Source organism: Rhipicephalus sanguineus, chromosome 11 (genome assembly GCF_013339695.2).
Source record: "Rhipicephalus sanguineus isolate Rsan-2018 chromosome 11, BIME_Rsan_1.4, whole genome shotgun sequence".
Taxonomy (NCBI): Eukaryota; Metazoa; Arthropoda; class Arachnida; order Ixodida; family Ixodidae; genus Rhipicephalus; species Rhipicephalus sanguineus.
The window spans coordinates 31,485,708-31,557,796 of record NC_051186.1 but is presented as its reverse complement, the minus strand read 5'-3'; the positions used below and the strand labels follow the sequence as shown (position 1 = coordinate 31,557,796).

The window sequence follows — 72,089 nt, the reverse complement described above, 5'->3', positions numbered from 1 at the left end:
CTATAACTTTCTCGGTGTGGATGTAGACTGCATGCCTTCGCTTCGTTGATCGAAGCGAACGTCTCGCGTTATTGCGCCTCGCGCTAAACATGCACAGCCGCGATCGATTTATGAAATCGCCTCAGCTGATGGCGTCGCGGAGTGTCTGCTGCGTAGTGGATGCCGAAGAGAGGGCAGACTCGGTTAAACCCGGAACTGTTGCAGAGCCGCGCTTGCGTATTCCGACCCTCCGTACTTCTCTTCTCTCGCCATATGCTCGGCTGTTAGAGGACGAGGACTTGGCGTGTAACTGCCGACTACCTTGCTTTTAATGCACGCATTGCACGGATAGGTTAGATCACTCGGAGGCTCGCCTGCCAGCCTCGCTAATATAGGAGTCGGGAGGGAATTCTCTCCGATGGTTTATCGGTTATGCGGTCTTCTGTCATGCCGTTGTTGTTGTTGTTGGTTTGTTCGTCCTTCGGCACGCGCGCGTGTTTCTGTAATGTGGCCGCCAAAGGAATTCTTGCGCCTGCTTCGTTCTCGTGGAGTGCACTCACCGTGGTGGCGAAATGGTTCTTCTGCTGCTATGATCCAAAGATGGCGGGTATGTTTCCTAGCCGATGAAGGCGAAATGAAATAACGTTCATGTGCACGTTAAACGTGTACTAGGTGGTAGAAAGTTTTTTGTAGAACCCTTTACAATGGCGCCTTGTATATGCCAGTGTTAACTTAAGCGGATTAGTAAACTAAAACTGCTCGAAAGAGCAAGCACGAGCGAGAGAGTGAACAGCGCAGGCGCCAAATAGCAACTTACATACTTACTTCAGGAAGGAGTTTTCGGTTACATAACATTTCTTTCGGTTACATAACAAATTACGGCCCTTATTCACAAGCCAACTCCTGCCCTTCTGTGGCCGCCATGCGCACTCCTGGCGTGTGCGCAATAAGCAAGATGCCTGCAATTCTCAGCATGATTGCTTTGGTACCCAGATTGTTTACTAATAATCAACTACACGCCCTAGCGCCTGTTACACGGGCGGCGCGTCCAGAAGAAACCCACGTGACATTTGGACGCAGTTGGTTGTGAGCACTCCCAGTTCACGTGGCGCTATTAGAGTGCGTACGTGCATGGTCATTCTTTCGAGACCGCACGTGGTCCCGCTGAGTTATTACACGGCACAATTGGCTAAACGCTGCTCGCACTGAAACCTTCCCTCTCTTTCTCCCGTCCAGCTCGCGTTTCTTCCATCAAAGCCATGCGCTGAGGAAGGGAGACAGTTACTGTGCCGTCTTCCACCTCTGAACCACCACCACCCCCGACTAAACACCTGACGCACAACACGTTCTTCTGCGGTGGTGGTTGTTGTTGTTGTCCCGTACCCTTCCCTGCTGAGTGAGAGGGACGGGACTTGGAGGAGAGGAGGAGGGCCACAGAGGTGAATCTGCGTGGAGGAAGCAGCTATGTAGGCCAACCGCTGTCAACACCCCCGCGCTAAAACCCGCTGCAGGCGCCCGCGCCCGCTTGAAAAAGGTCTCCCATGCGCATCACGTGGACAACCACAATGACACCGCCCCCTCTGGCTCCCTTCCACGCGCTTTGTGCGGTTCTTTGTCGTTCTTTTGCTGTTTTTACGTTCGTTCCAAACCACTGTAGAGCAAGTTGCGTGTCCCGCGGAGTAGCGTCTCGTGACGGGCACCTTGCGCTCAGCGGTAGTCCCCCCCCCCCCCCCCCCCCACCCCCCCTTCCTGCATTGTGCGACTTTGAGACACCGTTCCCCTAAACGCCCCCGCTTTATTGTCGACTATTTTTTTCTGTTCTTTCATGGTCACTCTATCAGGTAAAGTCCGCTTCAAGACTAGCCACGATGTATACAGTAGGAAAGAAATAAGGAACGAAACGGAAGTAACGAAAGGCCTTAAAAAAAGAAAGTATAGGATGCACGGAGAAAGTTTGAAAGGTGAGTGATAAAAGCTGCAGTGAAAGCCTGCATCCTCCTTTCCCTTGCATACTCACTGCCACACGCATGCCTGTCCGGTACTTCGGACAGTCGCTGTATACTTGCGAGCTTCGTGTGGAACTGGAGCCGATGTATCTCTACATTCTCCTTGCATTCTTACGATGAGCACACTCTTAGAAAAAAGAAAGGTTGTAGCACTTACTAACTTCGGTTTACTAACTGCTTGTTATATATGTCACTGTTCGTTAGTAACTACAGTTAGCAGCGGCAAGCCTTGTAACTATGGTTACTACCCTTGCTGTTACAACCACGATTAGTAACGGTTACTACCATTCTCTTTACTAACTAGGTATTAAAATATAGGAAATGATGGTCTCTACCTAAAAAAAGGTAGTAACGCGTTTATATTGCCACACGAATTTCCCATTTTTATACGGTTATACTGGTGAGCATCTGAAATTTAATATGCAGAGAACTGAAGTAATATTCAATAGGCTTGGAAGAGAACAGTGCTTTGGGATAGGTAGTGGGCACTGAAGTGGTAAATTAATACGTCTACTTTGGACAAGTAGTGACCGCGGAGCCGAACCATCAGACTGAAGTGACTAGAAGAATAAGAATTGGGTGGAGCACATCTTAGGACATCTTAGTCAAAATCAAGAGGAAGAAATGGGCATGGACAGGGCATGTAGCACAAAAGCAAGGTGATCGCTGGTCATTAAGAGTAACAGACTGGATTCCAAGAGAGTAATTATAATAATAATCCGTGGTGTTTGACGTCCCAAAACCACGATACGATTATCAGGGACGCCGTAGTGGAGGGCTCCGGAAATTTCGACCACTTGGGCTTCTTTAACGTGCATCTAAATCTAAGTACACTGGCCTCAAGCATTTTCGCATCCATCGAAAATGTGGCCGGGATTCGGCCCTGCGACCTTCCGATCAGCAGTCGAGCACCATAACCACTAGACCACCGTGGCGGGTGACTCCAAGAGAAGGCAAGCGTGCCAGGGGGAGGCAGAAAGTTACGTGGGCAGATGCGATTAAGAAGTTTGCATGGATAACGCGGCCGCAGTAAGCACTGGACCGGGTTGATTGGCGAAGCATGGGAGAGGCCTTTGCCATGCAGTGGGCGCAGCGAGGCTGATGATGATGATGACGATTAGCGAGCGTTAAGATTACAGCTGGTGACGTCAGCGTGTTGCTGTCCTCAATTCAGACCTTGTGCTGTTCCGACTTCAATTTGACTTGCAAATTGCACCGTTCGAGGGCGTGCCTATATTACTTAGCTATCTTTCCTTGTATTTCTTTATGGACAATTTGCGTAGATTTTTTCCGGGCTGACTATAGTTTTCATAGACAATGTGCAGGCATTTAGTCGCCACTTGCAACGCACTGCTCAAACACAAGGAAAAACGCACAAAAAGAACACACGTACGTACACAAGACGAGCGCAAGTGTCGGCAACCAACTAGCGCCTTCTCTGGCTGCTCCTGCAGTCAGTTCCGGCTATTTGTATTTAAACACTGATAGCTTTAAAGGCCGAAGGGGTCAAGAGAAACACACCTGTAATCGAGTGTATGCGGATCTAGGTTTCTTCTTACGAGAGCCTAAAGTGCTGCGTGTATTTCCGGTGATCTTCACTGAAACCAGAGGCCGGTCGTTCCAGTAGCCATCGGATATACCGCAGACAACGGTGCAAATGGTCGGGTTCCTGCTCAGAGACTGCATCCACCTGTGCCTCCTTGGCTGACCTTGGGTTCGCACGTGCATTGGCGGATTAGCGCTTCGTCCTGTCGTCCTGCTTTGGAGAGAAGAGCAGCGAAGAAATAGTGGGGGGAGGTTAGGAGATTTCCCGGAAGCTATGTAGCACACCGCTCAGAGTGCATGGGCTGCGCGGTAAAGTGTGCGCGGATAAAAGCGCCCACCCCTTTTCGCGGTAATTTTCTTTGCGAGCTTGCCCGGAAAGGCGGGCAATGGCTGGGCCCCCTTTTGCTGCGTTGGTGTCGCATCTTACGCCGTTTACCTCGCCGGGGTTTTGTGGCTGGGCTGTCTGCGACACACGTTAGCGTGCGCGAACTAAAGCTAGCGCGCTTGCTGGTGCGCCTAGTTTGCGATGTGGTGTTGGTCTCACTCACTCACTCACTCACTCACTCACTCACTCACTCACTCACTCACTCACTCACTCACTCACTCACTCACTCACTCACTCACTCACTCACTCACTCACTCACTCACTCACTCACTCACTCACTCACTCACTCACTCACTCACTCACTCACTCACTCACTCACTCACTCACTCACTCACTCACTCACTCACCTCACTCACTCACTCACTCACTCACTCACTCACTCACTCACTCACTCACTCACTCACTCACTCACTCACTCACTCACTCACTCACTCACTCACTCACTCACTCACTCACTCACTCACTCACTCACTCCAACCAATCCATCAATCGACATTGAATACGTCCACGGTTGGATAACATCCAAACGTGCAAGCGCTTTCAAAGAATGGTTGATACCTAAAAAAAAAAAAAGGAAAACACCACTCATCGAGGACTAGCAACCCTGAGGCCACGCGAATAACCTCGGAAATGACGGAAATTCGTCCACGTAAAGTGAACCATCGAATACAACCTCATCGCCCTTCATTTTGAACAAACTTTTCATGTGGGTGCCCCGAAGTTATTGACGAATTTCTTCATGAGGACCTTGGTCGGCGCCGTTCTGCTTTTCCGTTCTTTCATGACACTTCCACATCAGATGATATTTCGCTGTTTCTCAACCTTATCAGAACAAGTGATCCTTAGGCGACTGCGTTTGACAGTCGAGACACGTACGGCAAAGGATCTCTCGAGTAGAAATGCAAGTGGGCGACGGAAGTTGTGAGGTTAGAACGGGAATCGTGGAGGGCGTGAAAATCGGGGCTTGTTTCTGACGAAGCATTGCTCAGACTTTCATAAGGAATCGAGGAAAATTGTGGCTTCTTCAGCCGCAAAAGTTTGCACAAAAAAAGTTACGAGGGAAAAAAATCTGGCACTGTGTCCATGCGGGAGTCGGCAGCTTAGCCTTACAGCAGACGATGAAGGTGATGGATGTGACACGCGATTTTATTGCGATAGCATTTTTTTTTAAACATTGTCCTCGAGACTATACGGCATTAGAAGTTTGCGAACTGATCACTATCAAGAATGTAGTTTGTGTTATAAGTGTGGCCACTGGGAATGATTACATCTCAATTGCTTCGCGTGTTTAAAATTTTCGTTGCCGAATTCACGAAGCATTTCGTTCGTAAGAAGCATTTGCTGTTGTTGCAACCGGGTTTGTTGATGACGTGTCCAGGACCACAATTCTCTCAAATTTTTTTCTTGCGAACGATTTTAGCGCAACACGTTTTCGTCAATCCCACCCTGATTGCTCAGACATTTAGAAAGTTAAAACGCAATAAATATTGCCACAAAAACATTTTCTGTTACAAAACACGAAGGTCAGGCAAATTCATGTATACTCTGTAAACGTAACTGAGCCGAACGACTGCAGATATACCTTGCTTCTGAGAGGATACGCCGTTCGTCGCCCAATCTCGGAGGTCATGTGTACGTGGCTTCATTCTTTTGAAGACAATGCCTTCTGTGGCATCTTTCGTCCGATGGACGGGGTACGACGTCCGAGTTCTGACTAAAATCGTATGGGCCGATCTCGAAGGCAGTGCAGTATAGCAAGGCATCCCGCTGAATCACGTGACTTCAGCTTCCATATTTGAACTCCGAACTTCGTTATTATTAAACGAAATACAGTAAAACGAAAACATGATAGCAACATCTGGATCCATAGCAGAATGCTAGTATGGATCAATGCAACTATAGCATACATAAAGTACAGGCAGGAGACAGAGTTATACAATGAACGACATTTTAGCTTAAGATACAGATCATATTGAAAAACATATAACTTATACACAGATACAGAACAAATTGAAAAAAAAATCACAGCATATCCACGGGTGAATGATGAAGAGCTTGGGCGAAGCTCCTGAAGCAATCATGGTTACACCGTGAAATCTTCAGTGGTTTCACCCAGCAGTAATTAAAGCGATAGCCCAGCACATCGTCAAAGACGTGACAGACTCTGTATATATTTATGCAAGAACTTTTATTAATCGTAAGTGGTAGCTAGACGTGGCTTCCGTTCCCCCTTCATTATAACGGTCGGTGAAGTGATGGATTGGTGATGGGTCGTAGTGGGATGCTTGCAAAGACGAAGTAGCGGGCAGTTTGCAAAGGATCGGTGATGGGTCGTAGTGGGATGTTTCCAAAGACGGAGTGGGCAGTTTGCAAAGGTGGTTACGCCGGACAAGGGGGCGCTGCGAGCGCGCGGAGCGAGCAGTCACGCTTCACATCGGCTCCGTAGGAAATGCTAATTTTCGGCGGACCATCGACCCCTACTGGACTAATTTTGGTACGTGAGTGATCAGCTCGGTGAGTGGACCACGTCGATACCAAAGTTTTAGAGCGATTTCATGTGCGAAGCGGGCGCGGCCCCGCTAAGCATAACGACGGCTACCTTCGCTCCGACCATGTGCTCGGTCGGCGCGGCATCCGGGGCGGCCTTGGAGGCCTCCCCAGAGCTCGCCGGGCTTCGGAACGACGAGAACGACCAACACTACGAAGAATCCCAAGCCATGGATACCTCGGCTGCGGATATAAGCGCGGCGGATTCTGCTCGCAAGAGACGGCGTGGTCAGTTAGTCCTAACCGCCGCGAAGAAGGCCGCCGAACAACCGACCGGATCGCGACTCGACGCCAACGGGGACTGCTCGACGACGATCGGCGACGGTTTATCGACCGCCGCCGGCATCGGACAGTGTGTTACCACGGTGAACAGTGACTGTGATCCACCGACCTCCTGTGCGGGATGGACCGTAGTGGCCCCTCGACGCGACAAGAAACGGCAGGAAGCGGGAAGCCCATCGCAGCGGGACACCCAAACCGCAGGTAAGCCGAGTAAATCTCTCTCGGCCTCGAACGCTAAGCTAAAGGAGGAGCGAAGGCGCGAGCAGAAAGCGCAGTACGTCGCCAAAGTCAACGCCAACATGGCAAAATCAGCTAGAATGCCCACTCTCGCCAAGAAAGGCGAACACCGCGTGGTCGTTAGACCTCGCGGGGGTCTCGTAGTGAGCGCCATGAAGATGTCTGCGTTGCGGGCAGCTATAATTGCGGCAGCTAACATTAATCGAGGACGCGGAGGACGATAGGTTTGCACCGAACGTCCCCCAGAACATTATTGTGCTGAGCACCCCTAACGAAGCGAGATCGTTCCGCTACGGCTCGATCCGCAACATCACTGTCGAGGAACGCACGTACGAAACGTTTGCGTATAAGAGCACCCCAGACAACACCTCAAGAGGTGTAATAAGCGGCGTCGGCAGAGAGGAACCCGAGGAACAGATCACTCGGTTCCTAGTGAACAAGCATAACCCCACAATCATGGCCGCTCACCGGCTCGGAAACTCCGAGTCGGTGGTAATATTGTTTGAAGGAAACAAAGTCCCGCGCTACGTGAAGTACGGCGGCTTTGTTACGAAATGCACGCTGTATAGGCAGCACCGTGAGGTCTGCATCACATGTGGCCGGATAGGGCACAGGAGAGATGTGTGCCCGACACCAAATGCTAGGGTGTGCTTTGCTTGCGGGAGAAATAACCCCTTGGAAGACCACGCCGAATACTGCAAACCGAGGTGCAAATTCACGTCACGGGTGCGGGCAGCTGCAAGAATAAATTCAAAACACCGCTTCAAATCAAGCAGCGACAGTGGGAGAAACAACACACCGAAACTTTAACCAAGATGGCGCCCACCAAGCTGGCGCCCGCGCCCGCCAAAGCCATCGAGAAGGTCACGCTTTCTAGAAGATTCGACTTCCCGGAACTGGGAGCCAGCGGCACACGTCAGAACGGCGTGGCGAGCCGGGATAGGAGCAGAGCCAAACCGGAAGACTGGACGTGGGTAGACGTCACCTCCGGAGGACTGAAAGAAGAGCGCCCGCCACGGCCGGCGCCGCAGGCGCACGCGCACCCGAGTCTGACAAACAAGTCTGACGTCACTCGCGCAGCGATGACGCAAAAGAGCAGAGCCCCGAGCGGAGATGCTGCAGCGTCGAAAGAGCCTAGCAAGACGCCAAGCAGCGGCGGCTGCAGCGAACAATGCAAGAAAGAGACACGGGAGTTGAAAGCTACCGTTAAGAAAATGGAGAAGGCGATGGAGGAACTCCAAACGGCGATGGCGGCGATGCAGCTTACCATCAAACAGCAACGAGGAGTCATTGACCAACAACGAGACGCCATTAGAAGGCTTCAAGAAAGGGGAACAGGAATTGAAGCCAACAACAGCAAGATGGCGACAGACGCCGAAGAAGAAGACAGCGGAATCCCAACGAACAACATGGGCAGCACCGCCATCAACATTACAACTCCCAAGATCTTCCAGCTCACCGCTAAAACGAGAACCCCAACCAGGGCGTCCATCGTCGCAGCGGCACGGGGATTGGAAGAACAACACGAAGAAGAATGGGAAAGCGTGAGTGAAAACGACAAGGAAGAAGAAGACAGTGCCTCGGCCATCTCGGCGGCAGCTACCAGCAACGGAGACAGAACCAAGCCCCTTGGCTATGTGGGTCTCAGCAAGAAGATTGACCGGATATCAAGAATCATCAAGACATGGGGCAAGGTACTTGAGGGCCTAGAACAGAGGACCCTCACGAAATGCACCCAAGTCGTCCAACAACAGCAAGCGCAACTGATTCAGCTCCAAACCGAGCAAGCGCTAGAGAGGGCCCTGAGCCCCGAGAAGTTGCAGCCGCCCCTAGACAGGTCGGTGCAACAATACTACCAAATACAGAGGATTATCCTTCATAATGGACAGCAACAATAAGATCAAGATCTGGCACTGGAACGCTAACGGTTTCCGATGCCGAAAAGCAGTCCTCCAACAACACCTGAGATCGCTAGAACCGATGGCCCGTCCGGACGTGATAGCAATCCAAGAAACTCACGCCGAAGACACGCCGACGCTGCCAGGGTACCGGGCACACGCCTGCCCCCCATCCACCCGCACCTGCGGGAAGGGCGCGGCGCAGGGTGTGTGCACGTTCATCCGTAAAGGCATCGCCCACGTGAAACATCAGCAGTTCCTGGGCAACAGGGACACCGCCATAGAGCTGTGCGTTACTGAGCTTGCGATCAGCGGTAAAGGGCGCGGAGCTCGAGACGGCAAGAAGAGGAAGACGACAACCACCGTCTTCCTCGCCAACACTTACAGCAATCCCAGACATGGAAAGCAGAAGTTTAAGACTCTCTTCCATAAAGTAAAGGACGCCACGATCCAAGCACAACGGGACCTGGCCAAGAGAGGAAACGCCGCGGCGATAATATGTGGCGACTTCAACGCCCAACATAGAGAACTCGGCTACACGACCACCACGTCCAAGGGAAGAGACCTTCTCGAAGACGCCACTGAAGCCGAATTTAACCAATCCGGCCCACCCATCTAGGATCGGAACATCGGCTGCCCGGGATACAAACCCAGATCTCGCCTTTGCGATGTTGCCTGACGGTGGCACCGCGAGGTGGAAGAACACGTGAAACAACCTGGGCAGCGATCACTTTATAATCGAAATCGAACTGCCGCTGGCTCACCTGAACGGAAATCCGAACCGAAGCAAAACAACGACACACAAGCTTGTCGACTGGGGCAAGTTCCGCAACACCGAACTTGGCAATATAGACGATATCGACGATTGGTCGGCGCAGTTGCTGGCCGCAACCGAAAGGGCCAACGAAGAGATCGAGGCCCCCGAAGACATCGAAACCATGGACCCGAGATTGGCCCACCTCCTCGAGGCAAGGCGCTCTCTCCAGAAGCGTTGGCGGCGGAAACGTCACAACAGGAAACTACGAAAGAAGATCGCCGAACTAGGCCGAGAAATCGAGCGATACAGCAGGCAGCTCTGTTCGCAACAGTGGTTTGCACTCTGCAGCCAGGCTGACGGGCAACTGCACCGCGGCGGCACCTGGAAACTCCTCAGGCAACTGATGGATGAGACCAAGAGCTGCGAATACCAACGTACACGCATGGCCCAAATACTACACACCACAGCTCGCCAACTGGGAGAAGAGGAGTTGTATAAGCGCCTTAACGAGCGCTACCTCCCCATCACCAGTAACGAAGATCACCCGGACTACGCTGGCCAGCCGAACCCCCACCTCGACCGAGACATAGAGACATGGGAAGTGAGGCAGGCCGCGCAGGACCTGAACTGTCGGTCGGCAGCCGGACCCGACAAAGTTACTAACAAAGCACTACGCAACCTGAGCGACGCAGCCATCACATCGCTGACACGTTACTACAACGACTGCTGGCGCGACGGTAAGCTGCCCAATGCCTGGAAGACAGCGAAGACTATCCTGCTGCCAAAGCCAAACAAGCCACCGGGGATAGAGGGCCTGCGTCCCATCTCGCTTACGTCTTGCGTGGGCAAGATGCTGGAGCATGTCCTCAACACACGGTGGAACCGCTACCTGGAGGCGCATAACGTCTACCCGGACTCAATGCTCGGCTTTCGGGCCAAGCTGGGAACGCAAGACGCCATGCTCCTGATCCAAAGAGAAGTCCTTGACCCCCCGGGCGGGATTCCGAAGAACGACAACCGAGCGATCTTGGGCTTGGACCTGCAGAGTGCGTTCGACAACGTCCGACACTCGGCGATCCTGGCTCAGGTGTCCCGCCTGGGGCTAGGTGTAAGATCATATAACTACATCAGAGCCTTCCTCTCCGGCCGCACGGCCCGATTGGAGGTGGGAGGCACGAAGCTTGAAGAAAGAGAGATGGGCAGTGTCGGGACCCCTCAGGGCTCGGTGATCTCCCCATTCCTGTTCAACATAGTCATGATCGAGGTGGCCAGGCGTCTGGAGGCGCTGGGCCCGGGGATCCGACACTGCCTCTACGCCGACGACGTAACCATCTGGGCCACGGGTGGGAGCGACGGGGACATCGAGGCGGGCCTGCAGGCAGCGGTAGAAGCCGTGGAGTCCGCGCTCTCGGGCACGGGCCTGCGGTGTTCACCGCAAAAGTCGCAGCTGCTCATCCTGCCGCCACCAGGAAGACACAAGAAAAAGGCGAGTCAGGAAGCGGTCGAGAACATCGTCGTGCGCACGAGCGACGGTGTGCCGATCCCGCATGCTCCGGGGTTACGGATCCTGGGGATGTTCGTGGATGGCACCCAGACCAACGCCACCGCGGTCAAGAACATCACAACCAAGATGGGCGTTGCAGCACGCCTGATCAAACGAGTCTCGTCCCGATACCGGGGCATGAACGAGAGGGGGCTCCTGCGCCTGCTGCAGGCTTTCGTCGTAAGCCATGCGGCATATGCGGGGGCCTTCCACCGCTGGACGTGTGCGGAGCGAGCCAAGATCGACGCCGCCATCCGGAAAGCCTACACGGGGGCCTTGGGACTCCTGCTGGGCACGAAGACCACGGCCTTGCTGTCTCCGGGAGCACACAACACGCTCTCGGAGATTAGCGAGGCCCAAAGAGCATCGCAGCTGAGCCGCCTAAGCAGCACGGCAGCGGGCAGAAGACTACTAGACCGGGCGGGATTACTACCTCCAGGCGAACGTGTGGGTACAGGACCGTACGGCGAACTGGAAGAGCAAGCCCTCCTAAGCGACGAAGCGGCGAGGAAGATTATCGTCTACCCGCTGCCCAAGAACACCGACCCAGAGAGAGACGAGGGCAGGCGAGCGGCACGAGCGGTGGCGCTGGCCCGTCAGCACCAACAAGACGAGGGTGCAGTCTACGTGGACGCCGCAAGGTATCCGAGGAGACGCAACGCCTTTGTAGCGACGGTGGTCCGAGCTACTACCGGAGAACTGCTAACAGCCAGTACCGTGCGCGCCCGAACAGCCGGCCAGGCGGAGGAGGTGGCGATTGCTTTGGCCATGGGCCTATCGGGTACGCGCACGGTGCTATAAGCGACTCGAAGTCGGCGATCAAGAACTTCGCCCGAGGCACGATCTGGCAGGGCACGGAGCGGCTAATGAGGTCCATCGAGGCCACGTGGGCCGCCCGAGGTGCCGCTGCGGGACCGACCATTGCTCTCAAGTGGTTCCCGGCCCACATGGGTCGGCAACTAGCACCCGACATCGAAAACCGCAACGAAGAGGCGGACGCCGCGGCCCGTGATCTCATTACGTGCCGGACCGCGGCAGTCCGTCCCTCCGAGACCAGCGGAGAAGACCAAAAAGAGGACTTCGAGCCCCTCACCGACTACGGTGGGATCCTGGCGGCTTACAGAGAAGTCAGGAGAGCCTTCCCGCACCCGCACCGAGAACTCTCGCGCGCGGAGGCAGTAAAGTTCCGACAGTTGCAGACCGAGTGCGTGCTGACACCGGCTCTGGCCCGGCACGTGTGCCCCGACATGTTCGTGGACGCAAAGTGCAGTGTGTGCGAACGTGAACGAGCTACTCTCCGCCACATCATGTGGGGAGGGTGTAACAGTGCTATGCACAGTGGGAACGGGCAGTGCCAGGACGCCACGTATCCCGAAGAGGTGAGAGCGTGGATACGCTCCGAAGACCTGAAGACGCAACGAAAGGCCATCCAGTGGCTTGAGGAGGCTTTGGCGAAGCAACGGAGAAAAGGAGCCGAGGACCCGTCCAACGGGCGCGGAGGCACCCGAGTAACTGTCGCCTAGTTGGAGCACAACATCCTCGAGGTCTAGGTTCTGAGATTATCGGACTCTAATAGCCGTAATCTTAAGATAGGGAACATCCGCGCCCTGCGAGGCCAGGGCTTCCCACACGCCGGATGTGTAAATAAATGTTATTTCTCTCTCTACGCCGGACAATGGAGACGTGACAAGGTTAGACTAAGAGGAGCTTCGCCCCTAAAACATAACTTATACACAACAGTTGAACAGGTTTTGGTTTGCATACTGAACATAAATAATACATCTAATATTTCTATACATCTGTTTAATAGCATTCTTGTTCAGCATACAAAACAATAGTTACTTTAACATCATGTCACTTTTTAATACTAAACTTATAAGTAGTCTAATACAGCCTCTTGTAATGACGTTTGAGCATGAAAATGAAAGCATTGTGTTGTTTCACTTGAACTGGTATGTTATTCCACAATGACGTGCCAACACTGTAAAGTCGCCTTTTGTTATAAAAAATTTTAACCAGTGGTTTTGGGAAGTTTTACTTGCGTACTACCAGTTGTCAGCACTGGCTAATGTTGCTAAATGATTGCCAATGATTGCTGTCCTCTGTTACGTCACCAACATTGCCTTCCTTCAATTTCAGTGTAATAAGTTGACTACAAATTGTATTCGCTGTTGCTTTCCTTGTGCAACCTTATGTATTCATGTTGGAGCAATCAGGCGCAAATTAGCACTCACTCATACACGCACACGTCCACAAACGCTTATACTCAAGGCCACCCATAGGGTCTTGAGTAGAACTCCGCTAAGGTCTTGAGTATCGATAATCTTTAAAGATATTCTTAAAAGAAGCTGTGTAACTAAATCTGATGTTTTGCATTTGCCACTTCTATCATTATTGCCTATCGTACTGTTAGCGACATGTCGGTTGTTTCTTCCTCCGGTACTTTTCTTTGTATACGTCTCTTTGGGATATATACAATCTTTTGTCAATTGTTGTCGTCTTCCGTCGCATTGTTGCCGACCAGTTAGCTGGTGTTATTGTATATTTTATGTACTAATTTTATATACTTTCACATACTGCACCTGGCTTTTATAGTATGTTTTATGTTCGTCTGTTATGGCGTGTTATTGTATTTTTATCGTTATCTACGTTTTTACTGTACTGCCCCCCTTAAACAGTGCCCCACCAAGACTCTGTAAGCTACTGATAAATATTAATATAATGCACAAGATCGTCAAAGCTATTGCTAATTTGCGCCTGATAGCTTCACCATGACGACTTGCCAATCAGCCCAACGCCAAGTTCTACTAAACCTTACGTATACAGCCGCAGGCTCGACGTATTTGTGTGTGCGAATCCGCTTCCGCGTGCGGGTGTCGAAGAAAAATGCCGAGGAATCTGGCTTGAAAAGCATCGCGAGGAGCGGGCCGCTGTATCCGGGCAAACTCGTCTCCGCGCGCTTGAATGTTAGAAGCAAGCAAAAGCAATGCAGGGGAAAGGTTTTCCCCACCTGCAAAGGGAGCCACTTTACTCTACCACTTTTTTCCCCTATGTGCCGTAAATACTCACGTATACCGTCCACCTCGGCGGTTGTGTGTCCAGAACGTCGAGCGGACTCGCCGCAGGTTCTGCGCATTCTTTGCTCTCGGGCCTTTGTGCGTGGACAACGGGTTCCTGCGCCGTTCCTTGCGCGTCTTTCAGGAAAAAAAAAAAAACAACAAAGAAAACGACAGTATAAAGTGCAAAAAAACGTAAATAATCACGGAAGAAAGCGACAAAGGTGTGCGTTCTGTGCCATTCTCCCTTTTTTTGCATTCGAGTGCTTGGCAAACTTGCAGCAACGCGGGGAAGTGCAAAGCTGCTCCGTCTGGTAAATGGCGGACCGCCGGTTTACGTCGGAGTCTCACAGCAGTTATGCTCGTGTGCGCTTCACCGGGACCCCGCCACGGTGGTCTAATGACTATGGTGCTTGACTGCTGACCTGAAGGTCGCGGGATCGAATCCCGGTCACGGGGGCCGCATTTCGATGGAGGCGAAACGCTAGAGGCCCGTGTACTCAGATTTAGGTGCGCGTTATCCCATGTGGTCGGCATTTCGGAAGCCCTCCGCTAAAGCGTCCCTCATAGTCGTAGTGCGGCTTTGGGACGTAAAACCCCAACAATTATTATGTTTTTCACCGGGGCGATTGTGAATTTTATGACTCGGAGGGCCTTATACTGTTTTGCACATGCCAATAAAGCATTAACGAATTAATGTAAACGAGGAAGATTTGCGACAAATTTCTATAACAATGAGTGTCGCAGTGACCGAGCATATTAATTGATCAAAGAACAAACAAACAAACAAATAATTTTTATTAGCTGTATAATAAGAGAGTATACTATACAGGTAAATATGCAGAACGAAATCACGCGTTAATTTTTTTTTAATGCTGACTCTAAACTTCCTTCTGAGACCCCGTTTTATAATTATCATAAAATGCCACACAATGATTAAAAAAATCTTTCACCGAAAAAATGGAGAGCTGGGCCCATATTCACAAAATGCCCTTTTGCTAAAATTGTTCGTGGGTACAAATCGCTGCTATATCTTAGGAATGTATTCTGCATGTCAGAGCAGTTATGAAGGAGAAGCTTAGTAAATTTGACCCGTGATGTTACCGGCGGTGGGCGTTTTGGGCGCATGCATGAATTAAGAGAAAATGCATGCATTGTCGGCGGCACCGTCTACGATGTAAAGACACCCGTGTGTTTATTTATGGGCATTACATAGAAAGAGGGAGGGGGGAGATTGCAAAGGAGTAAAGTCAAAATACGGTCACAATGCGGGCAAAATACAGCTGTTGAAAAAAAAAAAGCGCTGGAAATACAATGCAAAAGTCAAATGTGTTACAGCACTAATCAGGACCAAACTTTTTTCGAGCAAATTGTATGCGACATTTCACAAAATAATGATCAGGATGATAAGCTTTTCATAACTTTCAGGTTTGATTGGTTTCTGAAATGAACGACAATCAGACACCACATGCAGCAGCAAACACAATCAAGTTAAGTATTAAAAAGTGTTGTCGCGCTGGCTGAAAAGATTGATAATCGTTGATAGCGGAAATGCTAGATGGAAGTGAATTCCATTGATCTATTGATAGTACGAGAGGTGAGTTCCAGTATTTTTCTGTATGAGAAAAATTGCTTTTACTTTAGGCGCGTGGTCTAACCTACGCTCTTAATCAGGTGCCGTTTAAAGTTCTAGATATAGCCAGCAAACAGGACATTTTTCGTGTGGTTTCCTTTAACCAGGACCCGATTAAGAGTGTAGACGAGAAGCGATGAGCTGGAAAAATACGAGATTGCGAACCGCTAGATTTAGGCAAGCATTAGAAGAGCCGCAGGTGGTGAAAATTACTATCCAGACTCCCTCACTACATACGCTGCACGTCGTAATAATTTCGTGGTTAAACTCCCCTTTTTTTTTCATTGGTGAAGCACAGTCACGTCCTCCTCAACATCCCACCGTCCCTGAGCAAAGTAATGACGTAGCTGGGTGACGTCATTGCACTTGTGTGTGAACAATAACCAAGGGGGGGGGGGGGCAACGTGCGTCCGCTCTTCGCTGAGCCGGAACCAGAACCGCGCGCGCCGAAACACCTACCTCAGCTCCGGCGGGGGCTCACGGCTCGGACCGGAAGTGAACGGTGCTGCTAACGGCGCACGCCGGAAGTGTTCCAGAACCGCTTTGACGGTTGTCCATTGCCGAAAGAAAACACCCGAAAGGCGAGAAGTAACCTACAAAAAAGCCACCGTGGGGGCATTTCATTGTTACCCCGCCGATACTGCCTAACTTTGTTGTTGGCTGTTTAATGTACATAGTTTGTTTCTCACGAAACGTATGTGTCCTATACACAGCGCCCTTTATTTTGTGTTGAGCTTGAGCGTAAAACTGGGTTTCCGTGTCGGCAGCCTGCGCGGCTTTCCGGTGCATTCATGACTTGGGCGTGGCAGTGCTTGTCTACATAAAGGGTGCTTGAAGTAACTTGCACCGAGTATTAAAAACAAACATGTGCGCTATAAGCGTTTAAAATTGGCCCAGTATTGTTCTGAGCCGTATGCAGCACGTCAGGATATCTTTTACAATCCGCCAAGCCGGGTAGTTAACAAATATTGCTAAATTAGCTTTTGAATTAGTAACACTAGCGAGCAGGGGCGTAGCCAAGAGGGGGGTTGGGGGGGTTCAAACCCCCCCGAAATTTTTCATTTTTGCTTGCGTATATATACACGCGCACATACAAACGCACGCACGAACATACATAAAGTATGGTTGAACCCCCCCCCGCAAAAAATTTCTGGCTACGCCCCTGCTAGCGAGAAATATTGAATACAGAAGTTGTAGCATTTGTTCATAAACGTCGGAATATTTCAGCTATGCTAATTCGCCAAGCTGGGTAGTTAACAATGACTACTTAATTAACCATTAAAATAGTACCTCTAATGAAAAATGTTCGACACAAATGTTGTGAGGCTTGTTCAGTAACCTCAGATTATTTCATCTATGCTGACACACACACACACACACACACACACACACACACACACACACACACACACACACACACACACACACACACACACACACACACACACACACATATATATATATATATATATATATATATATATATATATATATATATATATCCCTACTGAAAGCGTTCCGTATGCCAGTACCATAATTCCATATGTTTCGTACGGAATCCATATGTTTTCCGTATATTTTCCATATATTTTCCGTACAGTTCCGTAAGAATCATACGGAAACATACGGAATTATGGTACTGACTTACGGAACATTTTCAGTAGGGATATATATATATATATATATATATATATATACTTGGCGTAATAGCTTAAACACCTTGAATATGCTACCTATCGCCCTTGACTAGCGTGTACGTTGGGTTGTTAAGGTAAAACAATAGCCTCTTTCTTGTTATTCCAGTTGCTAAAAAAGTGATAACCTGGCTGCTAAAGCGCCCCTGCTATATCCTGAAATCGCTTGATAAAAATAAAGTATAAATTGTTCTGAAAACAGAAATATGCGCAGTGTATTAAGGTCTCCACCCGTTACACAGAAACAGCTGCATGAGCAAATTGTGTCGACACACGTGATAGTGAAGCCATGCTTCATTTGGTGTTTGCAAAAGGCAATTTCTTATATACTCAGTAAAGCGAACTAAGCAGCACATTGTCATCTTACATTGACTAAATGCTATAAAGAATGCTGGAATAAGAAATAAAAGTTCACGACACGCAGGATGCATATACTGTATTACAAGCATTTGTTGAGCTGATTTATCAATAGAGCACAACACAGAAAATGCCAGAATAATAATAAAACTCATACTAAATCCTCTGTAATAAATGTGAGACCATGGAAGTTTTACGTTGCCTTGAAGAATAGATTAACAAATATGAAGCACATCTAACAAGTATTATCAATGACAAATTAATCTGCACTTTGAATACGCATGGCAGTCTCAGTTCAATCACCTTCACATTATAAAGTAAACTTTCGCTATGACAACTGTACTAGTATGTATACAAGAAACGAGGCAAAATATTACAGATACAGACACTTGTGCAATTCAGAATCATTAGCGCATGACCTGTGACAAACGTAAGTGTTTCCAACCATGCATTAAGTTTTGAGTGAAGTGCACAGTGGATTACTTGTAGTGACAGCATAGTGTATATACTATTAGAATTAGTACTGTATATAGGAATGCTATAGTCGTATAGTAGGAAGCATTGTATTATATCATTGTAGTGACAGCATAGTGTACTATTAGAATTAGTAGTGTAGGAATGCTATAGTCGTATAGTAGGAAGCATTGTATTATGTCATTGAAAGGGTGACATGTTGGAATGTGCACCATTATGTAGGCATGACGCTGTTTATAGACACTGTACATAGAATATATATCGATGTCTAGCATCACACTCCGGGGTGATGGGTATAATGAAATTCTTATGTGACGAAGTTTTATGGTGCACGTTACAAGGTCCAGATGGACAAACCTTGTTACCTGCACCCCCGACTGCCTGCCTGCCCTGCCTCCTTTTAAATGCGAAGCATTTTTTTCTCTCTCGGTCTTCGTCCACAAGATGTGTTTTGCCAGCCTCCCTGTATATATATGCACTGCCTACCCTTGCTTTCCTGCCTGTCAATGCCTTGATACTAGGGGTGTGCGAATATTCGAGTTTCAAATTCGATTCGACTAGTTCCTAATCGAATAATTCGATTCGACTTTCGAATAGCTAGTATTCGAAGTTTCGAATAATTTGACATGCAGGACGAATATCTAAAACGCGACAAAGGCTAATGGTGCAACTTGGTTAGGGTAGGGTAGCTAAAACTAACGCTAACGTCGCCGTTCGTTAAACTATCACTGACATCCTGGTTCAAAAGCGATCGCATGTTGATCTTAAAGGAGATTATATCATTTCCGCACGAAAAACACATGAGAGAACTGTCAAGTCCTTCACAACTTCGCTCCCGAAACGAAGGCACGGACTTCTTGCGTAGTTCAGTCGCATATGCCGCAAGCGCCGTAAAACGACCTGACTTTGGCCTGCGAAACCCTCGGTGATTGGCTTTGCATCTAAAAATTTGTTCACGTTGGGCAGTCACCACTGCCGCACCGCACCACTAGTTCAGAAACTCCCATCGTTCCGGCGCGCAGTTAAAACGCTGCTGTGAACGGGCGCCCGAAGACTTTTGGGCCCGGAGCATCCATGGCGATGAAGCACAACTTTACCGTTGTCACATGAGCCTTATTTCTCGACCATAGGGAAAGAAAACTAGCGATCGTACCCCCCTCTGTTAGCCGTTAGGAAGTTAGGAATGGCGCTGCTGACTGGAATGGCGGCTCTTCTATCAACATGCTTGCGCGCCCGTAAAAGCTGAAACAAAAGCTACTCCCGAACAAGTGCGTAGGGAAGCTGTCAGCACGCCGTAGCGTCCCTGATTTTTCCTTTGTCTTCCCGTATCTGGCGGTACACATTTCGTGTAAATATACTATTCGATATTCGATTCGATATTCGATATTTCTGGCCACTATTGGGCACTATTCGATTCGAATTCGATTCGAAATGAAATTTAACTATTCGCACACCCCTACAAGTCGATACGCTACCTGCCTGTACCTGTCTACATACTTGCTTCTGTATGCGTGCCTGCCATTCTGCTCTGCCTACGTCTACCTGGCTGCTCTGTTCTGCTTGCTTTGTTCTCAATTCGCTCTCCCCTGTCTCTCTCTCCGCCTGCCTCTGGCAGCTATCCCATGAATTTGCCTACCCATCAGCCTGCTCTGATGTTTACCGACCTCCAACTGCTCTGCTTCCCTTCACTGCCTACATCCACCTAACTCTTATACTATACTCTGCTCGCTCTGAACTGGCCATCTTCTATATGCTTGCCTGCCACTGCATGCTATGCCTTGCTTCCCTGCTATGCCTACCATGGCCTGTTCGCTCTGCTCTGCTACGTTTGGTCTGGTCTCTTCAGTGCCTGCCTCATGTCTCTGGAAACACTCCCATGCTTCGCCTACTTCCATAATCTGCTCTCCTTGCATTCATTTACCCGCTCTTCCCTGCTTCCAGGGGCGTAGCCAGAAATTTTTTTCGGGGGGGGGGGGGGGTTCAACCATACTTTATGCATGTTCGTGCGTGCGTTTGTATGTGTGCGTGTATATATAGGCAAGCAAAATTGAAAATTTTCGGGGGGGGGGGGGGGGTTGAACCCCCCCCCCCCCCTTGGCTACGCCCCTGCCTGCTTCCCTGTATTTTTTGCTCATCTGGCGCTGTTGTCCACTTGCACCACCCTGCCTGTCTCTGACTGCCTACCTCTATCTGTTCTGCACTGCGTACCTCTACCTACCTCTGTCTTCCTGCTCTGCACTGCCTGTCTTTGCCTTCCTGTGCCAGCTCTTTCTGGCTCTTCCTGCTCTGCCTATATTTTTACCTGCCTGGCCTGCTCTCTTGCTCTGTTGTCCATTTGCTCTGCCTCTGCCAGGTGTCTCTGTCATTTGTGCCGGCTCTGCTATATGCGCGTACCACTGCGTACCTTCACATACATATGTACGCTTGCAGTGCTATACGACCCGCTTGCGTTGTTTTCCACTTCGTCTGCAGTGCCTTTTAATACCTGTCAGTGCCAGCTCTTCGTCCCTCTGCCTGCTTCGCGTTACTGCTCTGCCTCTGGCTACCTGCCTCTTTCCAGTATACTGTGCCTTCCTCTACCGTTCTTTGTGTGCCTGCCTCTGTCTTCCAGCATGCTGTGTCTGGATGCTAGCGTAGACATAGCACACTGCAACAAACTGCAAGGTGTAGAAACGAACTGGCTGTGTTACACAACGTAACACATACACATAACATCATATAATCAACTGGAACGTTCACGACGCGTAACATCTGTGGTAACTACGCAACTTTTGTTGTAAATGATGCAAAAATAAATGTTATAGAAAGCAAAACAATACGACTGCATTGTACATAACATGAACATTGGCACATTACGAGGTAAATGGGCAGTATGACCAGAGCATATCGTTAAACCAAGGAAGACAGAAAGGAAGGTTAATTTAGTTGCTCATTATAATCGCTCCGAACACTACCATTTGACTAAACGCTCGGTTATGTCCACAGCAACATCGCGACACACAATTAACGTATGCGTACTCGTTACAAAGATAACAGTGCTAATGATAACTGATCTTATTTACACTTGGTGTTGACATGTGGTAGCACTGCCAACACATCTGCTGGCTGCGTCCTTGCTGTCAGGCAATGTAAACTAAACCTGTCTGGCTACATGAGCCTGCAGCGTGATTCTACCGTATTCACGTTGCCTGATCTTGCGTTTCACTGTACGTTTTATATAATCTTTTTTTGTGAGCTGTCGCTATATGTTTGGGACGTAGACTGAACATTGGAAGGTTGGGTATAATAGAGTAAAGTTAGCAGAGCCACCGGAACGCGCGGAACCGCAAGATCGAAACTGAGACAAATCCACGTACTGTAGCCAGAATGGTTTGTTCTAGTAATTTCCACTTGAAAATTTAGTGGGAAAGGGGCAATGCAATATTCAGTGTGACCGAGTTGCTCTTTTTGGAGCACTCACAACGGCATGTGGACGAATTCGCCAGGGGAAAGCTGGCCTTGCGGGCGGCTCTTCTCCGCTGTTCCGCGGCTGAGCTGATAAGAAGGGCGCACATGGTACATGCATATGCAGATAACGGCGCTGATATACAACGCAGCGTGCCTTCGGCAACGCTTCCCACACACGGAGTGGAGTCTACCCGGGAGGAAATGTCCTTCGAACCCGCGACGTCCTATCTGCCTCCGCTGTGCAATGTGGGTGGGTGGAGAACCGCCCATGCTGGCGGTAAACAAGTTCACGCGTATACGCCGGAGATTGTACAGCGGGAAACGGAAAGTGAAGTCACACGAAGCGAAAACAGTCGCACAAAGCCCACGAGGACCTGCTGAAAAAAAAAAAAAATTCGAACAAACCATCTATTAACAACTTGCATAATTAATTATTATCTGAGATTTCACGTGCCAAAACCACGATATGATTATGAGGCACGCCGTATTGGTGAGCTCCGGAAATTTCGACCATCTGGTGTTCTTTAACGTGCACTGACATCGCGCAGTACACGCGCCTCTAGCCTTTCGCCTCCATCGAAATGCGACCGCCGCGGCCGGGATCGAACTATTAGCAACATGTACAGCAGATGCGGTTTATCTTACAGTGTACTTTGCAACACAAATCCCGCATGAGCAGCTCAGCGTAGAACCTCACCTTACGTCACAAATGTGGAATAACTTACTGAATTTTTCAGTAGGCAGTCAGAAATTCATAATTCGCAATAACTATGTTTCAATAGCGTAGTATTATTTCTTGTTGCTATTTGCTGGTCTTACTTTCGGCGAACACACACACAAAAAAAGGCAATATTTCGTTGATAACAATGTTATCAAAATATGTTCGTATACAGTTCACATAACCTGTTAAGCATAGTTGCAATGGTGTTACGTGTTAAATTTTGTATGGACCCAGAACTAGCATTGCTGCTGAGGGCCCAGGTGATCTCTCAGCAACGTCTTGTATTAAAATGAAAATTGAACTGACCCTTCACTAACAAAAAGTATCAATGTTGATCAGTGGGGCAGGCCACTCTTCGCTGCAATACGTAATAAGCAGAGTGTGCAGTGATATAGAACTATTAAACGAGGGTTGCATAGTGGGCTTGTCGGTGAATCATTTGAGTAGCTTTGATCTAGCGCGAAAGAACACACGCACAGGAGAAGGCACATAAGGATACCACACAGCGCTGTGTGGTGTCCATATGTGCCTTCTCGTGTCCGCGTGTCCTCCTTTCGCGCTACATGAAAGCTGTTCAGTAGAACCATTAAACCACAAACACAGTTAATCGACTCATAAACATATGCGGAAATATACACAACTGGTACAAGTAAGCGCAACTAATTATGAAAACTTCACGTGCCAAAACCACGATATGATTAGGGAGCACGCCCCAATGGAGGACCCCAGATTAATTTTTACCATATGGGCTTCTTTAACGTGAACCCGTATCTTAAGTACACGGTAAGTTTCTTTTCGTTCCGCCGTATAGCATAACGGGAGCATCAATAGACAGGTAACAACGGAACCAATACCCAAGCGCATATATAGGTCGGCAAACACACATAAGAGTCGACTCACTCAGACCCAGATCGAGGCGTGAGTCTGAGTCTGAGTGGGTCCGGTTGATGAAAATTTTAGTGAGTCTGAGTGCGAGTGTGTCCCGGTGATGAAAATTTTGGTGAGTCTGAGTCTGAGTGAGTCCAGCTACGAAAAATGTTAGTCTAAGTCCGAGTGAGTCCAGTGGAGAAAAATTCCAGTGAGTCTGAGTCCCAGTTAGTCTGGTATAGATGAAAGTGTTAGTGAATCTGAGTCCGAGTGAGTCCAGTTGAGGAACATTTTGGTGAGTCTGAGTCCGAGTGAGTCCCGTTGATGAAAATTTTGGTGTGTGTGAGTCCGAGTGAGCCTAAGCGCAAAATATAATTCTTGAGTGAGTCTGAGGAGCTCCACTTTTTTGCCGATCTGTGCCCAAGTGTAAATGCATCATACAGGTAAAAAAACGCGAGCACAACTTACACGTACAAACAAGAGCAATATTTGGCTGACATCATATTAAACACGTTATTTTTCGAGAAACACGTATTACAGCAACTATTCACGATCGAAAGGCAACTGTACTGCGTACAGAAGGCACGTCACGATTGCTTGTTAATCATTGGAGGCATCGTTATGAGAACTTATGCAGTCACTTGCTCGGTTAATTATACGTTTCCTATATACCGCATCGCTATTTTACGGGCTTGTATAGTTCTGTATAAATAATGTATTTGCACGTACCTTATTACCTTTTACCCAAGAAGAAAGCAGGACAGTAGTTGCCACAACAAGTAACAGTGGCATGCCACCACAATTTTCACAAAATACGTAACTACGACATACAGTGAAGGAGTATACAATGTGGACCTCATAACTACTTCCAAATGATAGTTATGCCCAGTTGTCTTCATTATGGAGCTTCTACTTGAATTGTTTACAACCACAATGTTGTTTTCCTGTCTTCCAATGTTAGGCGTATCATTTTTCGTCCTGTCGTTTGCGGTGTGGTCGATCAAATATTGTGCAAACGTTTTTAGTAGCCAGCGTGTCGTGTGGGCCACGTGGGCTCCGTTTTCTGCCTGCTTCCCCCTTCGCAACTATTGGTCAGAAAACCACCGGGTTACCTCCCTGTCTTTCATTTGCCTTCTCTTCCTCTCTCCAGAACAGCAATGCAAGTAGGAACGTTTATTTTGAAGGAGGTAATGTAATTTAAACATGAAATGAAACGCGATAATATGACAGAAAGTCACACGATCCCTTATGCATTTTTGCTTAAGACGACTCGAAGGCGAAATCCATTCTTCTCATTCTAAAAAGACAGGGCGTGCAAACACGGACACAAGAAAGAAGTCAGGACACCACGGCGTTTGTGGTGTCCTGACTTCTTTCTTGTGTCCGTGTTTGAACGCCCTGTCTTTTTAGAATGAATACTTACCAACTATAGCTCAGCTCTCTGTTATTCTAAGCTCCATTCTTCTCAAGTCGATTGAATTGATCCGCACACCCCGAAAGCTTTCCGCTCCCAACGTGGTTTTGCAGTGCCTCCGGGATCGGCCCACCTTTGACCAAGCGATGTCATATGCCATAACGTCATGGTGACTTCAAATATTTTGACGACCTGTGACGTCAGAGGGTACGTCATCACATGATGATATTTTGCATCACTCGTGTTTACACCTACGCCGCCTGCGGTCGCTTTTCGTGTTTGCTGAGGCATCTAAGGCTTTCGCCTTAATATGAGCTTATTTATTTATTTATTTATTTATTTATTTATTTATTTGATTTGCATACATACAAGCACAAGGACACAGAGAAAAGAGGGAGAGAGCAAGCTGGCAACTGCCACCAGAAGGGGTACAACGCCTGCCTGCTCTTTCGGGAGGAGGGAAGAGGAAAGGAAGTTAGGAGGAGAAAAAGAGAAAAGGAGATAGGAAAGTGAAGAAGAAAATTGGCGAAGACTTGGACAAAAATAGGTAAACACACACAGACACACACAAAGAAATCATCAAGGAAGCAGGCAGCTCTGATAGTTTGGCACTCGGTGTGCGTGTCATCGAAGAGCGCAGGGAGTACATTATGCATTCTCCCAAGATGACTTGAAGGCAAGACATCTTCTTTTTCTTATTATTTGATTGTATTGATTGTATTGCCCCCTAGAGCTTTCAGCACCTACCATGGTTTCGCACTGTCTCCGGGATCGGAGGCATTGCAAGCTTTCTGCACCTCACATGCCTCCGGTATCGGCCCACTTATGATCAAACGATGATGTCTATTGGATCACGTCATCATGTGATGGCACGTTATGTGACGTCACACATTTCGGCGATCTGTGTCGTCATGACGACGTGATAGGGTGACCTCACCACATGTGGATCTTTTGCATCACTCGTGTTGACGCCGACGGTGACTTTTCGTGTTTGATGATAACCTTGGCACTGTATCTGTATTATTTCCTTCGACAACAGGCGATTGTACACTTGCCCATTGCCTCGTCAAGATCTGTTTTCGTTGAACACTGTAGCAAGACCAGTCACAAAATAGATAGATAGATAGATAGATAGATAGATAGATAGATAGATAGATAGATAGATAGATAGATAGATAGATAGATAGATAGATAGATAGATAGATAGATAGATAGATAGATAGATAGATAGATAGATAGATAGATAGATAGATAGATAGATAGATAGATAGATAGTGGAGTATCGTAAAGCAAAGTAGCATTTATCTGTTTTGCAATATACAGAACTATGACACACAGTTTTTTTTTATTAAGGCGAAAACCTTAGATGCCTCATCAAACGCGAGAAGTGACAGTCGACGGCGTCAACACGAGCGATCCGAAAAAACATCAGCTCGTGATGACGTCACTATGAGGTCACATGACGTCATCACACGACATCGTCGCTTGAACTAAAGTGGGCCGACCCCGGAGGCATTCCAATACGTGAGATGCAGAAAGCTTATAATGCCTCTGATCACGGAGGCTGCGCAAAGCCACGTTGGGTGTAGAAAAATTTGAGGGGGGGGGCGGTGTCAATGCAGTTGTTTTCAGAAAAGAAAAAGATGGCTTTCGCCTTCGAGTTGTCTTAGGCAAGTGCACAAGAGACCGTGCAAGTTTTTTCTCGGTTAATAGTTGAAGGCTCTATAGTTTCGTTTTCAACGTTGTGACTTTCAAGAGGGGTTGTTAAAAGTTTTGTGACAATTGGAAATCAGATTCCTGCGGTTGGTAGCACGTAAAACTTTTCTTACAACTTAACAAGTGTTATGATCAGTTAATTGGCTATTGAGGAAAACGATATCTTTATTTCCTCATTTTTAATATTACAGCACCTGATTACTATAAAACTTCCTTGAAAACCCGGGAAATCATTTAATGCGAACACAAAACATCCATACTGAAAATCGATATACATGTCTATGCTATCGCGTATCTCATCGTTTCCCATGTCCTTGTGTTTGAGTTAGGCGAGAACAAAGAGCTAAAATGCCTTATCTTGTCAGGAAGCTGCGTCACCTCCCGGAGAGATACATTTGTCAAAAAGGAAAAACCTTGCAATTTTGGTATCTCTTTTGTGCTGTTTAGACGCGTGCGTGTTCGCACATGCCCATATGTTGGCCACGCCACTATGTTTGTTTGCACGCCATGCCTTATGTGTACGATCGCTTATACGTGTTGCACGCGGCCTGCTTGCGCAGCACGTGGCACGGCACGTGCCGACGTAAGCACTCGTCGATAAGGGCCGTGTATGTCCTGATGAACTATATCCGTTGCCAGTGAAAAACATTTGCGCCTCAGCGCATGAAAAGTGTATCGCGGATATTCACGCGACCTCACCATATATACGCCGGTTTAAAAGAGGAGCTGTTTAAGGTGGAGGTTAATTCCTGCGGAATGTAACGCAGCTGCTAGCGGCTATGTACCGCAGAACTTGGGCCAGCCCCGCTACTTGCCTCCGATGGCTAAAAAATCACAGCATATCCACGGGGTGAATGATGATGAGTGGGGCGAAGCTACGGAGGGAATCATCTGTAAACGGTGAAACTCTTCCGTGAAATGCGCCCAGTACATAATATAAAGAGTGTGAAACATCGTGTATATATTAAACATCAAACTTTTATTGTACTGTTGGTTTACGTGGTCCCTTCATTATCACTTGTGATCGGTGAAATGCAAGGAAGAAGTCCGCTCCCGAGCGAAAGAGCGCCAAGAGCGACCGCATTCCCCGCTCGCCCTGTGCGAATTAAAGGCAAGGCTAGAGGGAAGACAGGACGCGCGTTCCACGACGCGAGGTCGGTAGCATGCCCAACGAAAGCCAACGGAACGCGATCGTGCAAGTGCTCCGGCTTCGCATCGCCTCATGGTTCCATTTAGCGTCCCAAAACCAAACATATTGCTCAAGGTGTGCCTTGCGTTTTTCGTAGAAATAATTTCTTTAATATGTACATTAAGACGAAAAGTTGAAAGCTCACTAGAGTGTATCGCCCGCAAAGTATGTCTTTTAGTGTGATTTAACTCTCGTACGGCAGGGTCCTCGCGCCGTTGCCGGTCCACCTCGCCCGTTGACGATCGGGCGAGGTGGCTACATATAACTACTACTACTACACTTTAAGAAAAACATCTGGCGTTCTTTCGTTCTGCTTTTACAAAACATCTGGCGTCTTTCGTTGGTTTATTTCATCAATCAACGGCGTTTTGAACAAAATTTTTATTGTTTAATCAAGTACAGGAGAAATCTCACCAGGCACTACCTTGGAGGTAAACAATGGCTGCTAATGGCAATGAGAGACAGAAGAAGTCGGCTTTTAGCTAACACTTACACTTCTACTTCTACTAACGTTTCCTACTGGAACATGCCAATGGCTGCTAATGGGGAATGAGAGACAGAAGAATTCGGCTTTTAGTTAACGCGCACGCTGCGAATTTTTTATTGTTCAACAACGCACAGGAGAAATCTCCCACCGGCACCACCTTGGAGGTCAAAGCGTAAGACTTGTTACTCACTACTACGACCACGACGACTACGAGGGACGAACGGGTGCCGCCTTAAGGAGCTTCGCCCCTAAAATGAAGGAGCTGTCTTTATAACAAGCCCTGTGGGTATGCGCCGACCAGCTCCTGGCGGTCGTGCCACAGGAATTCGGCAAGCACTACAACTCACCCCCCATCAACTAAAAACTGAAGAAGCTGTATATATAACAAGCACAGCTGATATGCGCCCACCAGCTCCTCGCGGTTATGGGCCACAGGAATTGGGCAAGCGCTACAACTCACCCCTTGTCAACTAAAAAATGAAGACGCTGTCTATAACTAGTCTAGCGGTTATGGGCCACAGGCAGGGGCGTAGGCAGAAATTTTTTTCGGGGGGGGGGGGGGGGCACCTCCTTGATCTGTAGTGGGGACGAGCAGGCAGATGTGGTCGAGTGTCATTTTCTGCTCCGTATGCTATGGCACAAAAAATATTTCGTGGGGGGCACGGGCCCGGTGTGCCCTAACGTGGCTACGCCCCTGGCCACAGGAATTGGGCAAGCGCTACAACTCACCCCCTGTCCACTAAAAAATGAAGAAGCTGTCTATAACTAGTCTAGCGCGGGTATGTACCACAGAAATTGGGCAAGTCCCACTACTCGACCCCGGTCCACTAAAAAATGAAGAAGCTGTCTATAACAAGCCTAGCGGGTATGCGCCGACCAGCTCCTCGCGGTTATGGGCCACAGGAATTGGGCAAGCGCTACAACTCACCCCTTGTCAACTAAAAAATGAAGAAGCTGTCTATAACTAGTCTAGCGCGGGTATGTACCACAGAAATTGGGCAAGTCCCACTACTCGCCCCCGGTCCACTAAAAAATGAAGAAGCTGTCTATAACAAGCCTAGCGGGTATGCGCCGACCAGCTCCTCGCGGTTATGGGCCACAGGAATTGGGCAAGCGCTACAACTCACCCCTTGTCAACTAAAAAATGAAGACGCTGTCTATAACTAGCCTAGCGGTTATGGGCCACAGGCAGGGGCGTAGGCAGAAATTTTTTCGGGGGGGGGGGGGCACCTCCTTGATCTGTAGTGGGGACGAGCAGGCAGATGTGGTCGAGTGTCATTTTCTGCTCCGTATGCTATGGCACAAAAAATATTTCGTGGGGGGCACGGGCCCGGTGTGCCCTAACGTGGCTACGCCCCTGGCCACAGGAATTGGGCAAGCGCTACAACTCACCCCCTGTCCACTAAAAAATGAAGAAGCTGTCTATAACTAGTCTAGCGCGGGTATGTACCACAGAAATTGGGCAAGTCCCACTACTCGACCCCGGTCCACTAAAAAATGAAGAAGCTGTCTATAACAAGCCTAGCGGGTATGCGCCGACCAGCTCCTCGCGGTTATGGGCCACAGGAATTGGGCAAGCGCTACAACTCACCCCTTGTCAACTAAAAAATGAAGAAGCTGTCTATAACTAGTCTAGCGCGGGTATGTACCACAGAAATTGGGCAAGTCCCACTACTCGCCCCCGGTCCACTAAAAAATGAAGAAGCTGTCTATAACAAGCCTAGCGGGTATGCGCCGACCAGCTCCTCGCGGTTATGGGCCACAGGAATTGGGCAAGCGCTACAACTCACCCCTTGTCAACTAAAAAATGAAGACGCTGTCTATAACTAGCCTAGCGGGTATGTACCACAGAAATTTGACAAGTCCCACTACTCGCCCCCGGTCCACTAAAAAATGAAGAAGCTGTCTATAACAAGCCTAGCGGGTATGCGCTGACCAGCTCCTCGCGGTTATGGGCCACAGGAATTGGGCAAGCGCTACAACTCACCCCCTGTCAACTAAAAAATGAAGAAGCTGTCTATAACTAGTCTAGCGCGGGTATGTACCACAGAAATTGGACAAGTCCCACTACTCGCCCCCGGTCCACTAAAAAATGAAGAAGCTGTCTATAACAAGCCTAGCGGGTATGCGCCGACCAGCTCCTCGCGATTATGGGCCACAGGAATTGGGCAAGCGCTACAACTCACCCCTTGTCAACTAAAAAATGAAGAAGCTGTCTATAACTAGTCTAGCGCGGGTATGTACCACAGAAATTGGGCAAGTCCCACTACTCGCCCCCGGTCCACTAAAAAATGAAGAAGCTGTGTATAACAAGCCTAGCGGGTATGCGCTGACCAGCTCCTCGCGGTTATGGGCCACAGGAATTGGGCAAGCGCTACAACTCACCCCCTGTCAACTAAAAAATGAAGAAGCTGTCTATAACTAGTCTAGCGGGTATGTACCCCAGAAATTGGGCAAGTTCCACTACTCGCCCCCGGTCCACTAAAAAATGAAGAAGCTGTCTATAACAAGCCTAGCGGGTATGCGCCGACCAGCTTCTCGCGGTTATGGGGCACAGGAATTGGGCAAGCGCTACAACTCACCCCTGTAAACTAAAAAAATCAAGAAGCTGTCTATAACTAGTCTAGCGGGTATGTACCCCAGAAATTGGGCAAGCCCCTGAGCTCGCCCCCGGTCCATTAAAAAATGAAGAAGCTGTCTATAACAAGCCTAGCGGGTATGCGCCGACCAGCTCCTCGCGGTTATGGGCCACAGGAATTGGGCAAGCGCTACAACTCATCCCCTGTCAACTAAAAAATGAAGAAGCTGTCTATAACTAGTCTAGCGCGGGTATGTACCCCAGAAATTGGGCAAGTCCCACTACTCGCCCCCGGTCCACTAAAAAATGAAGAAGCTGTCTATAACAAGCCTAGCGGGTATGCGCCGACCAGCTTCTCGCGGTTATGGGGCACAGGAATTGGGCAAGCGCTACAACTCACCCCTGTAAACTAAAAAAATCAAGAAGCTGTCTATAACTAGTCTAGCGGGTATGTACCCCAGAAATTGGGCAAGCCCCTGAGCTCGCCCCCGGTCCATTAAAAAATGAAGAAGCTGTCTATAACAAGCCTAGCGGGTATGCGCCGACCAGCTCCTCGCGGTTATGGGCCACAGGAATTGGGCAAGCGCTACAACTCATCCCCTGTCAACTAAAAAATGAAGAAGCTGTCTATAAGTAGTCTAGCGGGTATGTACCCCAGAAATTGGGCAAGTCCCACTACTCGCCCCCGGTCCACTAAAAAATGAAGAAGCTGTCTATAACAAGCCTAGCGGGTATGCGCCGACCAGCTCCTCGCGGTTCTGGGGCACAGGAATTGGGCAAGCGCTACAACTCACCCCCTGTCAACTAAAAAATGAAGAAGCTGTCTATAACTAGTCTAGCGCGGGTATGTACCACAGAAATTGGGCAAGCCCCACCTTGTTACCTCCGCTCAACTAAAGAAATTGGCGAAGCTTGCACTAAGCTACGCAAGGCTTGAAACAGTGAAACTGCATGAAATCTGAAGACTAATCTGGTTGCTTCTAGGTTGTTTCTAGGCGTTATAGGTGATGCAGGTTGTTTCTAGGTTGCTTACAGGTCATTGCTAGGCTTTAGCTATGTGATGCTAGGTTGCTTCTATGCCTATTCTCAGCGCATAGAGGTTCGAGTTAAACCACAGACAGTCACAGACACGACATGGATTTCCACATTCCAGAGACAGAACCTCGCGCCAAAACCAAACGTTCGCACTACTTATAGATCAACGTGTGCTGCTTATTCTAGCTGTAGCCAAGCAGAACTTGGTAGTAGCTAGATTGAACTTGGCTATGTCGAAGCTAAACTTGTTGTGGCTATATGTTGAACTTGGTATTAGATAGATTCGGCCGGGCCTACGCCTAGGTGGTTATTCCGGTCGTGCCACCTACCAATTGTGGCACATTTGGTGCAGTATTCGTACCACCTAGCACCTAAATTGGTGCACAATTGTGGCACCTACAATTTCTGTTGCACATACCCGTTTATGATAACGATAGTTTTCTGATAGGCCGCACAGTGCCACATACCCGTTTGATGACGATATTTGACTTGTTCATTTTTAGGGGTCCAGTGGTGAGTAGTGGCAATTACCCAATTTCTGCGGCACATACCCGTTTATGATGATGATAGTTTTCGCGTAGGCCGCACGAATTACGGCTATAGTTTAACCAGCGTCGCTGTTAAAATGAAGAATGGTGTTTATAACTAGCCCAGCGGTTGTGCCCCAAGCAACTCCTACCGCGTCTGTGCCACAGAAATTGGGCAAGCTCCTCTCTCTCTCTCTCTCTCTCTCTCTCTCTCTACATATATATATATATATATATATATATATATATATATATATATATATATATGCGTCCAACCTCAAAAAATCAGGAAATTGCGATATTTGCTCGGGGCTTTCAGAATTGCTTTTTCTGTAGGGGCAGGAATCTTAAGGTAGTCAAGGACATCATTTAGGACAGTAATTAAGAAAGTTACATTAATTAACTTTTTTAATTAGTGGAGTTCGGCGATTGTGTCAAATGAGAGAATCGAAGTTCTTCATGCGAGGAACCCATCCGAGCTTTGAGATTTCGAAAAAGAGTCTTCTAGTAATTGTTGTCGCGTAATGAAATTCAACGAAATGCAACGGGTTTCAACAGCGAAAGCCATCGAATTCGGTTGAATTTCATTACTTCGTAATTATTACTAGAGGCCGCTTTTTCGAAATATCAATGTTGGGATGTGTTTCTGGCACGAGGAACTTCAATTCCCGAATTTGACACAGTCACCTAACTCCCCTAATTAAAAAGTTAATTAATTTAACTTCCTAATTACTGTCTGAAGTCATGTCTCTAACCATCTTAAGATGCCTAGCGCTACAGAAAAAGTCATTCACTCATTTTGGACGTCTCAGAATAATATGGCAGTTGCATTCTTCCATGTTTCTGTTTAGGTTTCGCAATTGAATTTGGTTGAATTTCATTAATTCGTAAATATTACTAGATGCCACTTTTTCGAAATCTCAAAGTTGGGTTCGGTTTCTGGCATGAAGAACTTCAATTCTCCCATTTGACACAACCACCTAACTCCACTAACTAAAAAGTTAATTAATTTAACTTTTTTAATTACAGTCCCAAATAATTTCTTTAACCATCTTAAAATCCCTGCCACTACAAAAAAACCAATTCTGCAGGCAGCAATCAAATATCGCATTTTCCTGATTTTTTGAGAAGGTTGGACACATTTTTTTGAAACACCCTGTATATATATATACGTATACATATGGAATGAAGAGACTATACGACTTTGGTTGCTTAGAATAACAGAGAGCTGAGCTAGATGTTGGTAACTATTCATTCTAAAACGACAGGGCCTGCAAACACGGACACAAGAAAGAAGTCAGGACACCACAAACGCTGTTTAGCTAGCCGGCGTTTGTGGTGTCCTGACTTCTTTCTTGTGTCCGTGTTTCCACGCCCTGTCTTCTTAGAATGAATACTTGCGTTGGTTTGGCACTGTATATTTTCACTAACGTTTCGTCTAGTGGACCAGACTTTTTCCAAAGTTTGACAAAGTCTGGTCCACCAGACGAAACGTTAGTGAAAATATACAGTGCCAAACCAACGAAAGTCGTATAGTCTCCTCATTCCTTATATATTCTATCCGGGTCCGAGTGATTCTTTTCCCACGATATATATATATATATATATATATATATATATATATATATATATATATATATATATATATATATATATATATATATATATATATATATATACCCCTAGGATATGTGCACTTCATGGTATGCTACATTAAATCGGTGCAGCACTGTTCAAGGGATCGACATATGTAAATGATAGTCATAGCCAGTCTACAGCATGTGCACTGCACGTCTGTTACTGCACACTATTATGATGAAAAATACTGGTGCACGAGCGGTCGCTGGAGTCAAGGTTTCGACCAGTGGTTTTGTCTTATTTTTCAAGAAAAGTGTCCGCGAGACAAGACCACTTGTCGAAACGTTGGCTATAGCGACGCCCCGCCTTCAAGTATTTTTTTATCTCTTCGAGCTTCCATCTTAACCTGAACTTCTGCTTTATTTGTACTCTGTAAAATGTATGATAGTTTGTTTGTGGTTTGACTAGAACTGACGAAATTATTTGTTGCCGCCTGAAGGTTGCACGGAGTTGGTAGCAAAAAAAAAAAATGCGAATTACTATTGAAGTCACAAATCCACTAAATGCTATATTTACCGCTTAAAATGACGACAGTAAAAAAAACCAAGAAAAACGAAGAAGAAAAACGAACAGCGACACAGGTTTTTTTTTTTTTTCGCTCCCTGTGTTGTTTCTTAGCGGTAATGTGTAGAAAACACCAAGAGTGTCAGATTTAAATACTTCTAATTTAAATACTCTCTTTGAGCTATGCAATAAAAGAAACGTTATACAAGGATGGGCAAGTATATGTTCCAATCAAACAGATAAATACAATGCACAGAACGTCTTCTTAATTGAAAAGTGACAAACACAAATTCGATACATCTTAGGCCCCTTGCGGTGTTTACCGCGTGCGCGAGCGGAGCAGACTGCGTGTGTACACTGCCAGATTTTACGCACCGCGGAGAAATTAAGCTAACTGGAACGTAGCTTGCATAGAACAGAGTCAAGAAAGCTTTTTGCGCGGGCGCTGTATAGCTTTACAATACCAGTGCATATGATCGCTTCTCCAGCTGTTTATCTTTCTATCGCCTATCACCTATCTCCTATTAACGTGATAGCGTTAAAGTGCTCGTTTCGCAGAAATTCCGTTGTCGGTCTCGGCGCCGTTGATTGTGAGCGAAAAATCCAGGAAGATTGCTTGAAACTGCTTCGGAAAAAAAAAAAAAAACACTATAGGCCTATGAATGTCATGTAGTGGAAGGAGTCTCCTTAAAGCATGTATAATATTGCGTGGCAGAAGCGTAGAATCGCGCCAGGCATCAAAACATGTGCATTTCGCAACGGGTGGGTGTTTTAAAGGCCCACCCATTACAAAGCGCTCAAACATATTTAATCATCATCAGCTACAAAAGTATGAACAATGTGAGCAGCCGCGTAGGTTCGCGTGTTGCCTGTTATACGGACGCGTAGTGGGCCTCTCACTGATTTGCAAAAGGAAAAATTATGGCGTAGTGGGCCCTTAACAACTATACTTGCAGTAGGCATTCTATAGAATGCCTACTGAGCTATAGCGGGACCTCCAGTCGCGTTGAGCTTCTGCCATTTTTGGACCACAATAAAGTTCTCACTCACTCACTCACTCACTCACTCACTCACTCACTCACTCACTCACTCACTCACTCACTCACTCACTCACTCACTCACTCACTCACTCACTCACTCACTCACTCACTCACTCACTCACTCACTCACTCACTCACTCACTCACTCACTCACTCACTCACTCACTCACTCACTCACTCACTCACTCACTCACTCACTCACTCACTCACTCACTCACTCACTCACTCACTCACTCACTCACTCACTCACTCACTCACTCACTCACTCACTCACTGCAGTTTGAAACGGCTAATCCTAAGTGCACAGTCGTTCGTTTCCTCACGGCATGGTTGAGGCATGCAACGAAAACCGAAGCGAGGCTAGCAACTGTGAAGGCGATGCATCGCACGGGGCCCGATTACGCTATCGCGTTCTACTCTTGAAGGCGAAGCTCAAGCGGCCTCCAAGTTTTTCTTTCTACATCCGTCACGAGGGGAAGCGGCCTTCGTCGCTCGGTCGATGGAGATCGCAAGCGTGCTCACGCTCGCTCCGCACAGTTTGTTCAAAATCATCATCATCATCATCATCAGCCTGTCTACGCCCACTGCAGGGCAAAAGCCTCTCCCATGTTCCGCCAAAGTGGAAGCAGTTAACAAGATCCGATGCAGTGACCATAGAATGGTAAGATCTAGAATTCAACTAGACGTGAGGAAGGAACGGCAGAAACTGATAAGCAGGAAGCTGATTAATGAACTAGCTCTGAGAGGGAAAGTACAGGAATTCAGAGTTTCACTTCAGAATAGGTACGCGGCTTTAACCGAGGAAACCGACCTTAGCGTTGACGCAGTAAATGATAATCTGACTAGTATCATTAAGGAGTGTGCAGTGGAAGTCGGGGGTACAGTCGTCAGACAAGGCACTGGTATAAGCTATCCCAAGAGACGAAAAATCTCATTAAGAAACGTCAAGCTATGAAAGCCTCAAATGCAACAGACAAAATAGAGCTGGCGGAGCTTTCGAAGTTAATCAATAGGCGTAAAGTAGCCGACATAAGAAAGCATAATATGGAGAGAATTGAGCATGCTCTAAAGAACGGAAGAAGCCTCAAAGCTATGGAGACAACACTGTGCATAGGCAAAAATCAGATGTATGCATTAAGGGACAAGGAAGGCAAGGTCACAAACAATATGGATAGAATAGTTGAGGTAGCGGAAGAGTTCTACAGAGATCTGTACAGCAGCCGAGACAGTCAGGATGATAACGTAAAAAGCAGTAATAGCGCAGAGGAATCTGACATCCCACCAGTAGTGACAGGAGAAGTAAAGAAAGCCCTAAAGGGAATGCAAAGAGGCAAAGCAGCTGGTGAGGATCAGGTAACATCAGACCTGTTGAAAGACGGTGGAGATATATTGCAACAGTATTGAAAGTTGGGCTAGTTGGTACGGCAGCATGTTGGTGTACAGCGCGAGGAACGACGAAGACCGAAAGAACAGAAGGGACACGGTGATAGAGGCCTTTCACATCAACCGAATGGGTGACGCATGCGTAAGTGAGGCATCGTTGTCTCTTACGGACAAGGAGCTCGCATATCTTCTCAGCACGTGTGCCGTTAGGTGATTCGCTGTTACTCTTTCCATAGGTTTTTTTCACGCTTCTGCGCAGTGTTGTATGTTTTCTGCTTTTACGTACATGTGTTTTTCAATAAATCTTTTCAGTTGCGAGTCAGCGCTCGTCCGTGTCCCTTCTGTTCTTTCGGTCTTCGTCGTTCCTCGCGCTGTACACCAACATGCTACGGTGGAGATATTACGCTAGAAAAACTGGCCACCCTGTATACGAAGTGTCTCTCGACGGGAGGATACCAGAATCTTGGAAGAATGCCAATATCATCTTGATACATAAGAAAGGGGACGTCAAGGACCTGAAAAATTACAGGCCCATAAGCTTGCTGTCCGTTGTCTACAAGCTATTTACAAAAGTAATTGCTAACAGAATAATTACGACATTAGAGTTCAGTCAACCAAGGGACCAGGCAGGATTTCGTACAGGCTTCTCAACAATAGACCATATTCATACTATCAATCAGGTGATAGAGAAATGCGTGGAATACAACCAACCCCTATACATAGCCTTCATAGATTGAGAAGGAATTTGATTCGGTGGAGACATCAGCAGTCATGCAGGCACTGCGGAATCAAGGCATCGACGAAGCCTATTATAAACATAATGGAAGAAATCTACAGCGGATCCACAGCCACTATAGTCCTCCATAAAGAAAGCGACAGAATCCCAATAAAGAAGGGCGTACGGCAGGGAGACACGATTTCTCCAATATTATTCACCGCGTGTTTACAGGAGGTTTTCAGGGCCCTAGATTGGGAAGAATTAGGGATAAGAGTTAATGGAGAGTATCTCAGTAACCTGCGATTCGCTCATGACATTGCATTGATGAGTAACGCGGGAGACCAATTACAGCTCATGATTACTGAACTGGATACGGAAAGTAGAAGAGTAGGTCTGAAAATTAATATGCATAAAACTAAAGTAATGTGGAACAATCTTGGCAGAGAACAGCGCTTTGCGATAGGTGGCGAGACACTGGAAGTTGTAAAGGAGTACGTCTACTTAGGACAGGTATATAGTAACCGCGCAGCCGAACCATGAGAGTGAAATAACTAGAAGAATAAGGATGGGATGGGGCTCATTCGGCAAGAATTATCAAATCATGAATGGTAATCTACCACTATCCCTCAAGAGGAAGGTATATAACAGCTGCATCTTACCGGTACTTACCTACGGAGCAGAAACCTGGAGACTTACAAAGAGGGTTCAACTTAAATTGAGGACGACGCAGTGAGCGATGGAAAGGAAAATGATAGGTGTAACCTTAAGAGACAGGATGAGAACAGAGTGGGTCAGGGAACAAACGGGGGTTAAGGACATCATAGTTGAAATCAAGAATAAGAAATGGACAGGCACGTAGCCAGGATTTTTTTTCGGGGGGGGGGGGGGCCAAGGCCTAATTGTTCGAAAGACAATCTTTCCATGGCAAAAACAAGAAAAAAGCACCCTGGGAATATAGAGGGCTGGAAAAATTTCGGGGGGGGGGGGGGCCGGGCCCCCCCCCCCCCCCCCCTTGCCTACGTGCCTGGAAATGGATATGGGCCGGGCACGTAGCACGTCGGCAGGATAACCGGTGGTAACTGACTGGATTCCAAGAGATGGCAAACGCGTGAGGGGGAGACAAAAAAATTGGTGGGTAGATGAGATTAAGAAGTTTGTAGGTATAACGTGGCAGCAGGAAGCACAGGACCGGGTTGTTCAAAATACCGGTATCCAAACTCAGATCTCCTCTCTTTTCTATTAGTTTATTTTCCTATACCTCATTCTCTGCGGCGCTGAGCCGTGCTCCCTTATGAGCTGTGGGAAACAGCGCCACCTTTATTAACTGCGGAGCAGTTTAAGGGAGCGCCCTGTCGTCGTCTCACGCCTCGCGTTGGCGTCACTCAGGTCGCATGGACGTTTGATGCACATAAGCCGACCACGCTGCACGTTTGAAACGCCAGCACTTTTGCTTGCCAGGGGGAGGAGGAGGAGGAGGAGGAAAATAAAAACGGAAAGACAGGGAGGTTAGCTAGTTCTCAGACCGGCTGGCTACCCTGTGCTGAGGAAAGGGGAAGGGGGAACGCCAGCGTCGCCTAAGAGCTAATTCGTCTGTCCGAGCCAGCGAAGCGACAGCGAAACGCCAGCGCCGGGAGTTAGAGGCACCGCGCTCGGAGCAGCAAACAGTAGAAAGATAGTGAGGAGGCCATACGGCAGAGAATAGATAATCGTAAAACAAATCAGGTAGTCACAAGAAAAGAACAGTAAAGTATATAAAATATCATATATAATCACAGGAGAAGATCAGACAAACACAAGAAAAGAACAGAAAAGAGCAGATAAACACAAGATAAGGTGTTCCTCCAGATTGTTTTTCTGGTAAGTAAAATTGAATTGAATTGAATTGAATAAACCCAAGCGAATGAATGCTCCGCAGTTCCTGCAGCTTTCAGTGTGGGTGGAGCTGGCTTGGATTCCCCCCCCCCCCTTACCATAACCGCTAATATTAGTATATAGACCATTTCGTCTTCAAGCAAGAGTCGTGCTCCGAACCACCTTCCTTTTACTGTCGGTATCTTTTTCCGGGAATGCCGGGGAGGGGCGCGCTGGACGCTTTCGTTCAATCTCGTCTGTCATCGCATCAACATCGGAGACTGCTCCGAAAACGTAACCGACACTGGCTCTGCGGCGCTCGGTCTGGGCGGGCGCTGCGGGAGAGTGAGACGAAAGGCAGGGCCTCTACTGCAGGCACAACGTCTCTGTATTCAAGTAAAGGAATAGGAGAGCCTCGTCTCGCTGCTGTTTCGATGCGAGGACGGACCGGGGCGAGCGCCTTGACTGTTACTGAGAGGAGGACGTAGAAGACGCCACGGATGATGTCGAGAGGGGTGAGTTGATGGAAACGTGGACAGGCAATACAACGACCCAAGCTGCTGGAGGACCTAGGCGCAGAGACACGTACGCAAGAAGAAACGAAGAAAAAAATGAGGAAGATACGAACGTGGTAGAGGAAAAATAAAACGGCCAAAGAGAAACAGAAATCCGTACCGCGAGACGCGCAGCATAGCGTAGCTTTCGGGGCGAAAAAAAGACCGGCCTCTGTCGCCTCGGTCGCTTCGATGTGACGAGAGGTCTCTTTTCGCGACGGGCTACGAAAGAGAGCCGCGTCGTTGGGGCAGAGAGAGAGGGAGATAGCGGTCGCTCGCTGCGTTAAAGGAAACGATAAAGGGCACAAAACAGCGTTGGAGGTAGGCGAGAGGTAACGGAGAGAACTCGGGCATCCTGTGCGAGGAGGAGATGTCCCTTTAAACGACTCCATTGGCCCTGCGGCTCGTGACGTCGCGTCGGGGGTCCGCCTCGGCCGTAGGCGTGGCATCAGGGTTAGCTTCTATGCCGGGAGGCGGCCCCAGTGTGGAACGCACCAGCTAGGGCGCCTTATTTACCCAGCGGCGCAGCGCGGTGCGGGTGCGAGAAGCGCCCCGCTAGGAAAAAAAGAGGAACACCTCACCACCACCACCATGCACCACGAATGTTGGCGCGTAGCGCGTGTTGTTGCTCAGGTGGACGGTGTTTGAAGCGCGTGTGGTTTTGGTGTTGCGCGTCGTGTGTGTGTGTGTGACAAAATAAGAGCGCGTCGCGCGCGCGATAACCAGCGAGCGAGCGGCAAGGAAGAGAGTTTAGTTCGTGAGCAGTGCGGTGTGTGGTCCTGATCGGTGGGTCGTCGAGCGATGCGCCTACTGCGATGACGGCGACGAGCATGTTGGGCCAGCACAAGGGCTACCAGGACGCGTCGTCCGGCTGCGCTGGCTCGATGAGCAACGGCGGTTCAGCGGCGGCCGCCGCCATGCAGCCGTTGCAAGGAGGCTACAACATGGGCATGGCCGGCATGCACGCAGGCTACGCGCCGCAGTCTTTCGGCAACGGACCCACCATGGCGTCCGGCTCCGCGTGCATGTCCCCTTCGGTGGCGCCGCTGGGATCGATGAACTCCATGAACTCGCTGGGCCAGGCCGGCATGAACGGGGTGTCGGCGGGTCTCATCGGCGGCCTGGGTCGCGACTTCCTGCCGGCGGCCGCAGCCACGGGTCCCGGCAGCGCGCCGTCCTCCGGCGCGGGGCCGGACTCCCCGGGCGCCCTGCAGAGGGCTCGCGCCGACTCGAAGGCGTACCGGCGGTCGTACACGCACGCCAAGCCGCCCTACTCGTACATCTCGCTCATCACCATGGCCATCCAGAATAGCCCGAGCAAAATGCTGACGCTCAGCGAGATCTACCAGTTCATCATGGACCTGTTCCCCTACTACCGCCAGAACCAGCAGCGCTGGCAGAACTCCATACGCCACTCGCTCAGCTTCAACGACTGCTTCGTCAAAGTGCCGCGCACGCCGGACAAGCCGGGCAAGGGGTCCTTCTGGACTCTGCACCCGGATTCGGGCAACATGTTCGAGAACGGCTGTTACCTGCGGCGCCAAAAGCGCTTCAAGTGCGAGAAGCGCGAGGCCGTGCGGCAGGCGCAGAAGGCCACCCCGGGCCACCACCACAACTCCAAGGCCAAGATGGCCGCCGAGTCTCCGGGACACATGATGCAGCCTCCACCTCCGCAGCAGCATCATCAACAACAGCAGCAGCATCAGCAGCAGCAACAGCACACGCAACAGCAGCAGCATCAGTCGCAGCACTCGCAGCAGCAGCAGCACCACGCGTTGGCGCCCACCTCGAATCCGGCCATGCTGGGCATGGGCTACGGTTCGCACCAGGACCCGTCCAGCTGTTGTTCCCCGGCCATGGGACCTCACCACGCGCTACACGAGTCCTTGCTCAAGGTGGGTTCCTCTGTTTCTTCATTGTGCGTGCACAGCGTTGTGAGGGCAGCAAATCTATTCTTTGAGCTAGCTGGTCAGACATACTGATATAAACGTCGAGGCGCTAAAAGGAACCACAAAATAAGGCAAACAAACAAACAAATTCAAAGAAACACTGTAGGACAGGACGGGTGCGAACCACCAAATGATTCTTATTCCTTGCGGAACACGAACATATATACAACACACGATCAAGATATGGACACCAACGCCGTCAGCAAAACCAGCAAATGCGCATTATCACCTGTGAGATAGCTTACAAATATAAACACTATATGTCTATATACCGTGGGCAAATGGTTTACAAAAACCGACACTTAGCACTGATCGTTCGCCGACGCATCCCTGTTGCCTGATAACTCCCTCTCAGTTCTTCCGAAACTATGAGCAGTGAACCTTGTGCGCTGGCAACCATACCGACTATACGCATATACGATGGCTGTAGCCATGATTATGCTAATACCTGGCACACGCGCCGTTGCCATGTAGCAGTTTGCAACGCCATGGAGGTTTACAGGAAATGCGATCACCTGTATGTTTAAACGCGTTACCATTTTAGGCTGACTGACGGAGCAGTCCAATGTGGAGATTACTCTGTTCAACCCATGGTCACTCGACAGTAATGGCGTCGAAGCAAACTTTAGACGCCTATATATACAGGCAAAGTTGTGTGGGCAACCGTCTTTGTACACTTTTTGTTCGACACTGGTTAGAGCCAGCTGGCTTCGACTTCCTTGGAACAGAAGAAAACTGTGGCATACATTTGTGGTGCTGAAGCTCTAAACCCACGGTGGGTGCAGTTGAATACGATTCCTCACCTGCATAGGGATGGGATGGCGCAGAGTTGTAAATTTTCTTGTGGTCCTAGTAGTTCTTGTGATGCATGCAACTAGCGGTCATGAGGCAAGACGCTCGGTTAATACGGGAAAGTGTTGGGGTGACATACCGACCTTGCTAACAATAGCTTCTGGATATAGTCTAATATATGGTGTGACGTACATGAATAACGTTTTACACGGACACATGTCGTTCTTATGAACAAATTTTAGCCCATCGAGGCTGTGTTGACGTCCACGTCACATCGGTCCATGCACCCTTTAAAATCCCTTGATTAAAGAGGTCATCAAAGTTCGTCATGGTGACGACCCCTTGCAGTATCGGCGAACGTCGTTAATGTCAGTTCAGTCAATAGCGCGAGCAATGATAAGCTCTGCTTCCGAGTGACGGGAAATCGGTGCACTCGATAGGAACATATATAAAAACAAGGGCATCTCTCTTTGCGCCTACAGACTCGTGACGAATGCTTGCTTTTGAATGGTTTGCATCGTTGCTTAAAAGCTGCGCCAGCATGAGCAAGCCATAAAAATATATTGTTAAGGCGAAAGCCTTAGATACCTCATCGAAGACGAAAATTGATCGTCGGCCTTGATCAACACCAGTGATGCAAAAAATGATCATAACGTTACAGGTCGCCAAAATATGTGACGTCATCATGACGACTTATAACGTGAAGTCATTCGTCGTTTACTCAAAGGTGAGCCGATCCCGGAGGCAGTGCAAAATCCAGTGAGGTGCGGAAAGCTTGTAGCGCTTGCGATCCCGGAGGCAGTACTAAATCACTAAGCTGCAGAAGCTTTCGGGTGGGAGCGGATCACTGCAATCGTCCCAGAAGAAAAAAAGAATATGGCTTTCCCTCTAGAGTCGTCTGCGAATGCACAAGGGACTATGTGAACTTTGTGGTAGAAAATCTGAGAGGTCGGCCGGAGTCGAAGTTCTGACCTGCTGCTGAGCGTTGGGGAATTCTTCTGATTAGAGAGTTGGAAAGCTTTAATTAAGAGGATTAGGATGATAGTGAATAAATTTGAACCAAGAAGACTATTCAAAGACTCATATACATTCCGCTTTCGTGCGAGAAAATTGATGAGAACATTTATAATGTCACTTTGATCACCATGATCCGGCCAAGATGCCAAGAGAACCTTTTCAGATAATGGTTGATGGATATTAGGATGTGTTGACGAAAAACATTCTACATAATGATTGTCCTCGCAGAACACATCGCTGACATGACGAGCATAGATACAGGAAAAGTAATTAACCCATTATATACGCCTTATGGGGAAGTTTAGGTGTCACCGTCCTTGTCGTTGTGGAAACCTCTATCATAACTCCATAGCCTGAAAAGAACAGTTCGTTTGTCCAGTAGATATGGAATTATATATGTGCACCGCGATGACAGTTTATGTAAATGGCTTCCGTAAATAGTTCTAAGGAATCGATGGCATCAGAAGTAATTGTCAGCTTGTTAGCTCACGAAAAAGAAGACACCCGTTGAACGTAGTATATATGCTGACGCAAGTACCAGGAATTGACAGTGTACAAATATTTTGATAGTCGTACTTGGCTTGATTCTGCATTATTCCACATTGACGTAGTGGGACTTATCTACCCATGTGTGAAGAAGCAGTGTTCGAGAAAAGAAACGACAATAATAATTAGAGCAAGAAAAGAAGCTAATAATTAACATGTTAAGCATTTTGAAGAGTCTATATTTATTGTCAACAGTGAATGTATTTGCATCTTGTATATTTTCTTTTATTTATGGCAGACTCAGCAAAATGGTAGCTGCATAGCATACGAGTTGATTGAGAACTGACTTACACTTATGCTAATAAGTCAGACTACATTCAAATCATTGGGTTTGTCGTGCAAAAAACAACTCTGGGTATACGGAAGGTGACGTGTGCGTATTGAATTTCAAACGGCCTTCTTTATTTCTTTGTTTAAAAAATAACGGAATTTAAGTCTGGCTAAATCTATACGCACGAGAACGTAAGGTACTGTTCCATCAGGATTCCATCATCATCGGCATTCCATCAGAATGCCGAGTCTTTGTCGCCGGAAGTTGAGCCCTCCACCTGGCATACTGAGAAATTTCAAAGGTATTTCAATGTGTATACGCGGCGGCAAGTCGAAAGTTTCGTCTTAGGTTACGTGCGCACATCTTGAACTGTGGGTCATACGCGTTATATCTGGCGTAGTACCAGTGTCACGTGGTCACTTTCGATCGCGTTCAAGCCCGATACGGAGCGAATAGGGCCCTTAATTCCTCAGTTTGCGCGAATAAGCCAATCATGGGCACGAAACTCCATCGCAAGTGCATCATGTGACAATCGGATAAGACACCGCACTCGTTGCAAGCACATTCGTCGCAGTATCAAGCAGAAAGCCTTAGATGCCTCAATAAACGCAAACATTCACCGTAGGCGTCCCGCGTCGGCGGCGTCAACACGATTGATGCAAAAATCGTCACGTGATGAGGTCATGGCGTCATAGATCGCCGAAATTCGTGTCGTCATCATGACGCCACATAACGTGGCATCACATTTTGACGCCATCACATGATATCGTCGCTTTGTCAAAGGTGGGCTGATCACGGAGGCAGTGCAAAACCACGTCAGGCGCAGAAAGCTTTCTGAGGGGGGCAGGGGGGGGCGGAGGAGGATCAATACATCGACTCAGAAGAAAAAGATGGCTTTCGCTGTCGAGATCATCTTAGGCGAATGCATAGGGAACCCTGGGAGTTTTTTGAGAAACATATAACGAGATAATTAACTAGTCATGAACAGGCGAAGGAATCAATGAGGGCATGCAGCCGTCATCTTGATGCAGTTTTTAATTAGCCTTTTAGTAGCAAGCCTGGAATTACGAAGGAGTTTGGAAAGGAGGAGACCGTCTAATTTTGACATACGCACGTTATCGGTTAATTGCGATGTAAGCGCCCGCAATCTGTTATGACGAAATGTCGGATCTTTCAAAAGGGACCATAGTGGGATGTCGCTGATACCGTTTCGTTTAATACGTCCTTCGGTATGATGCGTTCTTTTTTTTTTCCCCTTTTCGAGCCCAACGTCTCAATAGAGCAATGTATTTTCACACGTTATAATGCGACCGCATTGTCACCTCAGATGGATTATACGACTGCAGAGACGGAGTTTTACTGGTATTTCTGAAACTCGTAGCTTTATATTCCAATGTACTATGGCTGTAAATTTACGGCCGTAAATCGTATGAGCCGGAGCAAGCTCCAGAACGAGTGAGCTCACAGGATCAACAGCTATGGTTCGTGTGGAATCTAGTGAGTGCTCTGCAAAACACTTCATGCGGTGCCGCATCACTCAAAGTCACACGAACAGTAGCCAACGCACTTTTATTTAGCATCATTGAAACAGCTCATTAATTTGCGCCATAGATTCTTCTCCCTAACGTCCATAAAAGAAGTACTTCTGGAAGTTAAAGAAAGAAGCTGCTGATTCCTCATTTGACTGAGAATTCGCGATGACGTAGGAATGCTATTTAAGCCATAGTACATTGGAATATAAAGCTACGAGTTTCAGAATACCGTTCATTGTCCTGTTCCCGCGAACGCCGTATCAACAAAAGTCGTGTGTGCGTGCTCTCCGAGTGATTTCTGACACCGAGGTTAGTTCATAACTTGACAGTAACTTTCGTAACCGCTTTAGGGATGTAATGATATTCGTAACAATTAGTTCCCTTCATTTGTTACCGGCTGCAGTATAGAGGTTTTGATGGATACATTGGAAGATTTAGCAATGCGTGCTAGATGAATTCCATTGAGCAAGCTAACATATACTCCCCGACAGCCTGTAAAGAAAATGTTCGTTATAACGCATCTGTTTCTCTTTTTTATTTTCCTTTTGAGAGAATGTGCTTCGTGTGGCGCGCATTTAGTAATAATTTTTACACTTTTAATTGCGCTGTCTTACCACAACAGACAGCACCGATAAAACTCGTGCGGTAAATTGCATTTGGCTTTTATGCCTATATAATACAAGTCACGCCAGTTTTACGTCGTGCGAACTGTATAATTTATGTCTCCATTTCACATTATATTGTATTCACCGGCGAATAGCATATTCAGAACAGTCGGATTCGCGCCGTTCGTGCTGCCATATAAGAACACTGCGCCTTTTGCGTAGATATTTAACACGCCATTGGCAGAAGTCAGAATTTGCAACGGATAGAAACGAAATTTCTTCGCCCTCACATCGCTTTTCTGAATCGATTCTCAAAACTGCTCAATTTGTAGAGCATCGGACGCGTTATCCGAAGGTTGTATATAGGTTCGGTCCCTGTAAGGGCAACAAGTTGTCTTTTCGTAGTCTTTAATTTCGTTGAATTTATATCATAATTATATACCACACGACAGTTGGAGGCTACAAATAATGCCACCTTACTTGCCTTGGCTTTACTGCCTGTTTGTTTCATTATAGGTTTTGTCTAACAAAGAAAACGAGCCCCTGATCGATTCCCCTTCTTTTGCTCATAACTCGAGAGAAATATCGCGCGGTGTACGTTATGAGAATCCGTGTTAGACTCGCTCCGTAAGTGCACTAGTTGCGTGCACGGAATATCACGCAAGCGATCGTCTGCGAATGGGTGCGTGGGATCGACGCGCATGTGTCTATGCCCATCCTTCTTGTCGCCGTTCTTGCATTTCCACGAAAAAGAAAACCCCCGCTGCGCGAGCGTGTGTACAGCGTCATCCGCAAAGCAAATACTGCATATATGCTTGACCTCCTCCATATCGACGCCAAACACGTCTATCGAAGGAGCGATATCTCTCGCAAACTTTCTTTGCCATGCACGCAAATAGAGAGCCTGAAATGCCTCACGCTATTTTATGTAGGCGTCTACACGACAGTGTGTCCCTCTCTTTTCATCCTTTCTTTCTTGTCATATTATTTAGAAATCTCGGCTGTGCCCGTTAATGGAAGATTCGCAAATACATATATGCGTATACACATTAAACAACCGCATCAATGTCGCTTCGAGGGCTTGCGCCGTTAATCTCTATTGACAGTCGTGTTGGTCAATATTTTCTCAGTATTGCGCGCGTCTTATGTTTGCGATCTGTGTGCGATTCTGTGTATATATATATCTAGCGCGGCTCACGGATAATGCCGTACATTACAAGAGCGTTCGTTGCGTCACCTGTAATTGGTTGGATTTCCTCGCGACATTGTACAAACCGTGCAATACACGTTGATCGCTTGCTCTCGTAAAATTTAAGCGTACGGAACGCTGCAGTACGCAACGTCTAAACTGCTAACTGTGTGTTTGAACAGTAACAGACGGTGTCATGCGGGCTTTTCGGTTAATTGCGATTTATACTTTCTAACATATCATACAACAAAATTCGTCGTGAATTTTTCTGAGAACTATGGTAGCTCGCGCAACATTTGATGGTGTGAGGCAGTCACGTAATGCGGTAAACGTGTGTTATTTTATTACATATATATAAAAACGGGCAGCTAACGTAAGCCTACACTAGCCAAGTCAGTAGTTAGCGAACATCAGCTATAGAATAAACACGGATAGTCTGATTCGCGCTATAGTTATGGAGATTATTCTGAATTAATTGTTATTCTACTGTATGTTTCGTCTTTGTTATAGTAGTTGATTATGATAATTTGCACGACCTACATTTCCTCACTATCGATTATATTTATCAATTTTAGTCCGGAGCATGGTGCTTTTTATGTCAACGCAAGACCTGTTTTTGAAACCATATTATATACTTTCCATAAAGCATTTCATATTAACACCAAGGAATGCAAGACATGCGAACCTGTTTATGTGACAGCTCGACCTGTGTACCCTTAGGAGGAAATTTTGGCAGTTAATCCAGCTTACAAATATAACTTGGTTGTGAAAAAACTGCAGCATGCGCAGTGAGTGTCACCAGCTAAAGGGCAATATTGACAATACTAACTTGTTGCACAGGAGCACACAGAGCACCGCAAACATTATAATAACGAATTGATCTTCACAAGAAAGGGGAAAACATACTTTCGTAAATGCAACGACATTAACAACACTTCTTCATGTCAATCAGAGCAACGCTGTTTCTCAATCAAAATACAATGAGTTAAACCCGATTTGTCAATGACAAACATTACATAATTAAGGTAAAATGTATACATTACCAACACGGTAATCGCAAAAGCAATTGAATCACTTTGCTTAACACAATGTGCATATTTAAAGACATCGATTTATTCAGAAGTCGAGCGGTATTTTCAACAGCCAGGCAGCCATGATTCATCCAGTACAGAAAAGAGCGATGCTTCGATTGCTTCCTGGACGCCTCCCTATTAAAATTGCGTGCGAGAGGACTTCCCGCGGTCATTGAGCCTGTAACTGACATACGAGGAAAACAGGCTGTCGTATATTCTGTTACTAATAGACAAATATCTTATAATAGTAGTAATTGAAATAGAGAAGTTTAGTTCAGATATATTCTTAGATTATACTCGGCTGCAAAATCCCTACGGAATACTAAAAAAACAAAACAAATCTGGCATCGCGTTAAGTTTGCATTGCTAAAATTGCCATTTCGAGGCATCAGGTTGTCTGTAGCAAACGTGATACATTGCGCAGCACAGTGTGACGTGTGCCTAAATCCAAGTATATCATTTCCTGCTCCATTCAAGTGCGACCGCAGCCTCCGGAAATCGAACCTACAACATTCTTCTCAGCAGCAGTACGTGATAGGGAGCTGTAAGGTTCTCTACAGGATCATCACTCTACAGGGTTATCACTCTACAGGGTCATCACCCTAAAGTGTCATCACTGTACAGTGTCATCATTACTAAGTTTCGCGTACACATAATATACATGTTTTAACGATATATGTCTAAATGTTCACAAAACACAGATGTAGTTGAGCAGTCGCAAACATCCTATAGTTTACTGCAGATTGTGTTTTCTCGTACAAGAAATACCGGTGAGCATGGTTGACTGACGTATCAAAAAAAAACTTCCGGCCTCCCGAAGCGGCAGAATCGAGTTATCTACTGCAGCCTTTAAAATAATCTGTATTGTTCTTGTGACGAACAAACAGATGATGTGCAAGGCTTCGTTTACTCACGTCGCGAAGGATGCGAGTCATGCTGATGTTCTAGTCTGATTTTCTTGTATTTGTCTTGAGAACTCTGGTACAACATTTTCAGCGTTAAGATAATTTTAATCATGCGCCAGAGTTTCAGCTATGGGCGTGTCAATAACAACTAGGTCGCAGTTTGCTCTCAAACTGGACATTGGGTTGGTTCGGTTTTCTTCTAACTATATATGTTACTCGTGCGTGCTATTGGTTGAATTGCTCAGTAAATAGGATGGACGTCAATCGTGACCGGGTCTGCGTCTAAAAAATGCAAATATCAAAATAAAACGATAGAGAGAGAGAGACAGCCAGAACGAGATGTACGGGCAATAATTTTTATACACAATGTATTGCGATGCCGAGCTGCAATTTTTTAAGAAGCACTCGAGGCTTACCTTTGATGCCTCCGTTGATAAGTACCGTCGCGATTCTAGGGCGATTACTGGCGGCACAAGTTTGCTACCCTGCACTTTGGGAGGGAAGTAAAGGAGGGGGGGGGGTAAGAAGTTCAGGTAATGTAAATACCAAGGGAGCATTCCGGAGTGGTTGCTCCTCAAAAGTTACCACATGTATTGAATGTGCGCTCTTAGGCAATTTTGTGTAATATTTCTTCATGTGTTACAAACCTCATTAAATTTTGTTAATTCATTTGTTAAAGTGGCGTTGCTGTGGACTGTATGTTGTAACTTCGTAGGGTGATGGGCTTTGTCAGGCACACAGCCTTTTGCCCTCCTTTTAAGTGAATTTGTACGTTTCTTTGCACTTTGAATAAACTTCATTTTGTAAAACAGAGATATAGATAGATAGATAGATAGATAGATAGATAGATAGATAGATAGATAGATAGATAGATAGATAGATAGATAGATAGATAGATAGATAGATAGATAGATAGATAGATAGATAGATAGATAGATAGATAGATAGATAGATAGATAGATAGATAGATAGATAGATAGATGGTAAACGTAGAAGAGAGTGGCTACTGACTGTCAAATGACGCGTAATACATGGGCCATGACCCTGAGCACATGTTCAAAACTGTAGAACTTAGAAACCACTGCCATACCCGCTGTTCTATCCGCAGATTCACCTACATTTGTGACAGCGATTTAGTTCTGACTCCTTAGATAAACCTAGCTAATGCTAGGCAAACGCTAGCCATTCCTTACGCGTGCTGATAGTATACAAGTTAAGGTTACGTGACCTAAGACGTTCTCATAGACTGTATTCTTTGCGGGATCGGCCCATATGTTTCGTCAGAAACTGGAAATCGCTACACCTTACACAATGCTGGCAAAGAGGCTCTGGAAATTAAGACATTGCCTTCTTTAAATAACTTTAAGCCGTTCACCATCGACATGTGAGGTTGGTCAACTAAATATATTCTTACTACGTCAGCCTTACTGCGTTACTGGGACCGAGCAGATGCTTACGAATCAGTGCCGTCATTACGTGGTTGTGCTCGAGATGATGTCATCAGCTGTCTTAAGCTATTGCACCTTTTCTGGCACATACAAAGCTTTTTCTTTTTCATGGTAATAGTGACCTTTTTTATATACACGAAGTTAAATTTGCTTATACAGCTGAGTGTCAGCTTATGTGTTTCTTCAAATGTCAAACGATTAAGGGTACCACTCATATCAGGAACATAGCAAACTTTAATACCAACCAGTCTTCTCGCCTACACCGATACACTGAACATTGGGCAGTTCCGCGCCAACGCACGAACTATTTTCTTTAAACGCTTTCTTACTTTCTTCCCTCAACGTTAAATAAATATAAACTATGTGATGAAAACATACGTTTTGTTCCTAAAAACACATTACCCCAACTGTTATTGTGAATGTAACGTTTCTTATTTGCCGCTTGAAAGATATTTTCCCTGCCGCTTGAAATCGCTAAATTCCCATTTCTTGTTTTGTTTTGCTGTATTTATTTTTTTCAGTGTTGCTACAAGTGTATGTATTGAGCAATTCTTGCCATGCTGGTGCTTGGGTTTTGCAGTGAGGTGGGTGTAGTCAAGGTGCCGTTATGCACCTTGTACCCTACCATCCTCATTGTTTATGTATGCATGCTGTGTACTTGCGTTAATAATAAAATTCAAAATTCATTTTTTTAGTATCCCTCTGAAAGGAAGCTGTTCGAGTTCAGCAGCGATATCTTTCTTCAACAACAAAGTAATTATACCAATAGTAGGCAGGACAGGAAACCATAGAAACTAATCACGATTGACATGATATGCCTGACCGTCGTTATATACGCAATGGAAGTGGTAACGGCTAGTTTCTTACAATTACTTCCTTTTTTTAGAAAATTTCAGTGATTCAGTTATCTCTCGATATGCGAACGTGCAATGAACATGTGTAACAACTTTCATCTTCCGTTATAATCATGTGCATTTTATGCAGACCGTTTGAATGAAATATTTAAGCGAAATGGATAGGCTGCAGCCTATGAGGAAGGTTAGAAATCTACAGACCTATCCCTTCGCCCCCCCCCCCCTCACCCAGGTCAGTGCTCAAATGGTCGTATATGTATGCGATTTAAGAGAAGTACTTGTTTTTACTGCATTTACGGTTAATGTCCGCATATAAAATACATCAACATGGTTGCAAAGTCCAGCGATAGTTCAGTGATGTCTGCACTGATATTTACACAATAATATGCATACAATATGTATACAATAATATATATGTAAGATACGTCTACAAGATGTTTAGAGTCTATGAATTACACGCAGCCCCATTGTCTTTGTTTAGTCGAAAATTATGTTATGTTCGTGTTTCTCATACGTGCATTATGCGCGTGCGTACGTCATTGCTATGCGAATGATAGGCGGGCATGATTGCGCCATGTAAAGGCGAATGTAACGCCATCTGTATACCGTACTTCAAAGGTGCAGTGCATAACATTGCGAAGATAGAGAAGCGCACCGTTAATGAGTCTAACCATGCTTGTATTTGCAGAAAGTAGCGAGTGCAAGAACGAAACTAATACATACATACATACATACATACATACATACATACATACATACATACATACATACATACATACATACATACATACATACATACATACATACATACATACATACATACATACATACGTACGTACATACCTGTACGTACGTACGTACACGCTTGCACAAACTTTCTTATGCGCGAGGATAATTGGACTGAAGTACTGAAGGGCGAAATCAAACCCCGGAAAAGTTGTACAATCGGTAATTAAGAGGAGCTATTCTGGCTCAATAATTACCAAGGGACGGTTGCCTACTAGTATAAAGCGGTGAGCGAAATTCGTCTAGTAATTTTTCGTCTGTCTCATATGTCTTGTTCTCATACCTTATAGGCTGTAGGGGACAGCACCGCCTTTCTTTTCCTTTCAGCGCAGTGCAGCCAACTAGACGTTTTTTTCTGGTTAAAGGGGCGCTGTAACACTTTTCCAAGTAATCATCGAATGGCTTCATTGAAGCAGTTTATTGCCTCACGAATCGACTGCCGCAAAAAATTGCCGAATTCGTCAAGTACGAGCAGAGTTACACGAATTCGTTGGGACACTAAAGAGGAAAACGATTTTTCTCGCATTAGTAAAGTAGTCTTCCACGATACCAAAAACACCACGCTTGCTGCGAGAAGACGCTTAATAAGCGAGAAAACGCGCAAAAAGAAAATACAGGTGGCGACGCCACCTTGGAATTCCCGCACCATTTGCCGTGACGTCAGATATTTTTGACGGCGCCTGCTTGGGCCTACGTAGTTCCTAGTAGGTTAAATCGAAGAACATTGTCCTCTGAGGGGGCCAGAGACTTGACATAACGATTTTGTGGAAATTTCGTCGAGCCAGTGACGCCAAAATACGTTAAATGCCCTTTGAAGTCTTTTACGTCACGAATTACAAAGTTTGGCGCGAAATTTAAAAATGAAACTTTGAACTTGGTTTTCTCCTCTAATAATAAACCTATGGTGGTGAAATAAACTACACAAGAGTTCTCCGACCACACTTTATCAATCTAAACCAATTCATTGTTTCTCTTTAGTGTCCCTTTAAGGGCTCTCTCTCTTCTTTCGTGCCAGCGAGCGCGCTGAAAGCTACGCAGGGGAGGGAGGAATGACAAAGGGGCAAGAAGCTACGTCCGTTCGTCTGTGAGCATCATGACCTTGGACAATTTCCCTACTTTTTCTCTGCGAACACGAGGCTTGCTTTCAGTGTGATCTCGAGTGAGCGCGCGGGCAAGTAGCGGCATCCCGCGGCGGCTGCCTTAACTATGCAGCTCACGATCAAATCAGCCCAGTGGGCTTTGTGTTTATGGCACAGTCATTTGGGTTTATGGCATCGATTGTCGAGAGACGAGTGAGCGATTTCTAGCTGACGTTGAGAATTAATTGAAAATTCCAGGCCGTGTGCTCTCACGTGTTCTCAGGTGCCTCGACTACCGATCGGCAGCGTTTTCTGACCATGCTGAAAAAGTGTTGCAGGGCGCATTTAACCCCCTCTCTCTCTCTTAAACGAAAATGAATGAATGACCAAAGCGTGTTTTGCGGTGATGCAGGTGGACCCTCACTACAACCCGTCGAGTCACCCGTTCTCGATCAACAGCATCATCGCGGCGAACGAGAGTAAGGCGGACCTGAAGCTGTACGAGATGTCCCAGTACGGCGGCTACAACCTGTCGCCTCCGCTGGCGGGCCACACGGCTCTGCCCAACGACTCGTCGGCGGGCTACTACCACCCGTCGCTCTACTCCATGTACCAGTCGGCCACGCCCAGCCTCTGAGACGAGGAGCTGCGGGACTTCTGAAGAAGAGGCCTCCCGCACGACGTGTAGTAGCTCCTGTTGTATACCACCGAGAGGGTGCCCGCGCGTGCTTCCCGAAGCTGGCACGACGGGTCCCGGCAGACTCGGCAACCGTTGGACACCAGCGACGTGGCGCATGTTGTTCGAGACCAAGGCCCCCAACCTGGCCGTTGCGTTCTGCGGGGATAAGAAGGACCGTCCTGACCACCACTGACGAGCGTCGCATCGACGTCGTTGGCCCGCTGAAGTCGACGAAGACCTCTGGAAGAGTTCCCGGATGACGACTCCAAAGAGGAGCCTTCGTGTACCACAGAGCTCCTCCCTATTGGGTGCAGCCACGTTACTTCCTCTGTTATCGCCGTATGCTCGTCACCTTCCATTCTGGAACGGAACACGAGGATTCCGGCAGTAAGGCGAGTCTCAAGGTTATCGCCACGAAAGAAGAAAATAATTTAAACCGCTTCCGACGATCGACGGATGCGACTGTTGCGAACAGGCAAATCTGGCACGGTACACCAGCCGTGCATGCTTACAAGACATCAAGTCGACGACCCTTTGCAGACGAGTCATCGCCTCCAGGAGGGTTTCTCAGTTGGCTCACGACGCGGTTCACGCGATACTGGGAATAACTGGGGAATGGTGGCCCGTCATCAGTGTAACAGCAGGCGGGCGTTTCTTTCGTCACGATGACGTCATCGAGTTCCCACTCCTTGTTCACTCGCTGTCCTCCGACTACTTTCGTCCGAGGCAAACCTCAACAGAGGAGGGATGCCATTGGTAGTCCGCTAAGACGAGCGTTCGAGATGAGGGATTCAATATTGGACGGGTACAGTAGGCTGTTACAACCCAGCATCTGAGATGAAAACAAAAGACGAAGCAAATATTATTAGCCTCGCTTGTAAATTGAGCAAGGCTGTCTTGCTTTTGCGTAAGTCTCTGTTGATACTTGCAGGGTCTGTCGGTACTAGGATACTGATTTTGATGGCTGAGGAGTGTGCATATTTTATATTCATTGTGCATTGCAGTGAAACTGATCTTAACCCGTTTGACCTACGTTCGAGGCTCGCATATCCATCATTGAGTGATTGCTGTTCATTGTCCCATGTGGTTTAAGTGAACTTGCAGCCACATCACTGAATAGGCTCAAATTCGTGGCAGTTTAGAGAATCAGCAGACGTGCTATATATTTATGTTGCTATTCTATTAAGCTGATCAACTTGCGTCGTCCGCTAACCCCGGTATTCTAGGACGTTCCTATATACTTAACACCTCGCCTCGACTTGGTCATGATGGCGATATCTAATTATTTGCGATTATCTTTATTAGCGTTATTTATGAAACTCGGTGGCGACCTAGTGTAGTCAAACTAGCCTGTTCGTTACGATCATGTATTAACTCCAACTATTACCGCCTAACACCCTGGCTATATCCTCGCTCTTCATGCAAGCTGCTGTTCTTATATTGTACCGTTATCTTCACTTGTAACCACTGCTGCTATGTTATTCACATCCCTGCTTTTTTTCGCCAGTATTCCAAACGCCTTCGCTCATATGAACTGCTGACCTCGTAGTTGATAATTGCATCCATTTTGAAACCCAGAGATTCTGAAAGGCGCAATCCTTCCACGCTTCTTGGTGGGTGAATATCCTGCATGCCATTACAACGTGCTCAGTAGTTCCTGCACTTGGATGCAGTAGAGAGTCGTGAACAATATGAGAGGGAACACCGAATTCATGTGTAATCAACGATTATTTGTAATGCACTGACATGAATGTGAGGTATTAAATTGCAAGAGATACCTTTGCGCTTGAGCATTGAGTGTTATGAACACTTTTGCGCTTGCCAACTGCGTTTAGCCGTTATGACCTTTAAAAGATGATTTCAGTGTTCCCTCTAATATCACTCATGACTGTACATGCCTCCTTGTATTGCAAATACTTTCTCCGGTGTGTCGTTTTTCTCAGGCAGCCAGCTCGGACATCAAATGTCAAAGCGCTGCCCCTTGTGTTATCGTACAGTTCTTTCCTATTGATTTCTTTCTCGACGCCTTCGTAAATCTACCTATATGGTCGTCCTTGTTTCAATTGTTCCTACCCAATTTGTCGTCTCTGTTTCTTTAACGTCTTTGGATGACACCTCGTTGTTTATTTACATCCTTAATTATCCTTTGCTTGATCTTCCTTGATGTTCCTTAATCTTCTACAATCCCTGTCCTGGCTTTTTGGGTGCATGCAGGTACTCGTGCGCTCGAGTTGGTTCACTTCTTTTTGCATCCATATTCCTAAGCATTTCTTGAAAACTAATTTTGCTCTGCGTGCCTCTTATCTTCAAACGAAGCCTAACTCGTGTGCCCCTGCATTGCCTCAGTTGTGCTTTCCCCCTTTAGTACTCGATGCCAATCAATACAGGCCTCTGAGATCAAAGTCGATGACAGCTCCCCCCCATTGAGTAATCTGATCCATTCGGCTCGGAGGCGCACAACGGTATTCCTTGAAAACTGGCGTCTTTTTCAGTTGAGGGGCTGAGCCGTGCTCTATACTCGGTGAAATGAAGAGCTTCGAGTCGAGGATCGTCTAAGAATACGCGGGTTCGGCGACGACGTTGCTAAAGTGCATAGAACCCTTTATTGCTTCACTCGATACAACCTTCGGAGAAATTCGTTAATATTTTTTTCTTCTTCTAGTGTCTTAATGAGGCAGAACTTGGCGTAAATATTGTGCTCCGATGAAGTGGTGTCTCTACCGCAGTTGTTATCTTAGGTGTTATCTCGAAATACACCAGAACCGCGTCCAAATAGAAGATCATTGGAAGGGGTTACTGAGCGTCTTCTTTTTGGTCAGTCAGTGTGCTACGAGCCGTCGTTCGTGGTTTAATCATCTCTGCTCTTGCACTGTTACGTGCAGGCGAAGTTTTGCTGTGTACCGATGGTAACCATGGAAACGATACTGTTTAGGTTGGGCGGCTGAGCGATCGCGTCTCGCAGGAGAAAATGCTGATGAGGTACACGCCCTCGCAACCGCACCCTGTAATATCGCCGGGCAGTTTCGTGCCTGTGTAACTATGGCGCACGACACAACTTCGCATGTTGACATTAACGGGACAATAGGCTTGCTGACCTAGAAAAGTTGCAAGAACGCTGAACGGATGACGACGCGCCCTTCAAGTCAAATTGAACTGAATTGTGTTTATTTCTAACAAGTTTCCGCATCATCTCGCTATGACGTCACAGATTTTGACAGCGTCAGCTCGCGAGCCTAGTTAATTGTTTGCGATGAGCCCTTTATGTAGACTGCCGGAAATCCTCCCCAGCGTACGTACAAGTCGCGCAGGAATAAGATGCCTATGTTCTTATTTGCTAGCTAAACGAGATCGCCACCCACGAGAATTAGAGAGTTATTAATTATGAAGGACCGAAAGGTTACCTAGAACAGATCTACCCGGTTTTTTACGACAATTTTTATAGGCAATAAAAAGAAGACAAAGAATAATGAAAAAAAGCAGAAAAACAGTTATAAATATCGAAAAAAAAGTGGTTCATTCTATAGTATATACCATGCCTTTAAGGGCAAACAAACAAGGAATAAAACGGAAATAAAATGATATTAACAAAGCATAAATAAACTGAAGGAAAGAAAATAATGACGTAACAGATTCCGGTGCCAGTGCGAAAAGTGTACGAATCGTTTTTGACTCAGTTGCCTTCATGCATGAACCTTCGCTATTCCGTCTGAGTGTGAAATTTACAAAGCTGTTTGTTTACATACATATATTTTTTGTTTCGCCAGAGTTCATATGGTTTCTGCCACATGACACCACTAAAACTTATCATAGCTTTCGTTGTATATTTACCATGCTTCCGTTCAAACCTACACGTCTGTCGTTCGTTTGTTTGCTTACTCGGAAAAATGAACGAGCGAACAGCCTTCATAATAACGACTGTGCCTGAACAGACTCTGCGAGTTTCTCAGCTATATAGACGATATTGCGTAAGACATGTGGGCGCTGCCACCTTGGGCTGTTAAACGAATGTTTCCTTATTTTTCGTATATCGTGACGTGAACTGATAAGGTCAGGAAACTTCGAATGCACCAACCCAACCGTTTTCGTGTGTATACGTCCACCGTAGCACTGTTCGTTTGATTGTTCGAGATACAAAGCGGCAAGATTAACAGCCCAATATGGCGGCACCGAAACCAATCCGCAAAATAGTCTATACATCGTCGTAACGCTGCGAAAAATGGAGAAACAATCACCGACCAAGCCAGATACGGTCGGTGACGTCGTAAGGAAATTAAAAAAGAGAGACACATTTTATTGTATACATGTGTATACCAAAGCTGAGAATGCAAATGATGCCTGCAAGACGCTGTTGCCACTGTATAAGCTGCGAACCTTTGCTGTCGCTCTTGTTTGTGCCTTTGGAAGATCCGCGCTGTGGAAGACGCCTTGAAGTGGTTGCGGAAGTGAAAAACAGCCGAGAAGACCCGTGGCCGCGATTTCCGTTACACTACGTTCGCTCCGTGTTGGATGTAGTGGTGACGTCACACGGAGTTTCGAGTCGCACCGAAAAGGACAGAGCATGTCCACAGGGTGTTTTCAGCTGATTGAAAAGCCAGATTTGCCACTTTTTGTTTTCCTGAAATAGGGCATACATACGTAATGGAGCAGATGTTACTTTCATTAGTAAAGTCTAAATAATTCAGAGCTTCAGGGAAAGACGGAAGCTTGAAGTGATGAAAAATTCGTGAACACGGGTTGCCGCGGGAGCCACCGTCTCGACAAACAGTTTTGTCTTCTTCAAGGATGCAACTTTTTAGCAACTCTTCATTAACAAAGTCATTTAAGATAAACATGAAACGTATGAAAGCGTAGAAAAAATATTATTTATATTCTTTGGAATCTCTCATTGTTATAAAAGTTAGATTCCCATGTTTGGGGGTATGTTGCTGTGCCATATAAAAATTTTGTTGAAATAAAAAAAGATAGTCTCGACCCCCCTCTGACTCTTCTGGTCTGACCACACCTGCGTCGACAATTTGTGTCCACTGGCTTGAAACAACCAACAGCGATGCCCTGATATTTTATTACAGTCTCTCTGTATATAGCAAGTTTGAAGAAAAAAATAATTCAGTGAATTGGTCCCAAAGCGTATACTGTAACAGGATGAATAGCGAAGGGTCGCCAGGTAAATGCATTCATCTCTCTGTGATGCAGGTAATGCATCAACGAGTTTCGTTCATTTTGTTGTTCGCTATCCAAAGGCATTCTCACAGAAATTTAGGCTTGAGTTTAATTTTCGTAAGTGCAGTTGGCACAGTCGCAGCAGGTCATGAGTGCGGATCGTAGCTTTACCTGAAAGTATTTCCAGAACTAGCCTCCAATATTTTCTCGTGGCCCTCTGGAGGGGGCGCGAAAAACACTGTTTTCAATATTTCAACAGCTGTTGTCTGTTTCATCTTTGTGCCTGAAGCTGAATTTATTCTTGCACAGTGCCTGTACAATGTACGCAGCCAAATCCAGGCCGGAAGCTAGAGGCCAGGTTAATATCATTCGTTGATTCGCGTGAGTGTCCTGTCTAACCATTCCACCCTTGAGGAGATCGCAAAATCACCGGGAGCGTGTGGTCTCACCGTTCAAGGCTACCCGTTAAATTCAGTCAGTGTTAACTTCAATTAACGAAAAATAGTCAGCTCAAGACCAACTACGAAAAGTGTAGTTGTCACTCCATTGTGTATAACACTGATTCGTGCAAGGAGACCTCGTACTTTTTCTTTTTTTTCCTACTGATTAAATCCGATCTGAGCTACGTAACTTCCTCGGCGACTTAGCGAAGTGTCATTCGTTGCATGAACTCATCGGACAGTCCGCTATCCCAACAAGAAGTCTATAAGATGCAGTAAAAGCTCGGTATAACGAAGTCAATAAAGTAGGTAAATTTAATTCGTTATATCGAAACTTCCATAAATTGAAATTTGACATTTTATGCAAGGTATAGTCGCCAAACGCTTATTTTTTGGTGTTCTGTGGACACGCTGTTCCATGAACGTGCAGTTGTGAAAAGTGAAATGCTTCGTTATATCGAGAATTTTGTTGTATTGAAGTTTGTTATATCGAGGCTCCACTACGTCCAAACACATGAAAGCCAGCAGGGAATCCATGTTTTGGTTTATTTCGATCACGACTTCGTTGATGACGTCAGTCTTCTTGTAACCATCGTCATCACCCTGCATAAGGAATTGAATGGGGCGAAAAATATAGCATGAGTGAAATACATGAACTGCGCATGCGTCGCCTATGAAATGCGCATGAGAACGTGACAACCTCAACACACCGCGCCGAGCGCGAGAGGAGCACGAGAGCGTGACGTGTTGCAGAAAGGGCGCGCATGCGCGACTCATCGCGTCTTTTTTTCTTCTTAGTGTTGGGAACCACGTGGTCTTCTGGGCATCTGATATACATATTTCATAAGATAAGCCTTTCTTTGAGACGGCTGTTGCGTATTCGATCAACGTCTGCGAACTGGACTCGTGCAGTGAACGTCGTTTCTTCGTGCTGGTGCGCGACGCCGTCGGTTTGGACCTTTCCCAAGAGCGTCGCAACCGATTTCGATGACGTCATAGACTCGTGCGCACTGTGCCGCCGTCTGCCGGCGTGTCGAAGAAACAACCGAGTGCGCGAGTAGGTTGGACCGAATTGTGACGGCTATTGTGCGCGCACAACGGAAACCTTTTAGTTGCACCACGAACTTGCTGTACGCTGGCCTGTGCTTCTTTTGCGTGTTTCTCAGTGTGTGTGGCTGTAAAGAACGTGATAGACTTGTACATAGAAGATATAATTTATATTTAACGGGAGAAAAGGAACTCGCGGATGGAGAGATGATGCACATGTTTTTGCTGGAATGGCGCATTGTGGCGCGTGCGTGTTTTCTGTGTGGTCATCGCGAGCGCAGCTGCGCCTTTTAAACGGGAGATTAGTAAGAGCCGCGAGAGAGTGTGAGTTTTTCTTGCGTGCGTGTGCATGTGTGTGTGCACGGTGTTTGTAAAGATGTGCGGTGGACTCTTCGAGGATCGTCGTTACACGTTGTATCGACGCACTGAAATCCGCACGATGAAGGCGTGGGTGCTTTTGAAAGTGGGACGTGTGTGGCCGGTGCATTTACGGCGCTATGTGTTTGTATACGGAAAGCCCGCAAAACTGCTGTTTGAACGTGTACACTTGTGTGCTTGTATATAAAGACGTATATATTCAATCCCTCCGTACTTTTACGCGTCCTGTGTTTGTTCTATTTTCGTGCACTGCGCGGGAACAGTGGCTGCGCGCTTACACCATGGTTCCCGCAAGGCTCAAAACTTAAAAGATGGCATAAAAGAAAAAGTAAGTGTTGAAAGATAATTCACAACCTCATTTTTAAAATGTGACTGTGACCTTAAAATCTGGTATAAAATGTGGTTAATAAAGGTGCGTAAATTTTCGCCATCCAGCACGAAGAAAAAAGAAAGCTCCAGTTCGAAATTCCACAAGGTGACAGGCAAAGATTACCTAGTCTATAGTGGGCTTAAAGCCTAGAATCATGTGGTTTTGTATCTAGGATTTTTGCGCGAGTCAGATTACCGATTCGTTAGAGCATATATTGATCTCTCCTGTTACAGCGAATATCGAATATAACGAACTAACTTATGGTTCCGACGCTGCTTTGTTATACAACGAGGTTCGACTGTATTATTTTTTTAGAAATTACACTGAACATAAAATGATGAAAATTCGTCAAAAAGGGAATTCGCTGCAGCCGACGTTTGGACAGGAGGACTTGCCTTCGTCAGGGCTGCTCCGGCGAAGTTCTCCTGTCGAAACGTTGCATAGCTCCAGCAGGTCGTAATTTGTTCGACCACTTCTGATCCCCTGGACTTGTGCCTTCAATGAGCATAACATAAAAAAAAATCTCGTTTTGTGTAGATGAAGGTTAATTCGTTTGACGTAACAGCAAAAATAAAGATAATTAGTAAGAATAAAACATTTCCGTAGCTGTGCTGTTTGGTTACATTCATGTACTGGGAACTACGGCGTTAACTTACACGCAGGGGATTACACATTAGACGTAGTTTATTTGGGATTTGGTTCATGCAGAGAATACGAAATGTCAGTACCGGAGCAAAAGGCCGTGTTCTAGCAACTTGACAAGGGCCCCTGTCCTGATAAACTGCAGTAGATGAATTGTGCAAGATAATAACACGCAGGACAAAAGAAACAGACAGAATAATGGGAACACATGCGTTCATCGTGCCTTTTAATTTCACTGTTATTCTCTCTCTTGCACTGTTCCTTGTTACCTTGAGTATTATAAGAACAGCACCCATGAAGTAGCAGCAGCAGCCATGGTCCGCAAGAAGACGGATGAAATAAGTTTTGAAGTTATTTCATTTTTATTGACGTATACACGTACAGCATACAAGTTTACTTAAGATGGAAGGTTTCATTCGCTGAAGCAAGATGACGCAGGCTTGATGTTCTGGCTTCCTGCCTGCACCAAGGAGGCAGCAAAGTCTAATGGGTTTTCTTAAAGGTAAACTGAGGAGAAACACAATTTTTTTCGAGTATTAGTAAACCACCCTTTCACAATACCAAAATCACCACTCTTGCCGCGACAAGGCGCTTGGTTAGCGAGAAAAAGCGCGAAGAGAAAATGTATATAGGTGGAGACGCCACACTGTAGTTCCCGCACCAAATCGTCGTGACGTCATAAATCTTCACGGCGTCTATAGGGCCATAATTCTTAATCGGTAAAAATGAAGCACATTGTCCGCTAATGTGACCACGTTTCAGGAAAATTTGTCCAGCCAATGTGCCTAATATACGAAGGAAAAAAAAAAAGCACACACATCGAAATCCGTGACGTCTCGCTGACATTCATCTGTATAGATTTCGGCGCGAAATGTAAAAAAAAAAAAGGTACCTTCATTTTCTCTTCAAATATTGAATCTGTGATTTCGTAATTAACAACATTAATGTGCTCAAACAATGATTTATCACTCCTTACTGATTCATAGTGCCAATTTAGTGTCGTTTTAAAGGGGCATTGACACCAATTTTCGAAGCTGACTTTTCTCTGCCATGCAAATCTGCTGAATACGGGGACGGCTCTGAGCACATGTGAAGCTGATAAGATATGTTATCTTGACTCAATTTCCGCATGGCCACCTATAGACATCGACACTATTGCGACGTCGGGCTACAGTATCAATTCTGGTGACTTCACGCACCACTATGGCTAGTTGCGATGATTTCAGGTATCAAATATTCAAAATGGTCGCTTGTACGTCACCTCGGAGCCACGAAGCAGAATGGCCGTGGGAACGTCAGCATATCTTGCGAGAGCACGTGACGAGATGCTCGTACCATGTCGTGACGTCAGAGTACAGCAGGAAGCATAACTAGCTTTTAAATACATGTAATTGCTCTTTCAGGGCGTACCCACGCTTACCAGTACATTTTATAGGCCCAGGCTTGGCCTTTCATTTGACTGAAAAAAAAAAAGAAAGAGAACCAAACGTTTTCGTGTCAGTACCCCTTTAAGAAAAGCTCGCTTTGAAAAGAATAGTTGCCGCTGCGAAATAAGGTTTTCATGGCGCGCGACTCCCAAGCGAAGTTCAGACGTAAGAATAATCCCGCGAGGAGCGCCAGTAACGCCGGCGCGTGCGGTAAATGTCGCCGTGAAGCCAGACTCAAGATTGGGATTAGCGGTTCCACTCGAGGATTCATCCGTCTCGAGGGAAGCGTCCTGATGTCAGGGACGGATGCGTCTTTTCTTCTTTATTTCTCTCCGCGAACCACAGGATGTGGCAAGTGCGCACTTGAGGCGCTCTTCGCAGGCTGTGTCGGGATTAGCGTCTCGTCTTCCACTCTTTGTGCTCTGTACCAGTACTCAAACAAACCAAAGCTGTCAGTGCAGAAACTGAAAGCATATTGCTTTTTTTTTTAACAGAGAAGCAGTTTAAGCTGGCCGCTATTTGTGCGGCCTATCAGAAAGCTATCGTCATCATGAACGAGTATGCGTTACAGAAATCGGGAAAATCCCACTACTCACCACTGGTCCACCAAAAATGAAGGAGGCAACAATTAGCCCAAGAAATGCATATCAACTCGGGTATGTGCCACAGAAATTGGGCAAATCTCACTACTGAGCACTAGTTCACTAAAGGAGAGAAAAAGCAATAGAAAGAAAGAGAGAGAGAAATATTGAGAGAAACAATGGGAAGGAAGACATAAAAAGATATAACAAGAGAAACACAGAAAGAGAGAGAGCGTTAGAAAAAAAACAACAGAAGGATCAAAAGGGTAATAAAGAGAAAAAAAAGATAAAGAAAGGTAATAGAGAGAAATAAAGATAAAAAGAGCGAGAAAGAGAAAGAAATAGACAGAAACACATACAAAATAGATATACAAAAACAAAGAGAAGAAAGAATGAAAAAACAATCAGAAACAAAGAAATAACGTCGAAGTCTTGGTCAGTTGGTACATGACGCTGAGGCAAAAACCAGTCAAAAAAGACGCCGGACAAGGGGAAGAAGTGACACACACAAGGACTGGACTATCAACTGTGCTTTATTAGCTGACAGCACCTCCCAGAAGAACCACGGCGCATGCGCTAATCACGTAAAACCATGACGCCAAAACCCAAAACAAGAAAAAGCAAAAGCAGAAATTGGCCTACATAACGGCCAAGAATCTACCGCCAGAGTGACAGGAACTCGCATTCCTTCTGTAGTAATGAAATAGACGTACTGCTTACACAATCATCGCGGTGCGTGTTTATATGATAAGCCTCAAGGATTTCGCGCTCCTCCTTGACCCCACCTCTACCTAAAATCTTAACATTGGAAACAGCGGCACACACCCACAGATCTGGCAGCGTCTTTTTAAAGACGATAGTCTTTAATTTTGGTCTGTCTTTCTGTCTGTCTGTCTTTCTGTTTGTCGGCACGTTCCTCGATTCAGCCACTCGGCCAAAGTTGAACCACTTGCCCAAGGGCCAGCCGTCTTGAACTGGTACGGCTGTTCATACTTCTGAACGTTGTCGATCAAAAAGTAAATATCATGCATATCTGAGGTGCAACATCACTAGGTAAGTATTAGGTGGCGTGTTCTTTTAATAGAAAATGCATACATACGTAATTTTAAGGACCCTAGTTTCTTAAGCTGCGCTGAAAATGCATAAGAATGGAAGCTTGAGCGAGTTGGTATGCGTTCATCTTTGTTGAAACAGCGCTCACTAGACGACGACGAAGTAAAAGAAGGCACAGGACAGGCCCTGTCCTGTGCCTTCTTTTACTTCGTCGTCGTCTAGTGAGCGCTGTTTCAACAAAGCTGAAAATGCGACTGCGCTGAAATTTGCCTTCCTCCGTGCCCTTCGCACGAGCTCATTGTTGTGTTTCGGTTTCGGTTCTGCATTGCACTGTACGAATGCCATGGGTTGGTGTTGAAAAACTTTAGTTTTGAGAAGGCCAAGCAGGTGAAAAAAAAAATTTAAAATATGAAAAAGCAGCGTTGTGGGCGGCCTTCAGGCTGCCGGTTGTGGGCGCCGCTCTGGCGTTCCTGTTTTACCCAGGCGACGTGTAAATAAAAGAGTGTGTGGAGAGTACTCGTTGAGTGCGGACGTTTCTCTGCTTCAGCGCTTCGCGCCAAACCGCGTTTTCGGGCTGGCTGGCGTCCCCGCCGGTCGCGTTGGTCACCGCCGGTCTTCGCCTGCTGCTGCGCCGGGACTGCCAGCACGCAACACAGCACTCATGTTTCCCGACGTATTGCCAGATGGCGTCCATATCTCACACAGCGCCTCTTCTATCGTCTTTACACGACATTTGCAGCGAAGCACGCAGATACGCGGCCAATTTTTTTACTGGTTTTTGCCTCAGAGAAACAAAGAAGGCCACCCAGCTGCGCTTTTCCTTCGGGCTTGGCACGACTACTGTAAAGCTGCCGTTCTAGGGAACGGCAACGGCGAGAAGAGCCCGAAGCGATGGAAGCCCTATACGCCAACGACGACGTGCCCGTAGATCTATGAGAGGTGCGAACGCTCGGTTCTGGAGTTTGGACATCCGTGTCGTGACTAACCTATAGCTAAAGCCAAGCAACAACCTATAGAAGCAATCACATTAGACTTCAGAATCGTCCCGTTTCGCTGTTACAAGCCTTTAGTGCAAGCTTCGCCAATCTTTTAAGGCGATGCCTCATAAAACACGAAAATTGACCGTCGGCGTCGACGCGAGTGATGCAAGAAGTCATCATCACGTGATGATGTCACATAACGTGACGTCAAATGATGCCGTCATCACATGGCACCGTCGCCTGGTCAAAGGTGGGTCGATCACGTAGGCAGTGCAAAATCAGGTGTGAGGTGCAGAAAGTTTACGGAGTGGGGAGGATCAATGCATCGACTGAGAAAAAGAAGAACATGACTTTCGAGTCGGCTTAGGCGAATGTATAAGGGACCCTGTAAGTATTTCTCCTTTTTTTTTTGCGATGTACCTGTTTTTAATGAACACTCGACATGAAATGTTTACGAGGCCCCAATGTTTGAGAAGGCTTCAAAATTTCCCAGCAATTTGTGGCTGTATTCGGTCGAACTGCCCATGTTGTTAGCGCACTTTTAGAACAGGCCCGAAATCTACATTCAAGGCTGCCTGCCGAAACGGAGAAAATATTAAGCTTTTTGTTGTGTCTTGTGGTCTCTAAACTTTTGACGATGACTGTACTTATAGCCTCCCCGTTCAAAAAATAAAATAAAACAACTCAATTAAACGAGCTTGTATATTCAGCAACAGGATTTTCCAAAGGAATACTTAATTTTAATAGCTCAAGACATATCTATCTATCTATCTATCTATCTATCTATCTATCTATCTATCTATCTATCTATCTATCTATCTATCTATCTATCTATCTATCTATCTATCTATCTATCTATCTATCTATCTATCTATCTATCTATCTATCTATCTATCTATCTATCTATCTATCTATCTATCTATCTATCTATCTATCTATCTATCTATCTATCTATCTATCTATCTATCTATCTATCTATCTATCTATCTATCTATCTATGTATCCCAGTGCACGCATTGCATTATGACGCCGTATCCGAGGCATGAATGAGATAGCAGTTGTTGGCATGGAAGATCCCTCTGCTATGGCGTCCCCTACAAACCAATGTACAGTTTCGAGACATTAAACTTGGCAATTTGATTTCTTTCCGAAGTTTCTTGCCAGTGCGTGACACTGACGCCGTCAGCGCCACGAACGGCGCGAAAAGATGTATGCAATACAGCCCTGGACCGCCTCGCTAGTGGGCAGAAACTATATCAAATGAACTGCAGTGACCTTTATGAGCAGTCGTCTTGGAACGGAGGGAAGGGTCACAAAGGTCGCTGTGGACTACGAAAAACGGCGCTTGTGGTACGTGCAGTGCTGGGGACGAATATACGTCGTGACAAGGCCTCCTCCTTCATCGTTCGATTCGGCTCGCTCGATGCAGCGGACCCGAAGACGTCGTTCACGCTTGCGTGCGTTCTCGTAACATCGCGCCGCATACACCGGGCAGCCATACAAAGCATCTACAAAAGACTTGCCAATGCACTCGGTCGGTCAGCTACAGCAACGACCCGCGCGAAACAACAATGGCCGCGACGGAACGCGTGCGATCGCCGACGAGGTGGAGAGGGACCCAGCCATGCGCGGAAAATAAGCAGCGGCAAAACAAGAAAGCCTTTACAACAGAGGCCGTAGTGTAGTAACTCTCGGCAGTTCGTCTTTCACGCCTGACAACCGGGTGATCAACGTTGCGGGTGATGACTTCATTTTTTTTCTCGTTCTTTCCAAGCGCGCTTTCTGGCTCGTTCGGCTGGACTTGGCTTCGGCTTGGGCTTTGCAGTCCGCTGCGGCACCATGTAATGGCGGCTGTGCCCCCTCGTGACCAAGAGTCTCCCACAGAAGTTATCAGGGAGGGAGAGACATTTATCGCGGCACAAAAGCTGCGAGGACGGCGTCCTGAATCAAGGTACGGACGTGCTACGCGGCATTGTAGAAGGGGAATAATTGTAAAGATGGAAAGAGCGAAAGAGAAGGTGTTATTTACGAGGATGAATGTGGTGCTTAATGGCAGTGAAAAACTAGAGTCGCCTAAGACTCTTCAAATTCTCATATCCGGTGCGCTCCAGTGAAAATACATTTTAGGGGCGAAGCTCCTTATAGCGGCACCCGTTCGTCCCTCGTAGCGTAGTATGTAACCAGTCTTACGCTTTGACCTGCAAGGTGGTGCCGGTGGGAGATTTTTCCTGTGCGTTGTTGAACAATAAAAAATTCGCAGCGTTAGCTAAAAGCCGACTTCTTCTGTCTCTCATTCCCATTAGCAGCCATTCTTTACCTCCAAGGTAGTGCCTGGTGAGATTTCTCCTGTGCGTGATTAAACAATAAAAATTTTGTTCAAAACGCCGTTGATTGATGAAATAAACCAACAAAAGACGCCAGATGTTTTGTAAAAGCAAAACGAAAGAACGCCAGATGTTTCTAAAGCAAAACGAAAACACGCCAGCTGCTTAACGAAAGACGCCAGATGTTTTCTAAGCAATGGTTTTCTAAACAATGAAAATTCACAGCGTACATGTAAAATTAAAGTGCGCTGCAAGTCGTCATAACTCATCGAACCTTTAGTATAAACGCGCCCGATCTCACGTCGGTGATGATGTACTGGGCAGAATTCACGGAAGATTCACAGTTTACCGATGAACCTCCGCAGCTTCGCCCACTCATCATCATTCACTCCGTGGATATGCTGTGATTTTTTTCTTTTTTTTTTGTGAGAGCCTGGATAATGTAAAGCTGGGGCTTAGCAGACCAACTAAACTTGGTTGGATGGTTGGTTTGTGTGGCTTAACGTCCCAAAGCAACTAAGGTCATGAGAAACTCTGTATTGGAGGTCTGATAATCTCGACCACCTGGGGTTCTTTAACGTGCACTGAAATCGCAAAGTACACGAGCTCGTGCATTGGAAAAGGGGTCCGACCACATGGCGTTGCCCAGTTTTAGAGGCAACGAAGTCTTTCCCGGAAATAAAACTTTGTTCTTCTAGCGGCATTTCACCTCCATTCCAAAGGGACCGCCGCGGGCAGGGTCGAACCCGTGTATTTCGGGCCAGCAACCGAGGACCATAACCACTGGCCCACCGCGACAGCAACTAATCTAGCGAACATGAAGTTGGCAGCTTAGCGAAGGGGGTGCTAAACTAATTAATATACTAATTAGGTTTTCCTCAAATGACGTTTCACTTGTTGCGCACAGTGATGCAATACGGGGTCTCAAATGTATACATGGCGAGAACTGTACATGGAAATAAACATGAACAAGTAGTCTTGATTTGGAAGTGTGTTTAGACATTCCAAGCTTAAATAGACGAGGTTAAAGAAACACGCCAACCGGGCAAAATTTGTGACGGCAACCGAATTCATTACTGAGGCCTACAGTTTTCCGCCATCGCGTGGGCATGCCGCAGTACACCCAACACACCAAAGCTCCAACTCCCTCCTAATACTGCAGTATAGACCAGAGGGAAACAGCACTGTCTAGCTCGAGCTAACAATACTAACTACGGGTGGTTGAGAGGACGTGATGACTGCCGCTGGACTTCTTGACTGAGGCGTCTACTCGCCGGAGGTGAAGAAGGCTTTCTCCACTCGATTTACTATGCGCAACTCGAATTTAACACCCCTACTCTGCCTAACCAAACGACCAATTGAAGGCGTGCAATGAAGGCTCGAGAGCTCGACTTAAAACATTTTGCGCAACCAGACGCCGTAGATCTCCGGACTGCTCGCGTTGACGTCTGAATGACCGCAACAGGCTGCAGCTATCACCGTGCTATCTGTGCTGCCTTTTTTTTTCACCTCCTTTTCGTTGCAGCCACAATCGCGTTGTCCATTTCCATCACTCGTTGGTTTTTATCGCATCTCCGTTACGGCTCGCTGTGCATTGCCCTCGGACTGTGGCGGAAGGGCTGTCGCACCTGGCGCGGCCAGTGACTCCTATCCCGCGTGGTCCTCTTACGTGCTCTTTCAAACATCAGCTGCGATGACTTCTGAGCACACAGCGCTCTGTCCCGCGTAGCGCTCTTTAATATCTTAAGCGGCTAGGACGCGTCATCGGGACAAAATTTGGCGTGGTCACGAAACGGTGCAAGAAATACCACAAATCAAAAAAAGAAAAAGGAGGGGGGTGGCAGCAGCTACGCACTAGTGGTGCGAAGACTGAGGAAGCTGGTGTTGCTGCCCTCCTCCTTTCCTTCCTCTTCACCCTCACTTCCCTTTCCCACCTCCTTGCTGCACTATACCATACAAGACTATGCTATGTTTTACCCTCTCACCTCCTCATTTTCCTCTTACTCTCCATTACTACCCTTTCCGACCCCGTGATATCCTAAACATGCCTCCGCTTGCTCTCTTTTTTCTATCTCTAAATTTTGTCTGTCTCTTTATATACATCTCTCTCTCTCTCTGTCTATTTCCTTCTCCGCCTTTCCATATTTTTCTCTCTTTCTTTTTATTTCTCTCTTTCTCTTTATTTCTATCGCTTTCCTCTCGCCCATCAGAGTTATTAGGGAGTTTTCGAATAGGGGTCCCAAAACCCTTTGCGTGTGCTCGCTTTCGGTCAAGCAGGAGCCGAGAGTTTTCGAATAGGGTCTGCGGCGCTTTGGACAATCCCCCTATTTTCGGTCACTCTAGTCTTGGCCAAGAGACGTCGCTTCAGTGGGTGCCGACATGTTTGTTTGACGCAAAGCTTTTGGGGCAGGCTTCGGGGCTCCCGCTAAATTCGAGAAATAGCGTCCCCATCACAAAACCCAAACGCTGTTTGGTTATCGTGCATGCGTAGTGGCCTCGACGCTATTTCTCTGGGGCCCTATGATGTTTGGGGCCCCTATTCGAAAATTCCCTATTGCAAAAGTATCGAAAGGTGGGCTAGTTGGTAATTCCCTATTGCATCAAACGCCGGACAAATTGGTGCGCGTTTTCTTGGAGCGCAACAGAAGATGAAGAAGAGGACGAAGAGACCGCGTGTCGGTTCATGGTGATGATAGTTTTCAGGTCACGACACGCGGCATAACGAAAAACTTAGCTCCGCTGTAAAACGATACTGTTACTCGAGGCGCACGGGCTGTGTGTTCTCTTCGTGTTTTGCAGCGTTTGCGTGAGTAAACAAAAAAAAGAAAAAAATCACAGCATATCCACGGAGTGAATGATGATGAGTGGGCGAAGCTGCGGAGGTTCATCGGTAAACCGTG

The 72,089-nt window shown here is 46.8% G+C and overlaps 1 protein-coding gene across 1 annotated transcript; it reads left to right on the top strand.

The window, feature by feature from the left end:
• Nucleotides 1-40,648: 40,648 nt before the first annotated feature.
• Nucleotides 40,649-62,017, top strand: LOC119374722 (silk gland factor 1). The gene is made up of 2 exons (XM_037644911.2): nt 40,649-41,957; nt 54,521-62,017. Exons 1-2 carry the CDS (start codon nt 40,878-40,880, stop codon nt 54,743-54,745), a joined length of 1,305 nt encoding a protein of 434 aa, XP_037500839.1. The 5' UTR covers nt 40,649-40,877; the 3' UTR covers nt 54,746-62,017.
• The last annotated feature ends 10,072 nt before the right edge of the window (nt 62,018-72,089 follow it).

Coding starts and splice junctions, on each gene's coding strand:
- LOC119374722 (XM_037644911.2), top strand. CDS start 40,878: ATGACGGCGACGAGCATGTTGGGCCAGCACAAGGGCTACCAGGACGCG. Junction 41,958..54,520: donor TACACGAGTCCTTGCTCAAG/GTGGGTTCCTCT, acceptor GCGGTGATGCAG/GTGGACCCTCACTACAACCC.